At 46.4% G+C, this 72089-nt stretch overlaps 2 protein-coding genes and 2 long non-coding RNA genes across 7 annotated transcripts; 2 read left to right on the plus strand and 2 right to left on the minus strand.

Moving 5' to 3' along the window:
- Nucleotides 1-1369: 1369 nt before the first annotated feature.
- LOC135385579 (uncharacterized) lies at nt 1370-42867 on the minus strand. 4 transcript variants are annotated; one of them, XM_064614985.1, is made up of 5 exons: nt 42752-42867; nt 37532-37591; nt 4890-4941; nt 3843-4247; nt 1370-1890 (listed from the first exon to the last, which is right to left on the minus strand). In XM_064614985.1, the coding sequence occupies exons 1-5, from the start codon at nt 42836-42838 to the stop codon at nt 1646-1648; spliced, it is 849 nt and encodes a 282-aa protein (XP_064471055.1). In that variant the 5' UTR covers nt 42839-42867; the 3' UTR covers nt 1370-1645. The 4 variants fall into 4 exon arrangements, with proteins under 4 accessions (XP_064471055.1, XP_064471056.1, XP_064471058.1 ...); XM_064614986.1 differs by lacking the exon at nt 37532-37591; XM_064614988.1 differs by lacking the exons at nt 37532-37591; nt 42752-42867 and adding an exon at nt 9566-9587.
- LOC135385581 (venom allergen 3-like) lies at nt 8700-46463 on the plus strand. Its single transcript, XM_064614989.1, has 8 exons — nt 8700-8791; nt 9340-9503; nt 21309-21430; nt 24024-24105; nt 24304-24488; nt 37582-37682; nt 38375-38472; nt 44931-46463. The coding sequence occupies exons 2-8, from the start codon at nt 9359-9361 to the stop codon at nt 44966-44968; spliced, it is 771 nt and encodes a 256-aa protein (XP_064471059.1). The 5' UTR covers nt 8700-8791; nt 9340-9358; the 3' UTR covers nt 44969-46463.
- LOC135385582 (uncharacterized) lies at nt 27435-28224 on the minus strand. The gene is made up of 2 exons (XR_010420449.1): nt 27726-28224; nt 27435-27669 (listed from the first exon to the last, which is right to left on the minus strand). It is a non-coding gene; the product is annotated as an uncharacterized LOC135385582 (long non-coding RNA).
- Nucleotides 29471-30260, plus strand: LOC135385583 (uncharacterized). Its single transcript, XR_010420450.1, has 2 exons — nt 29471-29969; nt 30026-30260. It is a non-coding gene; the product is annotated as an uncharacterized LOC135385583 (long non-coding RNA).
- Nucleotides 46464-72089: the final 25626 nt, after the last annotated feature.

Here is a 72089-nt window from a genome sequence, read left to right on the forward strand (position 1 = left end):
CGAGGATCTGCGAAGCTTTGAAGCGGACGTGGCGCCTCTGTACTTCCTCAATGTCAACCAGGCAGCAGCCTCGTCATTGGTCGATACTCGAGATGAAGGACTGCACTTGCGCAACACCTATATCTATGTCGCTACACAAATAGACACACCTTACGTGTAAACCTACTCCACTTACATTTTATTAACTTTACCTATATGTATATACTTATTCCATAACACAGGCAATCATGTTTTGTTATTATTTTCGGCATCCGTTTCTTTACTGAAAATTGTCACGGCACTTTACTTTTAATACTTTTAAGTACTTCAGTACGACTACTACTTTAGTACTTTTGTTGAGGTTGTGCTCAGCCAGCATCCACCCTAAAGAGCTCTTTCTTCCGCACGGTTTCTGCATTGTCGCAAACGTATGCACTATGGCGGATGAAGGAAATGTAGACTGAGCGTTCGAGATGTGACAGATATGACGGATGTGTCGTACAGTGTAACATGGAATTTAACTCAGGTTGGACTACTTGTACAGAAGCCGCATAACCAAAAGCCAAGCATTGGTTTACAGTGTTTATAAATAAGTAAAGAAGTATAACAGAGAACAAGGTAGCCAGCGGTCGACATCGTGTTGTCGACAGGTGCCTACATTTCGAAGACTAGAAACAAGCCAGTTTTCATTTCCTTTTTTTTTGTTTTTTTGTTTGTTTCGCATTTGTTTCTAATCAGCATTTCGCATCTCGCCTGTACGCATTTGTCCCTTAATATTTCGAATAGTTAGGTGGGCCCTTTGATACTGTGACTAATTCGCCTCCTTTATTAATGAGTTCACATTAGAATCCTCGGTACGCAGGAATTGCGGCGTGGTCTGTCTGTAACCACGGCACGGTGCGCATGCGCGGTGAGTCGCGAAGGAAGGAGGGGGCGCGTGGAGAACGCGCGACGCTCAGCATCGGCCAGTGCAGCTGTGGGAGTCAACAGGTTCAGACGTGTCAGCGTGGTCGCGCCATATGTAGGAACACCGGCGTAAGTAGGCAGAAGCTGCGAGACGGCGCCACCAAGCTGAGTTGGAGGAAGCCCGAAAGGCTCGTTTGGCTGCGGATGCTGTCTTGTGTTAACGTTATGTAGGGTCGAGTGAAGGGTTGTATAACGTTTGTGAAGGGTCGTTGAAGGGATGTGTAGGGTTGTGAAGGGGATTTCCAAAGGGGTTTTCAAGTTTTAATGCTAACGTATTTCCGTCCGATCCACAAATGGATCGACCATGTCTTTTTACATCCTTCTGCAGAGCAAACAGGTCCGCTGGGTACAGTGAAGAGGACTTAAACGAGTAACGTAACGTCGTCGTCATAAAAGTAACCTCGAGGAATAGTCGAAGAAACAGTGTTCTTTATAAACAAGTCATTTATTTTCATATCATGATTCCTAATACTCTTGATGCTGCTGAGTCTAAAATAATTGCCGCGGAAGTATGGTTTAGCGTGATTGAGGCTCTACGGAGCATCCTTCGATCGGCCTAGGGAGATTTGTTCGTGACAGAAGAGGAATCGGTAGTGAATAATGGGCAGTGCTCGCGGTCCGTACAGTTCCCAGTGGACGAGAGAAGTAAACACAATACATACGGCTGCCTGCAACAGGAAAGTGCACTCGACCTCCATATTCATACTTTTCTGGCTATAGGCTCTGTCATGAGCTTAGGCAAGGGCAACTTTTCTTCCCTAACTGTAGAGCTGATGAGGCGCTGAACAGGACCGTAGAATGCACGTACGACGGCAGTATTTATGTTCCTTTCGACTGCGGCTTCGAATTGCTCATCTGGCGTCGTACGTAGGTTTAGCTTCCGTGAAAACTTAACGGTAACGTAGAAGGGCAGAATGCTCCAGGCTTTCAAGGCGGGTGGCTCACCTGTTGGAAAAGAGAAGTAGAAGATAATGGATGGATGGATACGTGTACGTAATACTCACGAACCATACAACAGCTCTGCAGTGCAGTCTTCTAGAAGTCTACAATTGCTCTAAAAGTGCATTGTGAACCACAAACAACAACAACAACTTCACTTTATGATTATGATTTTGCTGTGACGAAAGTACTTTCGTCAGGCTGATGAAACGAACGCTCGATTTTAGTGCGATCTTTTGGCTACACAACGCAATTATTAAACTAAAGCTGGCTTCAAAAACAGTATACAAAAACCATTTGCACGGGGTTCGTCAAGTGTGACAATACGCCCCAGTCAGTCACCCAACTCAACCTCCCCCTGGGGGTCGCGACCCGCAGTTTGGGAAACACTTGCCTACGCTGTTGTAACTCTGCGGCTCTATAGACAACCCGCACCCCTACGTCATTGACTACGTAACGCAACCGGGCAAAGCATGCTGGTGGGCACTATCAGCGTGATCAGCCTATCAGCCGACGAGTTTCTCCCGCTTCTTGCCCACCACAGCAAAATATAACCTCGAACCGGTCTTCTCGTGACGTCACATGTTTGTAAACAGAGGGTCGTCTATGCGGCGTTGTGTTGCCAGATGACGTGGACAACATCACGTCACGCGTTGTGACACACTAAGCGGCTAGCGGCATGGCCGAGTGGGTGGGGGCATCCGCTCGTTGGTGATAGCGTAAGATTATGAGTTGGTGTTTTCTATGTCTATGGATTCCCCTGGTTTAGGGGCAGAATTTGCGGGCGAATGCTAGCACGGTTCCCCCAGAAATCAGCCCAGCGGGCCCACACTTTCCTGTTGTCCGCTCTCCATCTGTCCACATCTCTACGCCGCTCACACCCATGGTTCCTTCGTGGCGCTAACACGCAATCACAAAGAAGCACGCATTACGGGGCTTTGGTTTGGACATCGGACGCGCTTTACGAAAAAGCACGCTGGAAGCTGTCATGTTCAAGGTCAGAAACGTGATGTGAGCCACAACAAAGGAATCAGGTACTAGGCTTATCATATTTTCGGAACCGTTATCGTAAAAACCTTCCGATCTGCTAAATCTACTCTAATCTTTCAAAGTCTCCCCACTGAACTAGTGTCACGATAAAGAAACGAACGAGGGGAAGATAGCTCATCGCGAGAATGAAAGGACCCATCTCCACTCCGTCTCCTCAGACTAAAAGGAATCCTCGGACGGAAAGCACTCGTCTCCACGCTACGCTTCACCGAGGTCCGAGAGTGCGTTAAAAAATGATATCGTATTTAAAAAATCCACCAACACGCAACCTTGCGGCAACAGGAGAATATGGGTTCGTATCCAACTGTTGGTGTCTTTTCTTCAGCTGCTGTTTATCAAATCTTAGTCAATCTTCAATCTTCAAAAATGCCTATTGATATGTTTGTGTGGCGTTAGTAAAAAAAAAGGCGATTCGTCAGCTGCACCTGCAGGGTTGAACCCATTACCCTACGCCCGAAATATTTTATTATTATTATTATTATTATTATTATTATTATTATTATTATTATTATTATTATTATTATTATTATTATTATTATTATTTCGTGTTAGCGCGGCGAAGCAACTGTGGCTATGATCGGCGTACAGGTGTGAACAGATGGAGAGAATAGAGCCGGAAGGAGTGGGGGACAGGGGGGCTTGTTTGCATCCTGGGCCGACTTCAGGGGGAATTGTGCACTTGATCATAGTCTGGAAAGTTTTCGGAAAACCCAGGGAAAACCTCAGATAGCAGAGCCGTGGATAGGATTCGAACCCACCACCTCCCAGTCTTCATGATCCTCTTTCTGTTTGTGGGCAAATAGATTCCTGTAAGTGTGTATCTCATTTACTGATCTAGTTGACATTTTAACCGCCGGAGAAAAGCAGTACTTGGGGACACTAGCGCAGGAAAGAGTAACGGTCATTACCCAACGCAGATGTCACCTCCATATACGCTTTCGCCCCGTGCAACGACGCCTCTGCTCCAATTGTGTTTGGCGTGATGATTTCTCCCTTGATGTAGCCATGGTACCTTACTTCAAGTCCGTCCAGTGACACGTAGCAGGCGACGGTTATGTTACCGAACTGCAATGTTGGGGCTGTGCAGTCTCCCGCTCGAGACAGACCCGTTGGAGTGTCTAGGCCACCAAGTACTCCTCTCGAAAACTCCGCAGTTATGTTTCGCTTCGGCCTCCAGTTCTTCAAGATGACGAAACTGAAGCTGTCTAGAGGAACCCGTTCCATGCCTGAAGCACGGGCGAATGTTGGTACCCACATCTCTAATAGTGTGTCCACGTAGTCATTGGAACTTTCGATGGTACCTGCTAATGTACCTGGGGGAAGATGGATATAGAATGCACCAGAACAGCAGTGGAAGTGTTCCTGATCATCTCCAATGGCATACTTTCTCGTGTCCAACAAATGGTTAAAGTGTTCTCGACTACGTTCTTCTCAGGTGTTATTTACACTTTGTGTACATAACGGAGGTGAAGAGCCCATCACATCGTTATCCCACGCTGGGGCGGTGCAACGCCTGAATTCAGGGGGACCCCAGATACCAACTGGCGCCCCCTTCCATGCCCCCCCCCCCCACACACACACACCAGCACCACAACCAATTCATGCCCGGCTTCCAAAAATTCAGGATTCGATTCAGAAAATGGTTAATGGCATTTTATTCGTTAGCGGCACCTAAGGTAATAGTTCTGCGCCTCCCCTCCATGGAAATTTTGCGCCCCCACCACAAATTCAGGGGGTCTACATTTACCCCTGTAACCCTCCTTCCGCCGTCCCTGATCTCACGTATGCGCGTGCGTGTGTGTGTGTGTGTGTGTACATAGACATATGGTGCTCGTCAGGACTCAACACCGGTAGTCGGTTGACACGCACTGAGGACTCAAAAAATGCAGAAAGCCTGTAACTGGAAACCTCTGAAACGACCGTTATTCTTGCCACTCATTCATGTTTCAGCCTACCTGAAATAAGCCATACGATGAGGACCGTCCATTGAAGATGCATGTCTTCACTCTGCAGCGTTAATAAAGAAGAAGAAAAATTAATGAACCGCCGTGAACTTAATAGAACAATAATCGAGGGATCTTCAAATTTTCTTCCATAGTTCAAATTACAGAGGATAAAAAATTGAAAAAATGAAAAATAAATAATAAAAAAGCATGGAAAAACTGCAAATACCCCACCGAAGTTCAAGCAATAACGAGAGGATGGCAGAGGAAGAGTCAACGAGCTAATGTTCTACATTGCCTTTCGATACAAAAACTTTGGTTACCCTAATAAATATCGTTGTTGCCACGCGATGCAGATGTCGAGTGTGATTTGGATTTTGGTTGCGCACGCTATGCTGTGAAAATAGTGTGGATACGCAAGCTGGCGCCTAAGTATACTCTCGTCGTTCTCGTCCGACAGGAGAGTTATAAGAGAGCTCCACGGAAATAGAAGTAGGAAAAGTAGGGTGTCGCACAATATAAATTAATTCAACGCTGCTGCTTGGGTCTAAAGCTCTAACTTGTCAAGCTAATGAATTCGCAGAAAACGAGTACTGCGGTAACTGCTTGAAGGCGCTCCAATCGCTAGCACTTGCGAAGTGCTGTGTGTTTGGGTAGGGAACCGCAATTCCGCCTGGTGACCTTCCGCGGGGGTCGTTACCTGTGCAATGCCACAACTGATTTCATTTAATGTCCTCATCCAGGCTAAGGGGCACATCCTACAAGTTTAATATGTTTACATTCCCTCTGACAGTAATATCTGAACCAGTCTCTCTCTCCCTCTCGCCTCTTTTGCTTGAAAATAACGCATTTTTACTCCTAACAATGCGTTACAAAAATTCGGATTCTGAGAGAAATCGAATATAAAACAGTCCGACTTGCCCGCTTACAGGATACATATCGAGGATAGTGGATCCTTTCGAATCGAAATCATCTAATGAGTGCGTATGAGTGGTACACGTCACAAAGTGTGAGTATAGCTCATGAAATGTATTCATCTCTAACAGCTCTCGAGTTCTTGAAGCACAAAAGCACATGTATTCGCACTCTGAAGCTGTTTTGGTTTAAAGGCATGAATTTAATTGCGTAACATTCGGTTCCTGGATTACACCATTTCAAGAGGGTAAATGCAGACCTTGCTGTTGCGATAAGTCGAAACTTTCGAATTCATTAACATTGAAAATTTGGCTTTCACTTAGCAGGGCGAAAATTGACATTCCGTTTTTCTCCCGTTTGAATAGCCATAGGCATCCAAGTACGACATGTCCGTGATTTCCAGAGCGGTAATGAACATAATAAAACAAAAGAAAATAAAAAAGAAACGGCGAAATTTTAAGTAGCTATTGTAGTTTCACTGCGAGCTTCACGCACAAAGGGTTATACTCGCTATCATTAGGGTTCTCTAACTGAAAAGATATTGTAGCTCGAGAGACACAATACTGTACTAAGGTTGCGGCACTTTAGAACAGGCTTTCAACTTACCGATATCACGTAGAGCAAATAGAGCGTTTATTCTCGAGCCGCCTTTTCTGTTGATATCAGATACTAAACTTGTACATCCGGGAAATATGTAGTGCTACGCAATCGAGCCTGCAATTAAAACCCTAAGAGCTGCGTACGGATACAGCACGCCGGCACCTTAGGAAATGTGATGTTGTTTCAAACGCATACAGAATCATCCTTAGGAGAAAATGAATGACTCCAGTATGTATTGGGTGGTGTTTTTGTTTTCTTTTAGCTTCAGTGAATGGATATTCTAAACATAACGAGATAGAGAAGGAATAGAGTGCGCAACCTCCTTTTGCGAGGCACCAAGCTTTGACGCCAGTAGGTGACCCTCTCATTTCTCTCTCGCGCTCCTCCTGTCAAGGGAAAAACGAACGAAGAGTGAACCGAAGGACCGATAGGACGCGAGTGCGCAACGCAAGTTGTGTTGAAGAGGCCGTGGGACACGCGGGCTCGAGGCAGTGCAACTTTTTTCTCCGCGAAAACAATCAGTTGAATTCGCATTCACTATAAAGCCGGTTCCTTATCAGTCAGCGCCAACGACGGGGTGCTGACACACGACGTTCCAAATTCCGCTATCTTTTCAGTCTCAATGATTTCTCGCCTGGTCTTATTCATGCATCTCACTATCACGCTGTTTGGTTATGTGACTTGATAGTATTTCTTCCGTAAGCTTGCGAAAAATTGTTGGCGGTATTACGGAACCTATAAATAGGCAATTTTAGCATACCGTTGGTAAGGTTATCGTGCCCGTCGGAGCCAATCGCAGTCATGTGTGACTCAGAATCTTATCCACTGATTGGTTCCGGTTGATACGGTTGGACGCAAGCCATGTTATCGACGGTTTGCTCAAACTCTCTAATGTCACAGAATTCCGTAGCGTACGCGCGCAATGACGCTTACCGCATGAGTCCGTTATGTCAGCCATTTGCAAACCAGGCAAGGTGAGGTCAACAGGGCGCCATCCAGGTTGGCCTCAAATATGGCTGCCGGGTTATCTCTCTATTACCCTCTCCATCTCGTTGTCTAACCTACGTATTAATACCCCTCTGAGGTTAGTGAATGCAATCGCGCAGCAGAGCTGTCCTCATGCACTCTAGCTGGTGTCGCCTACATTAGCGGCGTTAGACGCAGGCGTCCATGCTTATTCGCATTATTAAAGCAAAAACGGACTGTGATAAGTCTTCGTGCTGCACTTCATGAGATCCTTTGGCACGATGTCATTTCAACACGTTGGAGATAAGTGAAAAATTCTTCTACTTGATATCTGTTGATAAACGTTCCCCGGACTCTCTCGTCACGTGGTTTTAAAATATCATTCCAGGAGCAGAAGTTCCTGAATTCTTCCACACCTGCAGCTACTTGCTTGACCACTAAAAATTTTGCCCATAGAAATCAAAATGGAACTTTGATTGAATTGTTGTTCAACACAGTTTCTTTAAGAAGCACAAATGTTTTTCCTTTTGTTTATTTGTTTTCCTGTGTTTGTTTGTTTGTTTCCCTTTTTCCTTTTGTTTTTCTTTTTGTTTGCCTTTATTTTTATTTTTTTCCTTCCTGGGAATAGCAAGCCGCCATAGCGGTGGCTAACCTTTCCCTCTTAATTTTTTTATATAATAAACATATCCCCCCCCCCCCACACACACAAATGAACAAATTTCGCTTTTGACTGTTACGTTGTTTTGTACATGTAGAAATAGCTTATTAGGGATTCAGTGACCCATCCCAACCTGGCGCATAGTCATCTTAAGGAGTGAAAGGAATATGATACAATAAAAGAAAACACACTCGCTACACCTGCCGGTGATACGTTCCTTCGAACCAACGATGATCGCATGTTGCAGTTGTTACATGCACATCTATAATACAATGCTCTTGAGGCATTGTTTTTCATGCATGCAATCCGTCTAATTACCCAGAACAACGACTGCGTGGACCTGACACGCGGAAACAATATTAACGAGATCTTTTTTTTTTTTTTTTTTGCTTAAATGTGGAATACAAGCATTCTTCGCCCCTTTTTATTGTTATATATCTTATTGTTTTTGTTCCCGTACCTTACCAAACGAGAGCTTCACGGTCAAAGCTTGCGGGAACAATTCCTCTACGCTGACCTGCTAAGTTGTAGACCTTGCGGGGACTCCGCTCGCGATGAACAGAGACCTCGCTTCCGGTAGGAGAGTGAGTTCCATCCAAGGAAAAAGAAAAATCTTACCATAAACATTCACCAAGTAGTTCACCCTGGGATGGTTGTAAGACCTGTACTACATGCAGGTAGAGTACAGTAACGGCATCACTTTCAACGAGAAGACAACGTTTGCTCCTCTCCTATAGTTTTCACCGCCTTCGAACCATCGCCTCGGGCTACAGAGGTCAGTAACTCTTTTTTGTTTAGATAACGTTCTTTTTTTTACTATTCTTTACGCGACCTGTTTGCATATCAGGAGTAAGGACTAACCTCAAGAAGACTGCTTTCATCCTTTCATTTGAATATGGGAGAGAGTTGTGGCTATCGTAGAGAATATGTACAAAGATGAGAATACAGTGATGCAAGTGGCAACAGTCTTTCCAGTCTGTAGTTGCTACAAAGATACCTTCGAAATCTTTAAATGGCCTCCTCAAATTGTGCGTGTATTATATGATGCTGGAAAGTATAGTTTTTCACTGTGTCCTTCATATATGTCAAGTACATTTCGTAGGCTTGATTCATCTGAATAATCGCCATGGTGTTTCCAGTGAACGTTCGTCGGCATTATGATCAAACTAAGAGGTCGGCAATCCCGTATAACGGGACATTTGATTGTGCCAGACACAGGCGCACGAACACCCGATCAAGCGCAGCTATCTTTGAACAGTCCAATCCCAAGCCTGCGTATCATCGCTGCATCTGCCGCGGAATATCAGCTTTTGAATTCTGCAGGTAACTCCTAGCCCGGAAGATGTCGACCCCAGCTGTTTTTAGTGCCTTGTGGTTGCTGCTATGTGGCACGGCCATCCTTGTGTCCTCCGAATGCGACTACAAGAACTCAAAACACACAATGTGCAAATACAAGGAAAAGGCATGCCCTGGCAAGATTCTCATCCGTAAGTACTTTATAGTACCGTTCTCAGAGGGGCGCTCACTGTTGACAAAGCAATAGACCTACCTGACATTTGGGATAGACCTACGAAGTTATTTCAAGTATATCGTCTTATTGGGCGCTGTAAACGAAGGCTGTCCCTAGAGGTTACTATTGCTCACGAAGTTTCTGCAGCTCCATCCCATAGCCGTCCTACGACCGTCTCTGCGTGTGTGGATAAAATAAAAAGGCGTTAAAAGTGAAGCAACGTTCGAATAAGGAAATTGGGCCAACGTGGTTAAACTTGATATGACGAAAAAGTACTCGGGCATGCATCGGAGAAGGGACAGAATCTCCAAAGCGTATAACCACTTTTTCTACTATAGAAGCACATAGCGCAAATGAGAAAAGAGGTGAGGTAACCAGCAGGAACGACTCGCGTGGAAGAAAATGACAAATTATTAGGTTGTGGTATAACATATGTAACGATAAACACAGACAGAAAGAAGGATCAAGCGCGCAAATCATAAAGACATGGATGCAAGCCGCAAAGCATCTATGAATCAGTTCAACTGATACACGCAATTTGATAACACATCTGTAAGATAGTTTACATCTTTGACATACATCTTTGATATCTTCGATATATAAGAAAAAGAAGCAGTGGTAGCAGTAGTGAGAGAGAAGCTCCAGAGGGCAACATTGGATCATTTGGCCATTTAAGTAGCCTAGCTTGATCTAGCCTTGCTTCTTAGATGACAGTTTTGTGATAACCATCGCCATCGCCCCATGTCCGCTCCGCAATATTCTTGACGTTTTACTGTGCCTGTGCTTCGTATGATCAGACATGCACGTAGCATGATGTATTTTTCTCTTGGTCATTTCAAACCAGATGCGTTTGCGCTTCTTTTTGTTTTTGTGCATTTCGGGAAGTGCTGGACGCGCTGATTTGCTTTTAGTTGAGGAAAGTTCGAAATTGGATGTGATGCCTGAGCATGTAGGAACAGGGGTGCCGAACTCATTCGTGTGCGCGGGCCGCATACCACGGCGTTGGGGTAGCCTGTTTCTCATATAGGTGACGCAACACAGAACATAAAACGACACAAAACGTATATATTTGGGATACTTAACGTTGCTCAATCACAGGGTCCGCAATCCCTTTTATTTGCTGTGTCAGGACAAACTTGGCACATCTTGCTTTTAACTATTGCGTCAACATCGTGTGAAAGTGATTGCGCAGTTGTAATTTTGAGGACTGCGTTGAGGTGTTCACTTGTTAGTTCAGAGCGTAACTTTGACTTATTCAGGGTCGTCACGGAAAACACCTGCTCGTAGACGTATGTTGACACAGCTGGCTCGCGACGTAAAACCACAAATTATTATTACGAGACGTATGTTATGCCGAACATGGACACGTTTGTCCGCTACAACATACGTATCTTCAGATATTTTCGTACCAACTTCACTTGAACGAACTTCTTATCGGTCATTGGCAATGCACGTCAATCAGTTTCATTCCATAATCATCAGGAACGTTGTCAACAACTGCGGAAAACGGCGTGCAAAAAAAAAAAAAAAAAGCCGCGTTTCAAGTCTCCTACATTCGAAGAATCTTTGCTCGAATTCACTCGGGAGATCACCAAGCCTGCGACTGTACCGGTTCGTTTATGGTGGCATTGAAGACACCACTATTCAAATCGGCCATGTAGGGTTTGCTCAGAAATTTTGCTAGGAATGTACTAGTAATATCAATCAAGTAAAAATCAGACGGAGGGACAGGTTTAGAGACGCATCGGTGACGACGACGAAAGAAACACAGAGACGACAGAGACAGACAGGGAACGTCGAACTTTCAACCTTTTATCATGATTATGATTAAAGGTTGAAAGATCGACGTTCCCTGGCTGTCTTTGTGTTACTTGTGTCGTCTTCGCTATTGTCACGTGCCAACCGGCCCTGCTCGCGTCGTAGGCTGTTACAGGTCAGTGGCAACAGTTTTCTATCACTAAGTAACGCAAAATAAACTGCACAAGTACAGAGCCCAATGATAACGCCACGACCGTTCATGAACCTTAGGGCCGGTCTATTTTTTTTCTTATTTCTTGCCACGCGCTCGGGGGTCACGCGGACCGCCGCTTCGGCACCCCGGATGTAGAATACAAAAGTAGATACATGTACAGAAACCTGCGTATGGCTTCGTGGTACCATGCCTGTTGTGAAATATGAGCTTGTTCTGTTGCGTCCTCTCACGCGTGCAAGCTGCACATCGCGCACGATAATCTCACGGACAAAGAGAACATTTCCCTGCCACGTAGAAAGGCTTGAAAGACTCGGGTCATTGATTGGCCATCTTGTGTCTTGCAACTTCTGCCCACAAATGCTTTATATAGCGGATGAAGTGTTTGAAAACAAACCTCACCACGATCAAGTGAAAGATATGTGGATGAGAGTCAACATGCAGGCTAGCTGCTGAAACATGAAAACCCGAGACGGAGGAACACATGACAATGCGAATCTGCCTTGTTGGTGCTTGTGTTTCTCTGTCTCGGGGTTCCATTTTTCATCGTGGAAAAGATGTCATGCAAATCGAGACAGTTTCCTACATTGATTGAGAAGTACTGCTGTCATATTTTGTATGTATATGTATAGTATATGTATATATAACCATATCTATACCACATATGTAGATGAGTATCCTATTGATTTAATAACCCCATCAAACAGAGCCACATGCAAAGAAGAATAAGGTGTTGCACATAAAAAGAAAAGCAAATTTCTTTTGCCTTGTATAAACAATGGCTGTACAACGAAATGAATATAAATATCCCCTTAAGCAACAACAACAACTTTATACTTTCCTTATTCCCTAATGTACTCAATACAGACTGCGGGCTTTAAACACAATCGGTACGGTTTCGCATTTCCCTCATAAATATAAGCGGATAAAACAGTCAATACAAACTGTTGTGCGGAAGGCAGCAGTATTAAGTATTTTATATGAACATGCATTGACCAGTGAAATGAGGATAAAAGTGTGGCCCACATCATGTGAGAACAGTACGTTACTATTAGGTCTTGTTGGTGTGACCGTACGTAAGAGGGCTAATGAGAGAACTTAGGTATCGCCTTTGTTGCCAATTCCAACGCCTATCTGGTAAAACTATCCACGTATTGCAAAGGGAACCTCCAAGTAACACTGCTGACGACATAAAAGCAGGCAACTATTGTTCCCACGGAGAAGACACAAATTTCGCCTTCAATTTTCCGCGCACAAAGGGCTTCCTTGCCTTCCTTCCCATGGGTCCCGTAATATGAGGACAGATGGAGCAACGTGTCCGAGAAAACGTCGGTGGTATACTGAGCCTGACCCAGATGGCGACAGAGCATCTGGCAATCAGTGATCTGGCACGAATGATGCGTGTCGCGAAAAATGTAAGGGCGGTTTTCAAGTTCGGAAGTGGCGCTACGCATGCCGGGTCTTCGGACATCCGGTCCGAAATTTCGCTCACTTGGAGCAAAGCAAAACTTTATGAACTGTGGCTGAAACGGCAACCAAGATGAGTTCGCCTGGGAACGCAAAGAAGTGAGGGACTTTAACAAAAACTTCGCACGTACTTTTCTTATGACAAGGTTTAGATTTCTTGACACACCTTGCGCTTTGAAATCGCGACCTTTTGCTGCTGCGAAATCTTACGTTACAACGCGGTTAATTTGACACTTCAGATAACAAAGATAAAAAGCAACATTTCAGATATGGCACAACAAAACGTACAGGCAGTATTTTACGTAGCAAACTTCCGCACTCTGGGGATAGTACGCATGTATATAGTCGTTTCCTTTTAGTTTGGGACGAAGCTCCCTAGCAGCACAATGTACTGAAAGTCGAGTGCAATAGGGGTGGACGGGTAGGTGGAAGGCCTTGAACAGAGTCGTGGAGCTAAAGAACATTGATAAGACACTTCCCGTCCACCCCTATTGCACTGGACTTTCAGTACATTGTGCTGTTTGGGCTGTTACTTTAGTGATATTCTTTTCACATTATGGGGGAGGGGGGAGCTGATAATGTTATCACAGCCACGCACAATTCAACATGATGAGTAAAGAGCACGGCATTTGGTGAGAAGTTCCTACACCCCTTAGTTCAATTTTCGTTTACGCTGATGACATTTTCCGAAATGCGCAGAATCCCATGGTGCGCGATGTATTTGATGCCCCTTTTCCGCAGAATTGGTGCAGTTAAGAGCTGAACATCCGCGTATTTTTACGTTGAAAACACGCTGACGCTATGACATTTCATTATCACATTTCACATTTATTGCTATCCGAAGGCATCCCCAACATTCTGTGTCACGTAGCGAGTGCCACTACCGCTAGCAAGTAAACTAACTTCGGCACAACTTCACTATGAGAGCATCGTGAAGATTGCATACCTGCTGTAATACATGGCGGCCTGGCACTGCAGAACACTGAATTTCGTTTGATTGACTGATTGATTGGTTGGTTAAAAAATAAAATAATATACATGCAATGTGTCGTTTCTTCTTCTTTCTTCTGGTTCTTTGCAGATAAACTTTGCCCGAGATCGATTATGAATAAATATGAAATTCCAACCATTCATCCATGCTTTTCCACCCTTAAGGTAAAAGAAAGAAAGAAAGAAGAAAAAGACAGACAACAAGAAAAATACAACGTCACCCAAAAAAAAAGCGTCCAAATATCGCACATCAGCGGTTATCGTGGTGCACACAAAGAACTTGTTCCACATCGTTCGTCATTGAACGATGTATTAATTAAAACTCTTGCGCTTAATAGCTCCCTTGCGACCTTGTTTCTGGTATTTCCGGTAGGCCACTTCGAAGGAGATAGCCCCAAAGACTTGTTGATTAATCACAAAACAGAAATATATACTAAAATATGATTTGGCTTGAGGTGCACATTGTTGGCGAGGGACGCGTGATAGAATGAATGTGATAAATGAGTCCCTTGTTCCACCGCTGACCTCGTATTCTTGCGGGAGGCTGGTGGTGGATGGACACTCCTGCCCACGGGCGATATACATCAGTATTCAGTCTCTCAATATATCTCATGATTTACGCGCTTTGTGTCTGAGGAAAACGTGACGGCGATATTCATCAGCATTCAGCGTCGCAAAGCATCCTTTGATTTACGTGCTGTTTGCTCAAAACGTAATTATGCGCCTACGTCGTCATTATGTGGCTGGCATAAACGGTATAAGCATAGGCTTAAGCCTTAACTGCCCGCCATTAGACTTTGATACATTGAGTCGGCTCTTGTCTGAACACTTTGAACGGAGACAACTATAGGTGCGATAAAGCAGAGGTGAAGTGCAGGGATGGAACGTGAAAATCTATAGGGCCTACATGTGCCTGCATAGCACTGACAGCGAACTGACCGTAAACTGTCGCGCCTTCAACTACATCCACGTTTTATGACGTCACGATAATGTTGAGCGACTATCGCGAGTTCAAGTTTGGATGCTAGGGAAAAAATCGAGGACGAGTACAATACAAAGAAAATATTCGATAGCAAACATCGCGTACACTGTTAGACATAAACTTCACCGCATAGCACGCTTCTAGCCAACTATCATCTCGAATGAGATCGTTATGCGTATTCCACCGGTTTACAACAAATCATCGATGACATTCGGAATTGTCGCTGGCTATAGGAGCGCGTTAGGCAGTTGGACAGTTCATGGCGACCATGTCAGCTTAGTGACAGGATCGAAAACGACGACGAGCAGTTACTGTCACACCTGGATGTCAGGCACCAGAGTATTATTTCATTTCCACCACTTTCGAAACTTCGTCAATCGTCACCAGTTTCCCCTCATCGCTCTTTGTGAAGCCCGGGTGCCTTCGTTTTCCTTTGATTTTTTTTAATGGAATAGCATGCCGACCTTGGTCTGGCAGACCTTTCCTTTCAATAAATATATATTCCCCCCCCCCCCCGCCCGGGTGCCGACTTCTTTCAGACTTTCAAATTATGGTATATACCGCTCTGAGAGACGCACAGGGCTTAGTCGGGCGATGCTGTGCATCAGAAATGACATTCCAAGTGTACTCCTTGGTGGGTCATCGGATGATGATTTTGAATATGTCGTGTGCAGCGTGCGTCTGCGCTCTAGACGCATGACTGTTGCTAGTGTATACATTGCTCCGTCGGTACGCAATGAAGATAATCTGTTCACGGATTTTTTTCGGCTTCTCCATAATCATTTCATCGTGTGTGGTGATTTCAACGCTCATGGTACTGCATGGGGAAACTCGCATGATGATGTACGGGGCCGGCTATGACAGCAATGCTTGGAGGATTTTGACGCCATCGTTTTAAATGATGGCTCTTCGACTTTTTTTCGTGGGCCCTTGTACTCCAGCTGTATTGATGTCACCTTTTGTTCTCCACCGTTGGCCCGGGAGGTTCATTGGGTAGTAGATATGGACTCCATGGGGAGTGACCACATGCCGCTGCTTGTCTGCTACTCTCGGCTGCGAGGCCCCCGTAAGACCAAGAAAGTTACTAACTGGAAGGTTTTTAACACGACAGCTGAAGATTTATTTCGCTCTGCGACAAGTCTGGACGATATTAACTGTGCTCTGGCGTCCAGCATGTCTACCGCAACAAAACGGGTCCCCATTCCAGCAACGCATTCAAGTGTTGATGTCGAATTTGAACAATACGACGCCGAGCAGAGCGCCGGTTCTGTCGTTCTGGAGGTCAAGAAGATTACCAGGAAGTATGTAGACTTCGTAGCGTCATCCGAAAACACCTCCAGCGCCTGGGTCGCAAAAGCTGGAAGTCATTCTGTTCCACGCTTTCCCCTTATACACCTACCGGAAGAATATGGCAGATTGTTAAGACACTTAGTTGCCCTGTTGAGCAGGAGGCTCCCTTCAGAGCTCTCGCGCTTCATCTGAAGATCTCAGAAATTACAGCTGGTGAAGAGTTCTGCTGTCTCCTCACACGGCCATCTTGCGCCTCTTCGACTGACGCCCACAAGCAATCGGTTGTTGATGCCCATAGTGGTGTTGATTTTGGCTGCATGGCTTGTGACCCTGTCATGCACCTGGAATTTACCATCAACGAGTTGCAGTCAGCAATCTCCCACTCTAGGAAAGGATCCTCACCTGGGGCCGATGGGATTACGTATCAGGCCATAGCCTCCTTAGGGGATGCGTCGCTTGGAAAACTGCTGTGCTTCATTAATGACTCCTGGAGAACTGGTGTCGTGCCTGACGTATGGAAAGCGGCTCGAGTTATCCCAGTTTTGAAGCCAGGGAAGTCGCCAAGGGAGCTGGCTTCATTTCGTCCCATTAGCATCACAAGCTGCTTGGGCAAGGTAATGGAAAGGGTAATATTGGACCGCGTGACTGGTTTCTGGAGTCCCGGACGCTCCTACACCCGGCGCAGGCAGGTTTCAGGAGAGCTCGTTGTACAATGGATTGTGTCTTGAGTGTGGTAACCCACGTAGAACAGTCTAGGAAGGGAGTTGCCTCAGGCAACCTGAGGCAACTCCCTTCCTACATCTCTGCCGGTTCGTTGGATTTCTACCCATCTACGTAGAACAGTCTAGATCGGATGGTCTACTAACCGTGGCAGCATTCCTTGATATTAAGCGAGCCTATGACACTACAAGCCACGGCCATGTACTCCATGAGCTTTTCTCCCTGAGCGTTACTGGGCGAGCTCTCAGTAGGATGGCCAACTATCTACGTGGTAGAACAGTCTTTGTGATGACTTCGCATGGTGAAACGTCTCATCACAGCACAACAGCACGTGTTCCACAGGGCAGGGTCCTCAGCCCACTCCTCTTCAATGTCGTGATGACTGCTCTACCAGCTCTCTTGCCACGGGGCGTCAACATCAGCTTGTATGCTGACGATATATGCATATGGACATCCGGCAAGCAGTGGCCAGCGCTACAGCGCCGCTTACAGTGTGCCCTTGATGTTGTTGCTGCTTTCCTGGAAAACAGAGGCATGGACCTCTCTCATGAGTAGACTGTTTTTTTGCCTTTTACTCGCCGTCATTTGAAGAACTTTCAGCTTCATATAGGTGGGACTGTCGTGCGGCGTGTTACACACCATAAGTTTCTTGGTGTGGTTCTTGACCGCTCTCTGTCCTGGAGAGCGGAGATTCGTTGTCTGAGAGGTAGAGCTGAGTCTCGACTGAGTGTCCTGCGATACCTCTGTGGTGCCCGCTGGGGGCTTTCTACAAGGGCATTGCTTGGTCTGCGCCGGTCCCTCATACGACAAATGTTAATGTACCATCTTCCAGTGTTGCATAGTCTTTGTCCTTCGTCTGAACAAGTGTTGGAAACCGTCCTTGCAAAGAGCATGAAACAGTGCCTTGGTGTCCACAAATCAACGCCAACTGCCCCTGTCATGGCTGAAGCCAAGGAGCCTTCGCTGGTCTTTATGCGGACAGCACAATCTCTTGGGCACTACATGAGGCTCTCCAATCGCCACTACCGTCACGCATTAGTGCGCGACATTCTTCGGCGACCAGCATCCGGATACTGCCAAGCTGTTTTAGCTCACCGCAGCCTCATTCCAAAGCATAAAAAACTGGTTCTACCCGCAGTCCCTCCATGGGCCCTTCAGGCACCACCTGTGCATGTCAATGTCCCTGGCTTGACTTCCAGAAAATCGACTACAACAATTGTTCTTCGCCAACTCACTCTGAGTCTGCTTCATCGCGATGAAGGCAGAATTAAAATCTTTACTGATGGCTCATCGACACAGACCGGCTCTACTTGTGCATTCGTAATCCCTGAGCTGTCGATTGAGCGAAGCGCTAAGCTGTCGCACCCGACGTCGGCTGCTGTGGCCGAGCTGCATTCCATTCTTATGGCGTTTCCTTCATTGTGTCCCGTCAACCACCGATGCACTGGATCATATACAGTGACTCCAAAACCGCTCTCAAAGCTCTGTAGTGCACCCTGGGCTCGGGCTCCCTCGCTCCACTGGTGTGTGACGTCCTCAGGGAGTATTCCTGTGCTGTCACACAGACACATAACATCACCTTGCAGTGGATCCCAGGTCATTGTGGAGTCCCTGGGAATGAGGCTGCCGACGTACTTGCGAGACGGGCTCATGTGGCACGTGGCCTACCGACGCACCCTACGTATTTCACCCAAGCGGACGCGAAGCATGCAATTAGTACTCTTATGAGACGTCTGTGCAGTAAACACTGGCGCAGAAGTGTCCCTTCTGCGTCGTTCCTTCGCAAGGTGGACCCAGATCTCCTTTTTTTTATGCCCTCAGCGCTTCCTCGACCCATCACGTCGCTCATCTACAGGCTTCGCCTCAACGTGCCATACAGTGGACGACTTTTGTTTAAGCTCGGCATGGTCCCGTCCCCCAACTGCAGTCTGTGTGATGTAGTTGAGGACGTGGATCATATACTCCAAGCCTGCCCGAGGTACAGTGCACACCGATGTACCCTTGTGTCGTCCCTGTCTCGCCTGGATAATCGGCCATACTGCACCGAAACGGTTCTTGGGTGCTGGCCAGCAAATCAGCTCATACCTGCTATTTTCTTATTATACCAATTTCTCGTCTCGACGGATCTCTTTGACACATTGTGACGCTCTTTGTTTTTAGTGCCTTGAGACTTCGCTTTTGGTGCCAAGCTAGGTGATGATGTTCTCATTTATTCTTTCAAAGCGTTTCAAAGCGTCGAGGTTAGTGTAGTTTCCCTTTCTTTTATTAATAACGCGTCCTGGAGTAGCCAGTCCCGAGTGGCTCGAGACTACCATCTCCATTTTTTCTTTTAAAATCAATCAATCAATCATTTCTACCAAAGTGAACTCTCTCATCACTGTAATTTCTGTCGCATAATGAGAGCGTTACTCATTGTATACAGTGTGCCGAAGACACAGTTCGCGTCATCTTCCAGTTTTCCTGGTAATACCGTTCCTATACCGGGTGTTTCAGTTAAATCCCCGGGCTAAATACCAGGGGTGTTCAAGTCAAACCGGGACTTTCCATTTTTCGCAAAAGTAAAATGAACTTACAGGCGTTAAATTAGTTTTATTTTTCAACGTAATCTCCAGCTGCACTAATCCCCTTGTCCCAGCGTTTCACGAGGGCTTGGATGCCAGCAGCGTAGAAATCCTTACCGGCGCGTAGCAGCCATGATCGGACCGCATTCTTGACCTCATCGTCGCAGCTGAAGTGGCGGCCCCAAGGAACGCCTTCAGTGGCCCGAAGAGATGGAAATCGCTGGGGGCGAGGTCTGGACTCTAAGAGGGATGTGACAGCAACTCCCAGCCAAGTTCCTGCAAGGTGCGTGTCGTGAGATGCGCGGTATGCGGGCGTGCATTGTCCTGTAGGAGGGGGACTCCTTTGGTGATGAGGCCCGGCCGCTTTTGTTTCAGCGCCTTATGCACATCCCTGAGAACCTGGCAGTAATATGCACTATTGATCGCACTCTATGCACTATTGATATCATGTTATCCGTCTGTCCTTGAGGATCAGGCGTTTCACAAGTTGGATGTCCTCAGGAACTCTGACACTGCATGGGCTCTGAGGATCGTCCTGCACTGATGTACGGCCGTCTCGGAACCGTTTGCACCACTCCAACGCTTTGCTGCGGCTAAGTGTATCGTGGCCATACTGAGCCTGAAGTCTTCTGTGAATTTCAGATGACTTTACGCCTTCATTCACGAGAAAATTCATGACAATTCGCTGTTCGATGTGCGCGCTCAACTCGTTGTCGGCCATCTTGTCCAGCACGTACCTTCTGTTTTGCACAAACGCTGGACCACAACATGGTGAACGCGGAGGCCTGTCGCGTGTGAAAATGACGAAAAAGAAGTAGCGCAAGCCATTTGTACACTCAGGAGACAGAAAGTCCCGGTTTGACTTGAACGCCCCTCGTAATTCGCGAACGGGTGCACCAATCGACGAACTTTCCTTTTTTACAAGTATCTGTCCGATACCACCTACATTCTGCGCACCGTGCGAATGAGTGGGAGGCGCTCATTACTTAAATAAAAATTCAAATGCGTTTCGTAAAAAAACATAACTTCTAAAGCAGGGCGCTGTCGGCATTAAAATGGGTACTACCGCTTTTGCGACCTTCAGTGGACACCTTTTAGTGAAAAATCTGCCACCGAAGCGGGTCATTTGTTGCAGTAATTAATTGGTTTCGGTTTACATATTTTTGTCGCGGCTGGTCGCAGTGAAGCCCAAAAGGACGCTCCTCCGCTCACTTACCCTTATCCACCAATGAATTATGTCCTTACACCAATGAATTACGTCCTTTCGCGCTTCACCGCGACCGGAATCCTGTCAATTATCATTGATTTTGAGTAAATTCGGCACGCTCTTCACATTGGTGGGGTAACAAAGTGACCCTTACTTGGAAAATTTGCGTGTTCAATTCGCAAAAATTTGCATAATTAAACATAGGTTTGATGACATGCACATCAGGAGGTGTCAAAAACCTAGCAAGAACAAATGCCATTGACCGCATGATTCTATGTGGTGTAGTTTTTTATTAAAATTCAATGACACGTCTTCTTGGACACCCTGTAGATTTTGAACCTGTTGGATGGATCGCATGACGAATCCGCCTATGCAGCAGCAGGCTGGGCATCGACCGCGCTCAGTTTTCGGCAGCCGGGTCGGTCTAGGGTCCGGTACGGGTCGTGTCGGGTCAGCAAAGTCAGGCCCGTGCAGTGCTGCACCACATCTATCACAGTGTCACAATCCACAATGGTTAAGGAAAGAGCCTCGGGACGAGACCCGCCATTTATACTTTATACCACTATAGAAACGTAGAACTGTCGTCTACCATGCAGGATCTGGTGGGATACCCAGTGAGGATCGTGAGTTGATCGTGGACCTACATAACATGGTGCGTAGCTGGGTTGCCAGTGGAAATCAAAAAGGGCTTCCTCCGGCGGTCAACATGATGACACTCGTGAGTGCACTTCCTCATTCTACATTAAAGTTCGTATTCGTAGTTGAATTCTTCTGCTGCTTTCTCATGGAATTGCATCGTAACCTAACCCGGAATGCGGAAGGAACAAAATCACGAACAACGTCCCTCAATGGACCTTTTGAGGTACATCGAAATAAATAAATAAATAAATAAATAAATAAAAACGTCATAGGAGTATACAGGGTGTTTCGTCTAAAGTGATGAAAAATTCTTACTGGCGAACGTACTCGCCGGAGGACTGTGGGACTTTCGGCAATCACCTTCTGGAATCTTTTGCCGCCATTGAGGAAGGCTTTGGACAATTTTTAATTGCGGGGAATTTATTGTTTCAGTTGAACTTTGAAAATTGTTAAACGAGCCTCACTTTTTTTTTTACAGAAATATAAAGTCCTCCACGGATAACCGCAGACCCAACAAAAGCTATGCACACTATCGCAACAGAAATAGTCGAAAAAAATTAGTGAAGATTTCGCTTTAGCCCCGCCTGCTTGATTGTCGTCAGAAGAAGCGCCAGGGAAATGTGGGCCTGAAAGGGAAAATGTCAGCGCCTTCATTTGTTTTGCCTTCTTTGTGATAAGACGGTTGTTTTGTTTTCTTTGCGATAAGGCGGTTGTCACCAGCATCAAGGTCAAAGTGGGGGAAACAAAGGTAAAACAAGAGGCGGGAATACTTTTTCCTCTCCCCACACCTTCCTTGTGCTCTTCTTTGCGATCATCAAGCAGGCGGGGCTAAAGCGGAATACTTACTTTATTTCGACAATTTCTCTTGTGATACCGTGCATACCTTTTGTTGGGACTGTGGTTATCCGTGGAGGACTTCATACTTCTGTAAAAAAAGTGAGGTTCCCTTGGCAATTTTCAAAGCGATTTAAATTTAATTTAATTGATTAAACTAATTTACTTGACTAAATTTAATTAAGTACATTTTATTGAGTCACTTTAAAAACGAAAAGGAAGGAAACTGATGATGCTGGACTTGTCTGCGGCGGGAACGGGTATGTAGAAAGTGTCAGGAACATGACTGCATAGCTATAATATGTTAGTTATGTGCCCAAGATACTCTGAGTGTCGTGTTAGGCCGCGTTAGGCCGGGTTGACAATCGACCCTTCGGAGTGCAGAAGGTGCTGGACCCGTGGCCAACGAGCACTCAACTGACAGCTTTGCGAGCAGTTACACAGGGACACCAAGGGACACCAAGCTTTTTAAGGGACACCAAGCTGTTAGACGGGCTATGACCCTGACTGTGGCGTTCGTCGCCGCTTCGCGACATCTCCAGTTGGTGTGGGTGGATGTGTCTGGCATTCCTTTCCTTAGGTGATCCGGGGTAGCTGGCCGTCATGATGAGTGCTACAATCCCCTTTTTTTTTATTTCAATCATCATCATCATCAACATGGCTGCATGCTGGGATGAGAATTGCTCTCAGTACGTAGTCGTAGTCTCGGACTTAAATTTTTGGGCAGTGTCTATCATAATCAGACTATCCTAAATATTTTCCAATATTTATCGCCACCTGACTATGTGGCGGTGGCAAATATGGCGGTGGCGGGGAATGATGCGATCTTCAAGATCGCATCATTCTGAAAATCCTCGTCAGTATGCTTGTCGAAGAAATGGGATGTAGTTCCGTAGCGGGACCACTGGCTTTTTTAAAGAAACAAATACATACAAAAATCTAACGCTTTTACGTAAAAGAGGAACTAATTAGGAAAGAAATGACACAGAAATGACCTTGGTATATTGCGTGAAACGTATAAAAATTAAATTTTATCGTCCGTTTCTTGAAGGCGATCCACATTCTCTACTGAGGACCTTCTGAACTAACCGGCGGCACAGGCTCATGCCCGCACCGCCTAGTGCGTGCCTGGGTTGGCGCCCTCCCAGAACCCTCCCCCCCCCCCCCCCAATCTGTATAGCCCAACCTGGACTAGCCTTCTTTCTTCTTCTTTCTACTACTTTCTACTACTTTCTACTTCTTTCTACCCATCTACCAACCTGGACTAGCCTTATTAAAGTGAGGTGATTTAGCCAAATTCAACGACCCTACCTTTTGCACGATGGCAAGTTTCGAATCCGTTAGGTTTAGCATTCCCGTGTTTCTCGTGTGCTAAAAGTACATCAGATGGGGTTGTTGAAATGCATATAAAAAAAGTTCCAGTCCACAGAATTTTATAATTCTTACATTTTTAGATTCAGCATATGACCTTCTTTCACTTCTATGCGATATTAACCTTCCAAACGCTTTCACTAATTTTTAAAAACGAGTGGTCCCGACACGGAACTACACCCAAGAAATGTTTTCAAATACTCTTCTTTTGCCTGGACCATATCACAATGAAATATTCTCTCCAGTAATGTAGAACGGAATGCAAACTTGTTTTATTCAATGTTGCATTGTTAGTAGCAGTCGTACTTTATGTCCAACTGGTTTATTCATGTCGTATGTTTGCAACATTTCCCACTCCTGGTAACCCCTACCACATTGCCTCTGGGGTTGTTGATATTCTAATAAATACATGGATATATAAAGACAAGTAGTGCGTTATTACTAATACCATTGCCCGCCTTCGCTAGAAATGGGACGAGGAACTAGCGAAAGTTGCACAGAGATGGGCGGACCAGTGCCTCAGCAGGAGCGACAAGGATCGCAGTGATGGTAAGTGTATCTGGCGAAGTTTTACAGAATGGATCAGGAACTAATGTTGTGGTTTTAGGAAATACCGAGCCATAGTGCCCATTACATGTAGCTTAATAAATGACTTTGTTATGAAACTGAAGATGTACAAACACGTATCTTAGAAGCATATATGGCATCGAGGAGCAACATTGTATGTTTCTTTGTTTTACACTACAGAGCGATTTCGAGTGGGACAGAACGTTGGCTCTACGTGGTCGTACCATGAAGAAGACAGTCTTCTTGCCGATCCAGACTGGGAGACGCAAATCCTCGCATGGTACCGGGAGTGCGCCAAGACCAACTTCAAGGCTAACAACATCAATCCCTTCAGATACAGCGTTAACTGGGGACACTTCACACAGGTTCGGAGAATTCACGTTTTTTAAAAGAATAGTGTTATGTTCACTTGTTGTTATGTTCAAATCTGGCATATGTGCAGATTGTACAGTCGTGGACAAATGGTCACAGTGAAAACCGGTTCAAGATATTTTGGTTACAACCGCTAGCATCTCCGTCATGTTTGTCAACCATGATTTTAATCGTTAATCGTTTTTACGGTATATCAGTTGGCGCATTATAGCCTTCGTCGCTGCTGCGCCATTAAAATACTAATCATCATCAGCATATCAATTGCGCTCCAGCTCCTCCACAAAACTTGTCGTGTTCCTTGAAGTCGAATGTTGCAATGCTTTCTCTATATATACTAAATGTACTTCTGTGGCAATGGAAACACTTTGCACTTGATGAGAGGAAGGACATCCACATCCTACAAATGGAGATGATTATAATAACGTAAATAAATACTAAAATAGTAAACAAAAGAACTGAGAGCTACCGGGAAGTCCCTGTTATCTAAGCGAGTACAACGGGAGGGAAAGTAGCATCACGGCGACTAGAGTTGTCTCTCTCGGAAACCTCAAAGGAAGACTTCTCAAGGATTAGAAAAAAGAAGAAGAAGAAAAAAAAAAAAAACGGTGACCATCATCGAACCATCCCCTCGATACCGAATACAGCATTCGCACTTATTTTGTGAGAGTAATTAATTCGTGAATGATGACAATAGCAAAGCAAAACCGAAATGCGACGAGCAGAAAACAAAGCTCCATACTAATGCGGTTCGTCCGGAGGAGGATACCGTGACGTCACCCTGTGTTGTCGTCTGCTTCGAAACCTGCATCCTCCCTTGCGTTTTGAAGGAGACAAAAAAGGACGTCACATGTAATTGCCGTTTCCGTCGTGTAGCGAATCTCTGCTGCAACCACTCGTGCAACGTATTGAGCCGATCATTATGATGTCGATTGCAACGGGTATTGAAACGTTTTGGGAAAAGGTTGTATCCTTCCAAAACACGAGCAGGCCAAATGAAGCAGCGTCAGTGAAAGATGTGTTGCTTTTAGTGCCCTCTCGCTTCACTGAGGCCAAGCGCTCGCTTCGTAATAAATTCGTTCGTATAAACTCTGCGCAGTTTTGGAACGAGATATTTCGCACACCTGTTCCTGACATCCCAGCGGCTGCGGATATACCACAACCTTTGTGGTGATTTTGTTATGGAGTCCCACTTTAACTCCGTTGAAAGCTAAAACTTTTCGCATATTCCTAATAAGCAAGTAAACATACGATAAACAAGTGAATAGCACGACTCATCATTGCCTTCTTCATTCAAACCAACACCAGGCTCTTTATGATTGCATGTGATTTTGGACGGCATGGTAAAACTGGACTCCGTCCCCCGCAGCACCCCAATGTAGGTCCCAGGCTGGACAAATATTGGTTATCTCGGATTCCCAATGTTGGCCCAATTTTACAATTGTAACCCGGATCAAACGAGGCCTAATATTGGCATGCGAATTAGAGCACTGCACGGGCCCGGGCTTACCCGAAAGCCCGATCCCGCGGGCCGGGCCGGGCTTTACGTTTTTTATGCGGGCCTGGGCCGGGCTCCGGTTTCAGCCACCGGCCCCGGGCCGGGCACGGGCTTGACACCGCCAGCCATGGTCGGGCATGTAGCGAACATATTTCACCAGACTGGACAGCTGAAAATTTAATGTCACTTTTTTTCCATCGGGTATGAGATATCATGGTATTCTCATCTGAGAACTATCACTTTTTTATATGTGATCACGCTTATTTCGTGTAATGGGTCTGGATTTCACACGTGCGCTCACACACATTTGGGGACGATAGGCGTGGCGGGCGCGCTGAGAGTCCGGGACGAGGGTCAGTGAGGTTAGGTGTTCTGACATATTTCGTTCGCGTGAAAGTTCGAGAAAGGGGAACTAACACCGGTGCATGCGCAATATAGCGGAGATAAGTCTCCTTATTGAACCGCAAGGGTATATACATATCGCCCACGCGCCGCTGCGCGCTGCCTTCCCAAGCAAGCATGCACCGAGCACAGAGCTGCTTGCCGGCAGAGAAACACAGCCGCTCCGTTGGAGTGTACCTCCTTTTTTCTTTCTATTTCTATTCTATTCTAATCTGTACCTCCTCACTCTCCACCAATTAGCTGTGTCATTTTACTCGCTGCGAGTAGTATAGATTCGAGCCCCACAACGACATCCTTTTTCTAATCCAGTTCTAGGAATTTCTAATCCACCACCCATTTCTAATCCAGGTGAAGCCAGGTCTAATCCAGGCTCCACCACTTCATGGTGATCCATTCAATTTCTATGTGATTGGCTACCCTTCATTGCCGCATTTGTTCACTCACTCATAGACACCAAAATTATCTATTCTATTCAATTCTAAGTTGGCTCATAGGCTTCCAAATCGATCTTTTTTCTAATCCATTTCTAGGAATTTCTAATCCACCAGCCAATTCTAATCCAGGTCAAGCCACTTCTAAGTCCTCTGGTTGGTTGGTCACAGCTCCACCCCTTCATCCATCAAATTTCTATGTGATTGGCTACCATTAATTGCCACAACATCTGCTCACTCGCTTGTAGACACCAAAATGATCTATTCAATTCAATTCTAAGTCGGCTCATAGGCTTCCAAATCGCTCACCTGTCTATTGGTCCGGGGGTGGTCACTTCCATCCATTTCTAAAACCTAGTGATTGGCTTGTTGGCTTCCTGTCATACATGCTCGATAGACTCATTTGTCATTTCCACTCTCTAGTTACTCGGTCACACGCTTTCAACTGTATATTGCTTCATAATTCCAGCTGAGACATAGATAACCGCTCGTGGGTCAATCCCATTCATTTCTAGGCCAGCTCACAATTCCTTCCAAATTGCTTATTGGTCCTGGGCGGCATTCTTTTTTAGCCTGCGTCGACTCTCAGCAATGGTTGGCACACAAAAACATGGTAAATAGTTTTCAATGTTTATTGAGTACATCATGGCAGTCTCGGAGATATTGTAGTTCTCCCTGGGGACACATCCATGCACGCTGTATATCTCCGCTAACATCCATAGTGTTCTTCACATAGGTACTATATGGATCACCCAGGCACTCATCCCTCTCTGTCCATGACCCAGAGGCAAACCGCAGGAGAGAACAGCATGTGACAGAAGCATTAATTCTCTTCCTGCACATCTTCTGAAGCAAAAAGAACATTATGAGCTTCACTAGTTATATCACCCACTTAAACTTACCATATTCATAGCTTCCATAAGGATAGGAGTCGATGTCATTGCACAGGTATCTCTTGTCGTCGTATGCCATCAGACTTCTTTTGACATTTCTGATGGTGTACATACACTGCTTCTTTCCAACGATTGATACTTGTTCATTCGATACGCTCATGTGATTGAACAAGGTATTGCAGTACGTCTCATGGAGGAGGTGCTTGCGTACAATATTCTTTTTGACCCCTTTAGCTCTTGCAATTTGCCTTCCTCCAGCTAATTTGATGGAGTACATTTTAGCTTTCAAACAGACTACTTCCTCAATAGGTACACTACCAGTTTCGCTTTTGAATGCCCCAAGCCTTCCACGATTCTTTTCACTGTACAGTGGATGATCCCGATCGAAGGAAGACAAATCTAAGTGGTCGTCGGCAATCGCTCGTAACTGATCTTCGTAGTCCTTGCAGAACAGGCCGAGGATCAGAGAATCCGTGTCAAAGTAACAGGTAATCACTGGACAAGTGAGCTTACTCAGCAAGGTTTCATAGTAGAATGAGTACATGGTTAATTTACTCAGTTCCAAAATCGTAAACCCAATCTGGAGTGGGAAATCGCATCGCACTTTTCTTTTGCGCATTTCGTACATGACACAATCCGGGGACAAAATTTCCATCCTCACGCATTCCGCCCGACTCCCGAGGCGACTTGCCGTCTCCTCATCGAAGGCTACTCGAATATCACGCATGTTAAATTTATTTAGAAGTGTTCTCCCAAAGACTGCATTATTTGAGAGTTTGTAGAAGTTTTTTTCGAATGTCGTGCCCGAGGCAACACGTCTGGCAACATTGTCCTCGATGTAGGGACGCAGGAATGGCGCCTGGCGAAATTTTAGAATTCTGTGAATTTTTGTCACCCTCATGCCTAATCTACAATAGAGTGCGAGCAGCGCGTAATGAACGACGTACTCGACTTTGTCCTTGCACGTAAGCAACAGCTTTTTGCTGTTAGCGGGCTGATACATTAATTCTTCGAGAAGCCCTTGCTGGAATGGCGAGAGCCATTCCTTTGGGACGACTGCCTTCTCAGGAGCCAGGGGAAAGTACCGTGTCAGTGCGTGGATAGATTTTGGATACTCCAAGTCACATACATACACGTAGCCAACGTCTGAATCAGTGGGGTGACGCATAAAATCCACGGAGCTAAAATCCTCGACCCATTCGAAATCACCAACGGGGAGGTGCTTTATCATACTGAATCCATAAAGATTGTTGCAATCTATGTATGATATGTACACCTCCTCTTTATCGGGATCATAGCCACTACACAGAGGGTTGTTAGCCCGCAAATGACGCCTGCTCGCACTCTATTGTAGATTAGGCATGAGGGTGACAAAAATTCACAGAATTCTAAAATTTCGCCAGGCGCCATTCCTGCGTCCCTACATCGAGGACAATGTTGCCAGACGTGTTGCCTCGGGCACGACATTCGAAAAAAACTTCTACAAACTCTCAAATAATGCAGTCTTTGGGAGAACACTTCTAAATAAATTTAACATGCGTGATATTCGAGTAGCCTTCGATGAGGAGACGGCAAGTCGCCTCGGGAGTCGGGCGGAATGCGTGAGGATGGAAATTTTGTCCCCGGATTGTGTCATGTACGAAATGCGCAAAAGAAAAGTGCGATGCGATTTCCCACTCCAGATTGGGTTTACGATTTTGGAACTGAGTAAATTAACCATGTACTCATTCTACTATGAAACCTTGCTGAGTAAGCTCACTTGTCCAGTGATTACCTGTTACTTTGACACGGATTCTCTGATCCTCGGCCTGTTCTGCAAGGACTACGAAGATCAGTTACGAGCGATTGCCGACGACCACTTAGATTTGTCTTCCTTCGATCGGGATCATCCACTGTACAGTGAAAAGAATCGTGGAAGGCTTGGGGCATTCAAAAGCGAAACTGGTAGTGTACCTATTGAGGAAGTAGTCTGTTTGAAAGCTAAAATGTACTCCATCAAATTAGCTGGAGGAAGGCAAATTGCAAGAGCTAAAGGGGTCAAAAAGAATATTGTACGCAAGCACCTCCTCCATGAGACGTACTGCAATACCTTGTTCAATCACATGAGCGTATCGAATGAACAAGTATCAATCGTTGGAAAGAAGCAGTGTATGTACACCATCAGAAATGTCAAAAGAAGTCTGATGGCATACGACGACAAGAGATACCTGTGCAATGACATCGACTCCTATCCTTATGGAAGCTATGAATATGGTAAGTTTAAGTGGGTGATATAACTAGTGAAGCTCATAATGTTCTTTTTGCTTCAGAAGATGTGCAGGAAGAGAATTAATGCTTCTGTCACATGCTGTTCTCTCCTGCGGTTTGCCTCTGGGTCATGGACAGAGAGGGATGAGTGCCTGGGTGATCCATATAGTACCTATGTGAAGAACACTATGGATGTTAGCGGAGATATACAGCGTGCATGGATGTGTCCCCAGGGAGAACTACAATATCTCCGAGACTGCCATGATGTACTCAATAAACATTGAAAACTATTTACCATGTTTTTGTGTGCCAACCATTGCTGAGAGTCGACGCAGGCTAAAAAAGAATGCCGCCCAGGACCAATAAGCAATTTGGAAGGAATTGTGAGCTGGCCTAGAAATGAATGGGATTGACCCACGAGCGGTTATCTATGTCTCAGCTGGAATTATGAAGCAATATACAGTTGAAAGCGTGTGACCGAGTAACTAGAGAGTGGAAATGACAAATGAGTCTATCGAGCATGTATGACAGGAAGCCAACAAGCCAATCACTAGGTTTTAGAAATGGATGGAAGTGACCACCCCCGGACCAATAGACAGGTGAGCGATTTGGAAGCCTATGAGCCGACTTAGAATTGAATTGAATAGATCATTTTGGTGTCTACAAGCGAGTGAGCAGATGTTGTGGCAATTAATGGTAGCCAATCACATAGAAATTTGATGGATGAAGGGGTGGAGCTGTGACCAACCAACCAGAGGACTTAGAAGTGGCTTGACCTGGATTAGAATTGGCTGGTGGATTAGAAATTCCTAGAAATGGATTAGAAAAAAGATCGATTTGGAAGCCTATGAGCCAACTTAGAATTGAATAGAATAGATAATTTTGGTGTCTATGAGTGAGTGAACAAATGCGGCAATGAAGGGTAGCCAATCACATAGAAATTGAATGGATCACCATGAAGTGGTGGAGCCTGGATTAGACCTGGCTTCACCTGGATTAGAAATGGGTGGTGGATTAGAAATTCCTAGAACTGGATTAGAAAAAGGATGTCGTTGTGGGGCTCGAATCTATACTACTGCTGCGCTGTGCTCTTTAGTAAATCTAAATATGCCTCCGTGCCTCGAGAACACATAGAGCAGTGGCGAGCTCGGACCGGGCATGAGCATGGAAAGAGTCGGGTACCGGCTGGGCCAGGGCTGTAAATCTCTAGAAGACGTCGGGCCGGGGCCTGAAAATTGGGCCCGTGCAGTGCTCTAACGCGGATATCCAGCTCCAGTATTGCCAATATAGTACTCGTACTGCCCAGGCTGCAGCTCAATATCGGCTTCACATTGGTCCCATATTGGGTAAATAGGACCAGTGGCATGGTCGAGAGGGTTAAGGTGTCCCGCTGGTTGGTGGTAGCCAAGGTCGTGCCAAAAACTGGGGTGGTGATTTCGAATCCTACCACCGGCTGTGCAGTCTGACGTTTTCCCTGGGTTTCACCGAAGACTTTCCAGACGGCACAGCTCCCTCCGAAGTCGGCCTAGGATGCATACTAACCCCCCTGTCCCCCACTCCCGCCTGCTGTCCTTTCTCCATGTGTCCACATTTGTACGCCGCTCATAGCCACAGTTGCTTCGCGGCGCTAACACGGAATAAATAAATGGGACATCAATATAGGCCGAATCAAGGTACAATATTTGCACGCCCACACACAAATACCGGTTTGCCAGTGCAGTTATCACATTCTGTATATTTTTACTTTTTTGTAGTATTTCCAGCGTTACAGACAGGCCTATGACCCGAATTACCATGTTCTAAAACGAAGCTTTCGTGCTGAAAAAATAAATAAACGAAAAGGAAACGAAGACAGAGAAGAGCCTCATGAACAACGTCAAAACTCTTGGCACACGACTCCTGGGGGCCCTTGTATTGCCAACTGGAGGACAAGCGTAAGCTTGCCCAAATCATGCTTCAAAAGTAAAGCGTCACCTGTGGCACGCAAGGGCTCATGGGAACTTAGAGCTCCCCTGGGGGCCCACACTGTGTGTACCTCACCATATGCTTCTTGTTATTGTTGGGCTGTATGTTCACACTGTTGCACTTTCATGCGTTACGGATGCGGCGCGGCACGGTTGCCACGGCAACGAAGCAGGTCAAACCGAAATGTACACGCACCGCAAGGGTTGAGCTCGGTGGGTGGTGGTGGTGGTGGAAATGAAAAACTGCTCGCCGTGGTTGGCCACGCCGAAAGAGGGCAGCGTCACGACTAAGACGCAGAAAACTACACTACACTATAGGAGTGATATATGCCGCGTTTCCTCTAGGAAGGCGACCAGAGCAGCAGTCCGGCGTCGTCGCTCGCCAGGCGAGTTGTCACCACAGATCATGTCAACGAACCGTGCTCGGCGCGCGTCAAAACAAATCCACGTGGATAGCACAAAGGACGAAACCCGGTCCGGAGTGGAGCCGACAAGGTCGCGGCATTAGTGCGGTATCCCCACTGGTCCCCACTTCTGTCGTCCCCCCTCGTTGTCGTTGCGCCATGAAACCCCTAATTATCATCATCATTCTGTCGTCCCCATAGTGCGCCATCTAGTAAAGACGGAGATAACCCTCTCCGGCGCCTCAAGGTCATTGGTCATTGTGAAAAAGGTCCATTCAAATATATCTAATCAATATTTTGTGCAAGGCTAAACTTCTAAAAGTAGTATTCCAACTAATGCACTGAACGTATCATCGCTGTGTGTCGCGTGTCTTGTTGGTGTGTCCCGTTTAGTTTTCGTGTTTCCTTTTTGTTTTTTGGTCTCTCTCTCTCTCTCTGTGGCAACTTGCCACCTGTCTCGGCAAGCACCATCGCCGTCTCTTTCTTATTTTTTTTTCTTTCTTTCAATGAACGATACCCCCCCCCCCAACTAATTAGTAAACGTGAGAATTTCTGAAAAGGGTATTTAAAGTGTTGGAATGAGTAGCACAATGCTAAAGGTTTAAAGGATGATGGAGGCGCTTCGAACCCATAATACATTTTACCGCGTGATACTACCTTCAGGAAAAACCATGCAAAATATTTCGTTCGAGAAATGCGAATTGCCTTAGAAAAACTACTTGACAAGCATGCACACAGCGACGCCGGCCTCGCTTGTGCTTCTTACGGCGTGTGATGACATTAATTCAGTGAGCACTTCAGTGACCCTTTTTATTGGCTGCCGAATATCATCTGGTAGCGAAAACGACCGGTCGAGACGCGGGACGGGCGGGGCGAAACGCAACTGCAAAAAGAAAGGAAGGAAGAAAAAGGAAGGCGCGCACCTCACTGGGTGACCGACTCATAGAGATAATACAGAATCACTAAAAAACGGTCTTGGCGCGCCGGCAATGGGATCCTCCAGTTCCCGCCTGTGACCTCCAGGGCGCAGCCATCCGTTGGTCATAGACAGTGCTAGCGGACGAATTTATATCGCCTAACTACGGCGGAGCTGCTCCGTTTGCGAGCAACCCTGCGAAGTCACGTGCCGTAACGTGCAACAGAACGGAGGAGCGGGCCCACGGAGGGGCGATAGCCAGCGAAGGAAGCTGGACGTGCATTGTACGTCGTGTTGCGTACGTACGGCCCTCCTGGATGCGTGTAGAATTGTGCAGTGCTACCGCGTAGCACAAAACAGCGTAAGCATTGTGGGTCATATCTTGTCTGTCAAATCGTCTACGGCACTGCCAACTCTGCCCTCCTCGGTAGCTCAGCCGGTAACGTGGTAACCGCTCCCTTGTGGTAACGCTTCCACGACGAAATCCGACCCCCCTGGACTGACTTGACGCGCCGAATAGCAGCTGGAGGAAGGAGCTCCCCTGACCCTTGAAATATCTCTGGCGGGACAGCTACTCTTCGCTAATGTCAGCGCGCAAAGCAGTGCAGTTCAAACGGAAATCGCCGACCTGCTCGGCACAAATGTCTCCGCCCGTGCAACGAGAATTACCGCCGTGCTGTACGTCTGTCACCACACGGCATTCGACATGAACTGACGCTTCTGACAAATTTTCTTCGCTATCAGTGTATGCCTGACTGATTACTTCGACCTTCAGGTCGCCTACGCTGCTAGTATCATCTTCAGCATGGCTGAAAGATGCTACGACTGTACTCGTCACGCCCTCAACGATTGCTTCACATAGCAGCTCCAAATTACTTCGTTCTGGTGGCGACAACTTTGAGTACGACTGATCAACTCTCCGATTTAATAGGGGGTACAAAAATCCCGCTCTCCACGAATACGGAACGCCTTGAGCATCAAGTGCATGTTCCACGTCTCTTAGCCACTGGGCTACTGATGAACTCAAAATTTATTACCTCCTGTCGCCGGCTACGGACATGTGTGAGGCGCGGCCCACAGAAACCAGATCCTGCGTGTCTCGGAGTCAGAATCTGGTGACTGCTTCCAGACCACATGTGTGGGAGGAACGACGGCAAATCCTCAAAGTGGCCAGTCGTTTTCTACGAAAGCGCGCGCAGAAGTAAAAATGCAAACTAACGAGCCCTTCTGTCGCATAGCAGGTTTACACTTTACACCATGTTCTGTATGGATCTCGTCTCTGTAAGGCCAATAAGGTACGGCTGATGGTTCAACGTCCTTCTTGTCTTCAGGTCACTGGCTCTCTGCATATCTTTTGATGTGCTAGAGTACTGGGTCTTCCTCAGTCGCCTTCTGGAACTCCTCGACTCGCGCGGGACTGATTGGCAGCCATTTTCACAGTGTTCACTTGGTATGCTTCCTCAAAATGAGCCTTGTTTGGTGACCGTGAAAGCGCGTCCGCTATGTACAGCTCAGTTCCCGGCTTATATCGGACGTCCAATGCGTATTTCTGCAGCGTCAGGCGCATGCGCTGGAAACGTAGTGAACACTGATGAAGGTGTTTCTTGAAAATCGCCTCTAAAAGGCGGTGGTCTGATTCTATCAGCACACGCGGTTGACCAAAGCTGTAGTCGTGGAAATGTTGGCATCCAAGTACAATCGCCAACATCTCTTTCTCGATTTGGGCGTATCTCATTTGTGTTGGTGTCAGTGACCTCGAAGAATAAGCCACGGGGTGTCCCTCCTGGAGCAGGACAGCACCAAGTCCATGCTGGCTTGCGTCTACGGAGAGAGTCACTGGCATGCTTGGGTCGTAGAACTTGAGAACAGGAGCGTCTCTGAGTTGTGCATTGAGCTTGTCAAAGCTTTGCTGGCACTCGGGAGTCCATATCCAAGCAATGTCTTTCTTCAAGAGCTCTCGTAGGGGTGCTGTGGTTTCCGCCATGCTGGGAATAAACTTGCGTACGTAGTTGACGATTCCCAGGAAGCGCTGTAGGTCTTTGACGTTTTGTGGTGCTTGTATTATGCTGATGTCACGCACTCGTTTCGGGTCGATCGACAGTCTTTGTGCCGATATTATGTGTCCCGTATACTTCACTTCGGTGCGTCCAATTTGACATTTGGATGCATTGAGGACGAGGTTTACCTCTCTACATCTCTCAAGCAGTGCTCGAACTCTTCTGTCATGTTCTTCTCACGTGGTACCCCACACGAGAATATCGTCCATCACTATTTCCACCCCTGGTGTGTTCTGGAAAATATGGTGCATTGCCCGCTGGAACACTTCTGGAGCAGATGATATCCCGAACGACATTCGCATGAAACGATATCTTCCGAAAGGCGTTGCAAATGTACAGAGGTGTGAGCTTCGGTTATCCAGCCTAATTTCCCAAAAGCCTGTGGAGGCGTCCAACGTTGAAAACCACTTAGCGCCATGCAAACGGGTGGCGATGTCGTCCAAGGTAGGCATTGGATAATGCTCTCTCATGTGGACTTGGTTCAGGTCTCCGGGATCCATACAGATTCTCAGTTTATCTCCACGGGTGACGACGACCATATTATTGACCCATGCTGTTGGCTCAGTCACTTGCCCTATGATGCCGTTGTTTTCCATCTTCTTGAGCTCGGACTTCACACGCTCGCGCAACGCTACAGGTACTGAACGGGGAGAGTTTATCACGCCTTCTGCTCCTGGGCGTAACTTCGTTCGATAGACGATTCCTGAGATGTCACCAACGCCACTGAACACATCCTGAAATTCTGCTTTTACATCTTGTGATGTTACCATGGCAACCCTTGAGATCAGGCCAAAGGCTTCTCCGACATCTCCACTGAAAGTAGTTGGAACCTTTTGCGACACAACTGTGAAAGTTACTGGTGCCGAACCTCTTTCACTGGAAACTGATAGGACAATTTTTCCTACCGAGGCAACACGATGTCCAAAGAACGAGGTCAGCTGAGTTTCATGGGCATCAAAGTCAGCTTTTCTGTGATAGTTCGCAGAGTGCTAGTCGATATCACGTTGCACGTAGCCCCTGTATCTATTTTTACTTGTGTCTTCACTCCCTCAATATGCACCGTTACAACCCAAGGATCTTTGTGTGCTGTGTCCAGGGAGACGATGAAATATTCCAATTGCGGTTCCGCTTCATCGTCTGCTATTCCATGCAGTTTCTCCTTTGGCTGTTTGGTTCGACTTCGACCTGCGCACTCTGTTGAAGTTCCCAAGCTTGCCGCAGCTCTTACATTTTTTCCTTTTGCTGGGCAGGTTTTCCCTTTGTGGATCAAGTAACCGCAGCTCTTGCAAGGCTCTTTGAAAGCATTGATTTCCTGCTGCGGGGCGCTGGCTTTCGCGGCTTGAATTTCACCACACTGATCGCGACTGAGCTCACTGCTTCAGCACATACGAATCAACTTGTCAAGGTCAACATCTTCTGCAAATATTTTCTGTTGCAGTACCTTGTCGTTCATGCCCAGTATAATTCTACTGCGAAGCATGCGGTCTTCCATTCCCTCGAATGAACACGGTTCTATTAGGGTTCGCAGCTCGGTCAGCCACTCGTCAGATTTTTCTCCGGGCTTTTGATCACGGGAGCCGAACACATATTCCCGGTATGTCAGGTTCGAAGACGGCTTGCAGTATTCCTCAAATTTAGCAGTGACTGCATCGATGTCCTCGCACTTGGACTCATCTTTGAACTTCATTGTGGCGAAGACTCTTCGCGCTTGTTTCCCCATTGCAACTGGGAAAGTGGCTGTCTGAACATCTTTCGGCTGAGTATACAATCCTGTGGCCTTGGAATACAACTTGAATTCGTTAAGCCATATGCTCCACGATTCACTCAAGTCCCCTGTCATATCGAAAGGCTCGGGAGGCGTAAGCATGTTCGCCATCATGGCTCGTTCTTGACCCGGCGGGGCTGTCATAGTTGGAGCAGTAGAGTTACTCACACTTTCGTTGGGATTGGGCATCTTGGGCGTTCCGTCGAGGTTCGTTGACTTCTGACGCCATGTAATATGTTTATTCTTGGTTACATGGTACACGAGTTACAAGTTACGTGCTACGTGGTTCATGCCTCAAGCCGCAATGGCTGCGTTGTTGTGTTGGACTTTGGGACGGTGAGAGCGGCGGCGCTGGTGTTGCTCTCCGGCGCAGCCCGGTTACATTACACACCCCAACCAAATGAGATGAGTAGCACATCGTCAAGATGATAATGTTTAATGAGGCAGAATGGGCGAACTTACATGGCTTGCATGCGTTGTCGTTACAATATTGCAAGGAATCCTTTTTCCAGATGATATGGGCTGAAACAAGGATGGTTGGCTGTGGTTATTCCTATTACTACCAGAAGAATAAAGGCTTCACGAAGCTTTACATATGCAACTATGGACCTGGGTAATTACATATTGTGATTCCTGCATTCTCGTTACATAGTTTGATCTGTGGAGGAAGAGTGAGCATAATACCAAAGGACATTTGAGGCTCCATACGATCCTGCATGGCTAGCTTACCAGGAACAATGAAGCAGAGAGCAAACCAGAAACACAGCGACAGCGACCGAACTGGCAGTGAAACTTTATTTCAACAAAGAAAAGTTGCGAGGGCTATGAAAGGTTGCTGCAGATGCAAAAGTCGGCAAAAGAAAAGGTTGCCTAAGGTAACCCGAGGAGAATTACATTGGAATTATTTGAGCAGGGCACCCGCGTGTGGACTATTGTCGCTTACTTCAGAGTTATCATGGACTGGTGAGGTGCCCTGCTTCACGATTCCAGTATAACACTCAGTCGGTATAGGACGCAAATTCAGATTCCATTCGGTAGATACGATTAGGTATGACTGCTTTCCAGGGCCCTCAGTGGCATTCGTGGGTTCTGTGCCGCCGGAGTCAGTGTTGTTAGGTTGCTTTGTCTTTCTTCCACGTTTTACGAAAATCAAAGATGATGTTACTCACTTGTTCCCCATTTCTGCACAGATTTCAGGTTCGATATCTGCGTTGCGTTATTTCAACTCACGTTAGACATTTTATGAAAACATTGTCAATGTACGACATGACATGTGACCTTCTCTCACATTTTCTATTAAAACAGTGGGAACATTATCGGTGGAAGAATGTACCGCAAGTCATCCAGAGTTGCTTGCAAGGACGGATTTCGGCAGGCTATGAACAGCTACCTTGGACTATGTGGTAAGGCCTTCTATTTAAGTGGCTTCCTTTTACAGTAGGTCTGTGGCAGCGCATTTGGTCGGACAATGCTCAATGTAGCATTAATGCGGCCTTAATTAACACGGGCATTTGAACGATGGCTGGGTTTGTACGTCATCCGGCTCAGTTGTACTTGTTTTTATACATAATGTTGGCCACCTTTTAGGGGTAAAAGGTGGTACGAATGACAGGGAAAAAACGGAATACATCCATGCATATCATAATAATATTACAAAGTAATATGTCCGCACAAAATAGAAAGGAATACAAATAAAATCAGTACACAGACAAATTATATTCACTCTGAGGAACCTGTTTAAATATATAGAAGGTTAGAGCGCGTGGTTTGAGACTTTCGAGATCAAGGTATTACGATACACGTTTGTATGCCACAATTTTTGAGGAAAAATATTATAGGAATAACGAAAGGGGCTGAGAATATTATGCCTCTGAGAAGTTGCCCTCGGTATAAAAGAATATTTGTGAACCTCGCTACATGAGGTATACGCACATGCAAGTGTTGACAATGGCGCGTTCTTGACTGTGGGGGACTATATACTGAATAAGAAAAGGTCGTCGGCATGCAGCTTACTGTGACCCTTAATGAGGTGGTGCAGGAATTTCAGGCGGTGGACCTTCCTAAGGACGTGTAGTTTTTCATGGTTTGCGAAATCATATAATGGTGTGACTGCACTCGTTCGAGTGTCATTCCCTTAAGACGTCCTATTTTATCTATGTTGTTGCGCGTGTGTGTATCCCATATACGCTTTGTAAGTGAGTTTCTGCGCAGAAGAGGAGGGCGAGAGAGTGGAGTGACGCGCGCGGTGATGTGGCGAGCTCCTATTGGTGGAGAAGCCCATTGCACCACGTGCGAGCAGCGAAAAAGGTAAACAATACGGATCGGTCCCTTTCACGCTGTCAGTTTGTTGTGTTCTACGTCGTTTTTAAGCGACAAAATGGTAAATACGTGTTGTGGATTTCGTGTTGTGATAAATACGTGCTATGGACAATTGGATGAAGTATCTGTCTTCCCTGTTCCAAAAGACAAATGGGAACGTCGGCGGTGGCAGAAGGCACTCGACCGTCGCGACTGGCAAGATACAGCTACCAGAGTTGTTTGTAGTCGTTACTTTGACGCCGCAGTTCCGAGGCACCATCTTCAGGACTTTTAAAAGTAACGAGTTACTTTCTATATACTTTGATGTCACATTCCGGCGGACATCAGTCCTGTCTGATAGGGTTTGGATAGTTTAACCGCATACCGTTCAGGACCTCACATCGCTTCCTGCGTGCCCCCAAACCGCCCAAACCCGAGGCACAGTATGCTACCCCTTCAAAAGAGGGACATGGATGTCCCGCTTGTTTCGGTCATTGAAGCATTCGTACACACATTGCTGCGACAAAAGGGAATATTTCGCTTGACATCCGGGTGACGCACAGAGTAGTGCTTTCAGTGTAACATGGAAAATGCGTAGAAGTACAGAAAAAGTATTCAAGTTCGATTACTAAATTTGGCCTTTTTAAAAACACACTTAAATACACTCCTCATGTCTAGTGGTATGGTACTGTTGGGGCGGCGTTTCTACTGTTGCGGTACGTTAGTTTTTGACACGTACTTGATGGCAGCAAACGGCATGACTACATTTCTCATTTCCGTTGGGGCATTCACACAGAGCACACTGCATCCGTCCATAGGTTGACAGCGTAACCCTGACGCTGTATGAACGATCTCTGAATGAAGCACGCGCATTCGAACTAATACAGACGTCCAGGAATTCACGCTTAAGCGCGTTTCCTACGTTCAACTTTCTTTTCACGTTTGTTCATACAGCCAAGATCATCACAGAAAGAAAAACACACACTTTTGATGTCGATATCAGAGCCGTATTCGCTGTTTTACAGTTCAGCTTCGGCTAGACGCTGCATTGTTTACTTTTTAGAAGCGAGCACATGTTTCGTCCAGCCAATCAGAGGCGTCCTTGAAACGTCACTCCTGCGTCATGCGCGGTGACCCCGCGCGCTTACAGAGCGTATGACATCGCTGTAGTAGAACAGGCCGTACTAGAGCAGAGTAGGCAGGGAACTTAAAGGTAACTAACGTATAACTTGTGGTGTGCGAAAGATTTGCATCACCTCATGGACTGTGAAACACATTAGCAAGCCTGGTAATGTTGGACAGGGATTATTATGATGATTGGACGCGAACCAGCGCATTCGGCACGGTATGGGCAATAGTGCGTAGGGACACAGTTCACCTCGTTCACTTTTCCTCAACTTTTAGGACCTTGATGGAAAGTAAGTGTTGCGAGGCTGGAACACATAAATAGACGAACACAACGTATGCCTCAATGTGCATAGGAACAGGAAAGATTGAAAAGATTAAAAGATTCGTGCCGCTCCCTGGCTTTTTCGACAGGTGTCATATCTCAATCTTTCATTCTAGGCTCTTGATCAAATGTAGCGCACCAGAGAGATTGTTTGCATAATTTGACATATTTTCTGTCGAGCGCATTCATGGAGACGTTCTATTGTCTAGAGTTGATGTGTTCACCCTCTTATCTCCCCTTTGCATGTCCACTTACAGACCAAAAATTTCGTAGTCTCCACTGCGCGGCCATTTTGTAGCGACTGTGGCGCCATCGTGCAGGTACTTCTTGCGGCAACTGCGGGCGCTTCGGTCGAGTTCATTGGCGATGCTGTGCGTTCGGGATGTGGTTCGTTGTTCGGGTGCCCCTTGTGCAATGTAGTAAACTTCTGCGATAGCGCAGGTGCTACATGCGGTTCTTAGTTTGTTGAACCATACGCCGAACATTGTTATGTTCTATGTAGTTTTTTTTTCTACATACATGCGTTTTAGTCATGACGCAGAGTTTTTGCAGTGACTGGTACAAGGGACTATAACATTGCAGCTAGTTTTCAATGAACTGCTGATGTCATGTCATGCTTTTGTCTTCACATATTCCTTCACCTGTCAAGCTCACTGTTTCTCATTCACTTCTAACTTCCAATTGAGTATCGCCGCTCTTGACTACCAGCACACTTATTCACACTTTCGAACATTTAAATTTGTCTCCAATGAACGCTTGCTGGTGAACAAAACAATGATCCCTTTACAGAATTAATTAAGTACAAGTGTTAAGCAAGGATGCCACACTCTAACAGTAATATCAACAGCATCATTATTTCTGATTCTTGTTAGTAGTTCATGGTAGAACAGGTTGTTAGCTCGTAATGCCTCATACCCCAATTTTCATGACGCTCTTCGCTGGAAAACAGTCCGCCAACTGACTGGCATAACAAAGCAAAGTTACACTGACCAAAGCGCTCAGCGGTCAATGAAAAAAAGGTTGTTATCACTAGTCTGCAATATGTAATTTAAAGTGCATGAACATAATTTTCATAATTTCATTTTCGGCTTTGCTTGCTCAAACTTATTTATGCTGTGCACACACTAGGAATTTAGAACGCCGGGCAGTTCGCTGTGGATCCTGAGTTAAAATTTGCTTGAACTTTAAAGAATGACAACTATTATGGTAAGCGTAATTGGTGAAAGCATTCGCTGCTGTGTAGCATTTTTCATTGAAATATGTAATGGAACTGTCTTCGCACTTAAAATAAGTGTTCACCGGTCACTTCAAAATTAACTCGTTATTGACTACTGCACCGCAGTTTCCTTTTGGGTGAATACGTAAAACAGTTTGGATCAACATGACAGCAGTTCACGAATACCCGACGCCTTTCAAGTGTTGCGAGAGCTCTGTGCAGCTGGTGTACATCCAATACGATAGCCCTTTTGCCTTCATTCATATTACAAATCTCGTCCAACTGGACATTTAGCTTGCGTTAATTATCCGTAGAATCAACCACAGAGCACTTGCCATCCATATAAATATATGCTGTTGATTGAGACCGATTCAGGCAGTGCGAAAATGCCGGAAACCAATACAGCGCCTACATTGAACTTGCATTTCGACAGCTTCACACGCAGCCCCCCGCGCCCGCAGGTGGCACGCTGTGTCGAGAGTACAGGGAGGGTCACGTTTACGCTGGTTCGTAGCTAAAATTCTAGTCTATACCCCTGCCTCAGTGAGACTTCACCATCACACACAAACACACATACATACAGCGTTTTTCATTTTGACACTCCTAGTGCTAACGGATTAAAACCTGTGCCGTCTAGCCGTTGCAAGACAAGCGCAGAGCCATCTCATTTAAACACAGCCCTAAGACCGAAACGCATGCGCAGAAAAGACAACCGTACCTGGCTGGCAAAGAGCCGCACAGACGTAACCCGGGCAGGAAACAAACAGCTCATCTGCGCCTTGCACACCCGCAAGTTCAGACTCATCCGTATATCTAGCGCGCCGCCAAGACCGCATCCGCAGACGTGTTACTCTCCGTGACATCACCCGCCGTGGCGCGCGTACATTGGCTTCCGCTCCGTGACCTACTTTCCCTTGCTCTCAACTTTTCACTGCCCTCCTCCTCTCTCACGCGGCGTACTTCCCTCTCCACATTTGGACACGGATCGTCGTCTTGACCACGGAATGTTTAATGCTAACGAATGCTTCTAATGCTAACCCGTAAAAATTCAATCTTTGCTTCAGTGGTGGATCCGGGGGGCGATAGCCGCCCCAAAAAAGTGAGTTTGTACATTGGATTTCCGTCTCTCGCCTCCCCCACTACGCGCCCGGACAAAGAAAACGCCCCCCCCCCCCCCCTTGCACAAGGCGTCTAAGACCTGTCCCTTTTAAGACTAGCCAGGGTTGAGGGCACTTGTCCCCCCTGAGCTGACGCCCTGGAGCGAAAATTTCTAGCTCGCGTACCAGAAGTAGAAGTCTGCCCTGGTGCGTACATTAACCTTGGACACAGAGCTAGAAACACTTCCCAAGCAGCACAATGTACTGAAAGTCGAGTGCAATGGGGATGGACGGGTAGGTGGAGGGCCTTGAACATACCCATGAAACTAAAGAACATTGATAATTACACACATACCGTCCACCCCCATTGCACTCGACTTTCAGTACATTGTGCTGCCTGGGTTCTGATTGTTCCTTTCTTTCCTGGGAATAACGAGAGAAGGTACACTGACTAATCCCCAGAGGAGTATGTGTTCAAAGAGCGGATGGCCTAAAACGTGGAGTGTGCTGACCCGCCTGACCGGATATCACCTTGCTGATAGCGCATGGGGGTGAACGAACACGTCAAAATCCTAGAAGTATTACTGGAGTATTATAATAATTGTAATACACGTCTGTGCCTATTATAATACGTAATACAGATACTTTTCTCAAACCTGTATTATAGGACGTAATACAAATACAAAATGTTTTACAGTAATACTATTATAATACAAAGTATTGTAATACATGCCCAGCCCTGACCTAGCTCAGGTTTTACAAAGGCGTAGAATGTCCCAATAAGCTCATTGTTCTGTCTTAGCAAAGGGTCAGGATGGAAGACCACCAGGTAGTGTTTCCACAAGGCTGTATATCGGTCAGTGACGTGGGTACCGGGAACCTGCTGACTCAACACAGGTCGGACCACCACATGTGCAGTGTAGGGACGGCGACTCATTTCAGAATGTCGTCCATACTGAGACGAAAGGGGAACGGCGGGAAAAAAGTAAGGAGTAACTTGAGGTAACAGGGTACTAATTTTTGTAACGAATTACGTTACTAGTTAAATTTTTTTGGAAAGTAACTAAGTCGTTACTGCGTTGCCAAAAAAAAGTAACACGTTACCAAGTACCCCGTTACGTACAACTCTGGAGAGAAGAAAATGCAATGCATAAACTGGTGTTTTTGGGGCCGATCGCCCCCCACCCCCGCCCTCCCCCCATGGATGTTCCACTGTGTGTGTGGATGGGGGGTACGTCAGAGACGTCTATGCGCAAGGCCCATTTCCTGAACGAAACGCACAATGTTGCATGGTTTTGTTGATCGTTCAATATAAAGACCTGCTTACACTCCTTCTCCTCTTCCCCCTGTTACATCCTTAAAAGAAAACTTCACCACATAACACAATGAAGGCCAACCGTTGCCTCGAATGATACCGTTATCGCTTATGGTTCGTGGAAAGCGCGGAGAGTACGCCTCTTTGTGACAATTAACACTCTGTTACGGAAAGGCGCACATCCACGTTTCAAGGAAGAACGATGCAATTCGGGGTGATCGTTTGCTGGAATTGTGATATGTGGTGAAGTTCTGCTTTAAGTTCTATTCCGCAGTTACGTCATCACCACTATCTCTGTTTTAAAGAATGTAACAAGCACTCTGGCTGTGCTATGTATACACATTCAAAGAAGATATTTTGTTTTCTGAATATAAAAAAAAACTGATTTGCTTTGTTTATAAAAGGACTATGTAAATTCGCCCTGTTCAGCTTTTGGGAATGCCTCTCAAACAAATTGTGCATTTATATCTCCTTTGTTGTCGCAGAAAACGACGCTCCGCATGACGAGTCCAGCTCACCCTAGGATGGCCGAACGCGGCGCCCCTCACATTACGGCAACGGCAAATGAGCGTGGCAGCTGAACGAAATGTGGATCTTCATCGGTAGGGTGTCTCTATAGCCCAGTTGTTAGAATAAGAAGTGCCATCATATGACAGAATGATTTTCCGGAAGCTGGCTTCAACGGAAATCGCCATAACAGAATCCTTCTTGCTCCAGAGCCCACGTCTCCATCTTATTTAAAATCCAAGGAATTGCTCCAGAGTTTCTCTTCTGTTTGCAATATGCACTTGGCATCTGCTAATACACTCTAAAAGGAGATCTTCTCCGCTCACATAACACGGTCCTAGGCAGCCATAGACATCGTTCCTGAATGATATCGTACTCTCCTCTGATTCTTTTTCTTTTCTTTTCGCGGGAGGCACATGTCTTGCTGTGACACTTAGGTTGATCGTCGCAAAAGGGCGTATGCCCCGCATGCCCCGCGCTTTCAAAAAAAAAAAAAATCAGGAGTAACGCGCTTAGCATTCTGCGCAGTAGTTTGCCTTTGGCGTGTTACGTGGTCAAGTTCTGTTCCAAGAGTGCAGTTCCTTGTGGACCATTGTGGACCATCCAGAGTGGATCTTTCATTGACGAGAGGTGACTGAACACTTGGGCTGTAAAAACATCAAATTATGCGAAAACTTGATGAACAGTATCGTCAGCAGGCACCTCCTCTAGTGGACGCAAAAGAAACGTACAAGTGGACGTAACGTATCAAAACTGAAGTGAACAGCAGTGGACATGTGTTCCGGCACATGACTGTGTACGCCCCCACTAGGTCCCACCTGTATTTTACTTCTGGAACGCAATGTATTAAAATGAACGTAAGAAACGACATTTGTTGGGGTTGTATTTATGCCTGCCAAATCCTTCCTTCAGTTTTCTATTCATGAACTAAGGCGTCTTTACAAACGTCTTGATGCAGTTTCAAGCACTCGCAAACAAGAGAAACAGAACGTAAACTATCAAGTGACATCCTCACCAAGAACCATTATCCTGTCGATTTCATAAAAAGTACCTTCTATGATGTCTAGTGTTCATGAGAAGGATCCCACTCCTGATAACATTGTGTGCATTCCATATGTTCGGGGCCTATGGGAAGCTGTGCGAAGAATTTTGAAACCGCTAGGCACACAGACAGCATTTAAACCCATCAGAATGCTGTATAGCATTTTGTGCTACCCCAAATATTCTGTGCCGGACATGGAAGAATCTGGCTCTGTATACAGGTTGGAATGTGAACAATGTAGTGCCTGTCACGTTGAAGAAACTGGACGAAAGAAGGCCAGGAGACTGAAAGAACATCAACAACACATATCAAAACCAGAGGCAGTGAATCACCGCACAGATCTTATCGAGCACGTGTTAAGAACAGGTCATTCTTTCGACTTTCACAATGCAAAGACCGTGGCACACGAGCGTAGATGGGGGGGATTTTTTGGAATCTTTGCATACTCGCCGTGATGATAACGCATGTAACGCACAAAGGGCCGCCACGTGATTGCTACAAAGTCATGACTATGCTATAAGTAGAACTCGGATGGCGTACTGCTTCTTGTTTCATTCTGATGACAATGCCCGAACAAGCATATAAACGTCATATTAAATTGTGTTTCATTGTTGTGTCAAGCCAGTGTGTGTAAGTTTCCTCATGACGTCTCCTGACTTCTGGTCTATCTTCAATCGCTCAGGATTGGAGACTCACGTTGAACTAACAGGTAGGCGCATAACAACAACTGTTTTTATGAGCGCAACAGATGATAAGCTACACCATTGCTAGAGGTAAAGGCCTGTTCCGACATATAGCAGAGCGCTATTATAGCGCTACAAAACAGCGCTCACTGTAATCGGACGGTTCACACTTGCAAAGCGGCGCCAGCGCAATAATTTAGCGGAAGATCAGTGGTCGTTTTCTGCCTCTTCCATTATGGCACCTCCGGAGTTTGATATCATGCGGACGAACATGTTCGGTCAATGGACTGAATGAAAAATTACCAGACATTTTGGATGACAGACTCGCCCGTTCCAATGCGGTCGCCGTCCCGGGAAATGCGGAAGCAAAACAACTCCACGACTTCCGCGACGTCATCGCTGAAGGGCCTCCAACACGAATTTGCTGATGCTGAAAAAGTTGACACGAGCTCAACAACTCCGGCTCCACAAGACGAGCTCCGGCAAGCGCCAAGTTTTAGCGGTTTAGATCACTGCGAGGAGGAAAATATCGCGCCATTGTCTATCCTTATATAGCAAATCGCTATATGCCGGAACAGGCCTTAACTTGGTGGAAATATAATGACAAATCTGACGGAAAGGTGCGAAGTCCTACATTGTCCAACGAGGTAAAGTTTGTGTCGCAAGAAACTGGGAAATTAGGTTATTGAACATTTAAGACAATTAAAAGCTGTTTTGCCTATTATGTGAATTTTTCACTTCGTGGCTTCGTGGTAAGGCTGTCGTGAGGTGGTTGTTGTTGCACCAACCAAATCAATACTCCTTCATTATGCATATCAAATGAAAAAAAAGCGGTTGGAAAGAGCTAGTCTAGAGCTTCAAAATGATGCAGGACACGACTATGTAGCTGGAACTTGTGCAAAACAACGTAGTATTTAAAGTACCTCCACCGAGCTTGTGGTAGTTCTTTTAGTCCCCCTTAAGGTTCACAGAATAGAATGTGGCTGTTAAATATTCTGCATGTTTTCGCTAGTAGTGTCCATTTCTATGCTTTTCCTTTTGTTTTTCATTTCGAACTATAAGCAGTGTAGTTGCTTGGACGAGTGCTGCTGCATATTAGACAAATGTAACTTTATGGTGTTTTTACAGTGTGTGCCTAGTCTACGCTGCCTGTGTTCTGAACAGTTTTACAATGAATCGTATATATAGCCTGCAATTCTAGTTGATATTGAAACTGCTCGTGATGTTCAGAACTTTGTTCTACATCGGTAAGCGTTTGTAACATATGCTTTAATCATTTATGCATCACTTGTGTATTCTCAGGTATCTAAGATAAACTAATAACTGGTATCGCTGATTGAGAATACAGAAACTCCTTTTCCCATCCTTTTAGATTTCCAAGGTAGAAGTAGAACTATTTACAATTGGGGCACTATGGCCTATCTTAATAACAGTTATATAAAGCATTAAAATAAAGTAAAGTAAATTGACTCTGGCAAAATAGAAAACGGTGAGAAGAAACTATATATTACATAGCCGGTGTCCTGATGGTGACAGGCATCGTCCCAGCAAACCACAGATATCCCAGCGATATCCCAGCAACATCCCGGCGTGGATGTTCGGATATCCCAGGGATTTGCCCAGAAAGCCCGTAGAAGTCCTTTGTACATCCATAGGACTAGCAAAAGACCCGCTTTTGTACGTTTCAAGAACGTCCTATAAATATCGCGACGGGATATTCGGACGTTCAGAGGATATTCCCGTTTGCATATGCTTCTTGTCGTTTGGAATATTTATAGTGGTTTATGCTGACATTCACCCAAAATGAAACAAGAATATGCTGTAACATATTTTTTATTGTACCACAAACATAATTTTTTGCAGTGTATCGTATAACATTTTTTAACATAGTTACGGGTGCAGAAACTCAAAATCCTGTCACGCTCAGCTTCTCACTGTCCGCTCGGAACGAGAATTGCCCTGTTCCCGATTCACTTCCCGTTCCCTTCCACTTTTGTTGCAATAAAGCGTAACTATAACAGAACTAATAACACACTTCACGTAAGATTTTGAAAATATGGAAGCAGGATTGCGGGGACGTTCGTTAGGCCTAAAGTTTCGGATTACAATTCATCTGCATAGCTCACACACAAGTTTGTGTTTGTGTAAAACAAACTCCTAGTTTGTTTTACATACAACTGTGGAGAGGAACATTTACATTGTTTGCTGCAGGATTCATTCTTGTTTGGCACAAACGGAAATGGATTCTTGAGAAGCACAACCACGAGCACCAATATATACACATCGTACATCCCGCTCCACTGATCTCGATTGTAAAAGGCTGGATCGCGGATAGGGAGCGCGAGCATGAAGAAACCGGCCGCCATCTTACGGTGCCCACAACAGCCGCCGCAGCGATCATGGCAACTTCTTGCAATTACGGTCGTACCAACCGTACTGGCAAGGTTACAGGGCCTAAACTTATACAGGTGAGCCACTCTTCATCAAGGAATAAATAGGCGTCCATTCTGTACATTTATTTGACCATTATGAAGTGTTTTTTTGCCCAAAACGAGCACTGGATGCAGGTTGCTTGATCGCTCTTCCGACGTTCAATCGAGCACACTTGCATTTTACCCGGCGGCAAATACAGTTTGAGTGCATAATATGCTTGAAAGAACATGTTACACTACACAGGTAGTGTTGTCATCAATATATGTGCGAACACTCGAGCGCTTTTTTGCATGCATTGCTAGCATGGTACACGGTGTTCTCTGCGGAAGCAAGTGCCACATTCATTTCTTTGAATTACCTTCGCGCACAAGTTCGGTATTACGTCATAATAAGGCCACGATTGTCACATTTTTTCATGTATTGGTATTGTTTTGTGCTTGGTTTGATTTGTGACAAAGAATCCTACGTAACGGTGGTGTGGCGCGACTTGAGCTGTATCGTCAGCTTGTTACGATAGTAATAATTTGTAGCGTGTCGTGCTATTTGTAGCAGTTTTAAGGCAAAAGTGGTCTCTCAATACAGGTTTCGTCATGAGGGCTGCCCAGTGAATAATCTGTGCAGTGTGATACGGCTGGGTGTACAGGTATCACGTTCCTCATCCACTGGTTTCTACTTTACAGGAAGGAACAACCTCAGTGCACGCACTGTGGTTAGCCTCTCTCAGTTTTGCATATTTTCTTACATGTTCACATCAGAAACACACCTTACTCTTTAGGCTCCTTAACCCAGCAATATAATAATTAGAGATTATAATTCTTTTTAGAAGAGTTCCCCATATTAATAGTTTTTAATCTTTTTAATTTTTAGAAGATACAGGGATTGTAAACCATGTTTTAAACTGATGTTTTAACATTTGTCCAATGCATTTATTAAACAACATATTCATTTTTAACTGGTTGCACCCAAACCAATGTTCTGATGTATTATTTCCTTTGTTGTCGATGCACCATAAAAGTTGGAATAATCATCATCAATGCAGGTTACTTCACAGCTGCCTCGACATACTCAAGAAATCGGTGCAGAACCTGCGTAATGCCCGCAAACTTTGACTACCACAGCATCTCCAGAAAGTAAAGGGATATGTGTCACATGGGATTTTTAAAGGCATTCACAGTATATAATACCTTGTATGAACTGTTGTAGATCTAAGCAGCTTCTACAGTACACTCTCAGAAATTAAAACTTGTCAGGGAACTGTGATAATTGTTTCAGTTAATAGGCATGCACATATACGCTATAAGAAAATTGTTTATTGAGAATGCACTTCTCTGGCTACTCATGTTGTTTACATCTACTGTTGATCACATTCATTTATCACATATTATATTCTTATATATTATTATTATATTATCGCATATTCGATCACATTAAATTTAAAATTTAGCATATATGAGAAAATATCAGTCGGGAAGTTGCTATTCATTGCTCATTCCAACCTAAAATTGAGTGCTACAAATTTAGAGAGCGTACCTGACCATTGTCATTCCTAAAATATATATTGCCATTGTAGCAAGGTCAAAAAATAATAAATGTAGCCTTTTGCGACCTCCCTGCACGTTCATTGCATCCTGGAACGCATAAGTGCAAGAAATAAATCTTGAACTTGAATAAACTTGATGTTGTATAAACTTGACATAAAATGTTGAATAATATAATGAATGATATAAAATATTGAATAAACTTGAACTCGTATATTCTCTTTACTCATCATGAGTGATCTTCATTACTAAAGCATATCGTGTTAGACTTTTTTGTTTGCGTTTCACAGACTGGGTACACGAGGGCCAAAATGACAAAATCACAACTGTTTCAACCTCCAAATAGTCCTGTTGCAATTTGAAGACCACACGTGGAGCTGCATTGTTTGGAACATGCTCCACATAACAAGCATGAAAAAGTCAGCACTGGATACCAGGACCCCGTCCCCAAGCAGCTTTTCTCACGCTGCAGTTGTATTCAACAAAAGCATGTGAGTGCTGGAGAAGGACATTCAGTTTGGCACAACCGTGCCTGCAAATAATCAGAACAAATAAAGGAAGAAGCAAACAAACATAGAAGGGCTGTACTTCAAAAAGAGATAAGTCCTGTGTCTCAAGGAGGTGTTACCACTTTCTAAGTAACTTAATTGATTAAGCTTACATCACTACCTGATTAACTGTCCTAACGAGAGTGATCTAATTGCGTGAAGTATTTAGGGCTGCTTCGGTGTGTCCATATTTGCGAGGCAAAGCACCGCTGTCGTTTACTAAAAGACTGTTTCTGCGGCGATGCTTGATATAAATCATACTAAACCCATACACGACTAAGACAACGGCTGTGATTCTACAGTACGATCTCTTTCTGCCATGCGAGTATATATCATCCCGGACCGTTCTTTATGGAACAATTTTTGTCCAGAACGCAGCACGGGATATTACATACATGGTTGTTGTTAACCTCACATCGTTTCTTATTGAAATATTGGCTGGGAAACGTACTGTAGTACAATCCCAGGCGCTGCACTGCCGTGACGGTCTAGTTTCGGAATGCAAAACATAACGTAATTAAGAATCGAACGACAGGACACCTGTGAAACACTGTTAGGATACGTCAGTATACTGGCACCTTACAAAATTGTGTGATGACAAACAACGATCAACGCCTGCAGCGCAAAAAATACTCACAATCTCCGTTGCCTCCCATTGTTTTCTATGGGCGCACACTGCGTTTTAGGGCCTCCCAACATGGCGGCCCGAATGCACGCCTCTCCCCCACGAGCCCCTCTCTCATGCGCGATCCAGCCTTTATACATAGAGATCAGTGTCCCGCTCCAAAGCAGTAGAGTGGATTGTGGCGGCGGTAGCTTGCGCCCCCTTGCCTAATAAAGCGTTAGGTAAGCGGTGGAAACTGATGACTTTTTGTGTACTCGTATGTAATAAACCTACCAACACATTTTGCGATCACGTAATCGACGCATATGGCACTATCGACGTCTTCAAGCAAACCCGAATGAACCGAAGGTTTTAGTGGTTAAGTGCAAATGGGACTTTTACGAACGAAGAATGGACTACGGAGGCCATCTTCAGTCATGTTGTGTACAAAACGATCAGAGAGTTGGTCTGAAAAAAATATCAGGAATATATCGGCGATTCTCAGAAGAGTGTGTGATGCCACATTCCCTTTCTCGACCAAGCCCAGAAATATCTATCACCACTGCTGCACATGTACTCACGCATAACACTAGGATCAAGGAAGAAATTCACCGTACGTAATGCAAAATAAACAATTCTTATTCATGATTAACATAGTCCGGGATGTCCCAGGGATGTTCATAGGATGTTGAAATTTTGGAACGTCTGCGACGTATTTGGGATCATGTCATGGATGTCCACTGGACGTGCGGACAACATTGCGACATTCGAGACGTTCGCGACCTATTCTGGACGTCCATGGGATATTAGTGGTTTGCTGGGGTGATGTCATGTTATGCTCTGACAGAGCGCCTGGCTCTGGCAACGTTGTTGCTCTTTGCGTCTTCTGGGGGGACTCACTTTTTGCACTCCGTTAACGGAGCCCCACGTGACATGTCCTCCGACCGCGCCCACCTTCGAGAATACACAACGAGGTGGAAGACATCTCTCCCATTTTCCCCTCTTTCGATGAGCGTCACGTGACTTCTCCACCACGTGACCCTCCCTGGACACCGGCGTCGTTCCCAGGATGCGAGCGCTCTCTCCAGAACATGACATCACTGCAATTTGCGGGCAAGACATGACGTCACCTGCTCCTTGCGTCATCGAAACTGGTGGAGGCCAGCAGATCTTCAAAAACTGATAGGAATGCAAAACGCTCACAAACAGGATTGAGATTTCGGGTATAGAATCCTTGAGGTTCCTTTTTTTCATGTACTAAATAAGATAAACGCCGTTTTCCGGGTCCGGAGTGGCATTTTAAGGTGTAGTACACAACCTTCTCCACGAAGCAAGGAAGTGCCATTAAGCATGGGTCGAGACCTTGCTTCATTTAACAAGGAGTCTATCACGATTCACAATATTTGCAATGAGATTTGCAAGAACATCCGGAGAAAGCAGTCATCGGTCCGGCCCGATCGCCTCGAGTGACGTCAGCAGATCTGCGTGTATGCATGCGGGGCATCTCTGTGGAGCAATCGAAAGCAGTCGTTGGTCACTTCCGTCGCGAAGTCACGTGAACCGAGGAGTTTCTGTCGCCGTCGAGCATTCACACGGAACGAGGGATGGGAGCGGATAGGTCCGGCGGATTTATCAGGCTGCGTGAACCAGTATTCTCACTTTTCTGCACTGTGGTAGAACAGGAGAAATTACATTTGGTCACTGCACCAGCGAAATAAAAAAAAACATCTGCTATCGTCGATGACAACACATATTTCGTGGTCGACGCTTTTGCGTGTTGCCGTGCCGCAGAATCATAAAATGTCCATTTCATTGAAAAGAAAGAACACGTACTAAAAGCTATTTACAAGAGAAAGCGGCATATGCGTGTGCAAAACCTGTCATAATCACACACACATAATCATAACTCATCTGCTGTTATTGTATCGTGCAGGAAGGTCACATTTCCACGCCGTGCTATGGTAGGTATCGTATTTCGAGATCTGCTTGCTCGTAGGAAAACCCTCGTTTTCCCCATTTTTTCTGACTTCGTGAAGACCGGTACACGATTACTCTTTTTTATTACGCGGTTCTTCGAACACCCTCTCCTTCAGTGGTCAGAGCTGTAACAAAGCCTGTCGAAAGCAGAAAAAGAACAGTCAAAGACGTCAGACGTCAAAAGTCAAAAGACGTTGCTCCGTCGCAAACATGTCATTTGTGAGTCGGAGGTGAATGGTCCTAGTTGGGATTCAGGTCCTCCGCGGACCGGAGAAGACGCCCATTTTGATAACGTAGGCTGTGACGTTCACACCATCAGTGGACTTATCCTGGGGATGCGTCCCTCGTGCTCCCACCGCCTTAATAGGGCTTACATCTCCTTATCTCTTCGTCTGTCATGGCGTCCGGAAAGTGGCGCTCCCATCGCCCGGCAGGCTGGTCCTGTCGCAGCAGCCCTCTTCTACATAATCATGTAGGTTCCTCATATGTGAAAATCGTAATCCTAACATCCTAAAATTGTAATCCTAATTCTAATTGTAATCCTAAAACTGTTAAAACGAGGGAACAACACGAAAAAATGCACACACACATACACATAACCGCACCAAGCGCTACTAAGTTTTTAGCACTTTTGAACATGAACCTACACCAACAAGCCCAGTACCGGCGTCTACTTTGCGCCTCCGGGGGGGCATAGGTCGGCATTTCCCGAAAAATTTATTCAACATCACATCATGTCCGGCCTTTCTCACAGCCCATAACATCACATCACCATCACATCATCAACCTGTCGTTCAACATCAACATCACAGCTCGTCACATCATCAACCCATCATTCAACATCAACATCACAGCTCATCACATCATTACCCATTATTCAACATCAACAGCACAGCCCATCACATCATTACCCATCATCTGACATCACAGCCCATAACATCATTACTCAGCATTTTACATCGCAGCGCATCATATCATAGGACAGAATTCAACTTCAGAACTCGGTCTGAATCCAAGTTCATTTTGAAGATGGACTTCGAAGCTAAACGCCAGAGACCACAGTGTTTTGTTGTGGTAGTGTCGTAATGGTAGGCGGCACGCCCGCCCACTTCTCTGAGTGAGTCTTTGCGGGTCGGAGGTAAGCGAGTGTGGATGTAATGCTGTAGTGAAAGCGTGTATGGAAACGCGGAATGCTTGCAATGGGGAGGACTGGCTACTGTGGCGACTGGTATGCCGCCGCCCAGTGCTCGTATTGTGGCGCAATTCGTCGATCGAGTGTGTGACACTCAATAACAGATCTCGGACTCTGGTGGTGTATGGTATAAACTTTTTTTGACGCTGCGCTACTACGTGTATGACTAGCATGTTTTCGTCTTCCGCCGCGTATGCGGAGGCATGCTCGTTGTGGCAGTGATGAAACTGCTTGTCGGTACACTCTTAACTCGGTGCGTTTTATCGTAACGTTTAGCAATGTGTAACCTTTATATGGACGTATATTTCAAAATATCGTAGAGGTTACACGTCCGATACCTCAAGGTAGAGGTTAAAAACGACTTGTAACGTGAGTAGTAGGCATATGTACTGTATAAGAACCATACTGTATAACAACCACTTTTTCTAATCCAAGATGGCCTATTCTAATCCAATTCTAAGCCAACACAATCCATTTGTAATCCAACACAAACCAATCCAAAGCCATCTGATTGGCCGCCATTAGCCCCGCCCACTTCACGTTGATTGGTCCATGCCAAGCCTACTGATCGTTGATTAGTCAATCGTTGCTCTGCTCCTTTATGCTAATTAGTTGGCTTGGCTCCGCCCACTTTACGTTGATTGGCTCATGCTAATCCTATTGATCGTTGATTGCTCAATCGTAGCTTCACCCCTTTATGCTAATTACTTGGCTCCGCCCATGGCATCTGATCGTAGATCGGTTGCCCATAGCTCCGCCCCTTTATGCTAATTACTTGACTCTGCCCACTTCACGCTGATTGGTGCACGCTGACCCTTTATGCTAATTAACCGGCTCCGCTGATTGGTCGTACTGATCACTCTCCCAGCACTCTGATTGGCCCGCCTTCACCAACGCGGCGGCAGCCCCGCTGCAGCTTTATCTCAGACAGACAGGGAAAAAAATACCTTTCAGCATTTATTGAGTACATGTTTGAGGAAAAGCATGGCGGTCTTGAAGAGATTGATTCCTTTGATGCTGGGCGTGGTTCAGCGGAAGTGACGGATCATGTAGACGTCTCCGGGACAGTGGCTGAGAAAAATTTCGTCCTCCGTGAGTTGAAACTTCCACGTGCACTGGATATCTTCGTAGCTGTCGCTCACGTCCAGCGAGTGAAGGCACGTACGCAGCGATCCAGTAGCATTCCTGTCCACGTTAATGCCGGACCGCATAGGTACCACGTGCCACTCCCTGATGGCCAAGATGTCGCCCGGGCATTCGTGCGTGTACGTGTGCTTATCCTTCTCCAGCTTGATGCTCGCCGTACTGTTGCCGGCGTCCAGCACCAGCGTGCACGAGACGAGCGAGAAGAGAACGTGGTACCACATCCTTCCAGTGACGCAGTCCAAATGTGAACGGCGGGTGAAATCCAGCTATCTACGTCATCCACTCGAGCTTATCATATTCGCAGCTTCTGTACGGGTAGGAGTCCACGTCATTGTAGAGGTATCGTTTGTCGTCGTACGCCATCAGACTTCTTTTCACAGTTCTGATGGTGTACATGCGCTGTTTCTTACCCACTATTGACACCTATTTGTGCGATACGCTAGCGTGCTTGAATAGGGTATCGTGGTACGTATCATGGAGGAGGTGTTTGCTCACAATGTTTTTTTTTTACCCCTTTAGCTCTTGCTATCTGTTTTCCCCTGGCTAACTTGATGGAATACATTTTGGCTTTCAAGCATATTACTTCCTCGATGGGTATGTTACCTGTTTCAGTTTTGAACGCTCCAAGTCTACCGCGATTCCTCTCGCTGTACAGTGGATGATCACGATCGAAGGAAGACAAGTCTAAATGGTCGTCGGCGATCGCACGTAACTGATCTTCATAGTCCTTACAGAATAGGCCGAGGATCAGGGAATCCGTGTCAAAGTAGCAGGTAATCACCGGACAAGTGAGCTTGCTGAGCAGGGTTTCATAGTAGAATGAGTACATGGTTAACTTACTCAGTTCTAAAATCGTGAAGCCAATATGCAGGGGGAAATCGCATCGCACTTTCCTCTTGCGCATTTCGTACATGACACAATCGGGGGACAAAAATTCCATTCGCACGCATTCTGCCCTACTCCCGAGGCGACTCGCCGTCTCCTCATCGAAGGCTACTCGAATGTCCCGCATATTAAATTTATTTAGCAACGTACGCCCGAAGACCGCATTAATTGAGATTTTATAGAAATTGTTCTTGAACGTCGTGCCCGAGGCGACGCGTCTGGCAACATTGTCCTCGATGTAGGGACGCAGGAATGGTGCCTGACGACATTTGAGAATTCGGTGAATTTTCGTCTCCCTCATTCCCAGTCTACAATAGAGCGCGAGCAGCGCGTAATGAACGACGTACTCAACCTTGTTCTTGCACGTGAGCAGCAGCTTTTTGCTGTTCGCCAGCTGATACATCAATTCTTCGAGGAGCCCCCGCTGAATTGGTGAGAGCCATTCCTTCGGGACGACACCGCGGGGGAAGTACCGCGTCAGCGCGTGGATAGATTTTGGATACTCCAAGTCGTACACGTATCCCCCGTCCGAATCCATTCGAAATCGCCAACTGGGAGGTGCTTTATCATACTGAATCCGTAAAGATTGTTGCAATCTATGTACGATATGTACACCTCCTCTTTATTGGGATCGTAGCCACTGCACAGCAGGTTGTTAGCCCGTAAATGACGTCTGCTCGCCTGAGAGAGCCCGCCTCTAACACCCGATTCGATGGTCCGGTACATGTCCTCGTCGATGATCAGTTCCAATTTTGCCTGCGTGTAATTTAGAGCGCATTGCCACGAATATGATGCCAGAGAAACGCAATGGAGCAAACCGCGCGCGTCGTAGCAGAGACATCGGAAGTGCTGCATTACGTCAGCATGTAACAGGGCATCCGTTTTCAGGTACAATGCATTATAATCCCTCTAGTTCGAGCATCCAAAACGTTCAAATACGTGCTGCGCGTATGGATAGTCTTCGTCGCTTATATCCTCACCCGTCAGATCGTTTCGGAAAGCGGAATTGCCGGCAGAGCCAATTCGTCGTAGGCTGTGAACGAGCTAACATGGCTGTATGGGAATACACCTTTACGAAGCGAAATTTCGTAGTCGTCTCCAAATACCTGCTTCAGGCATTGGAACGCCTCAACGCCTCTGCGCCCCCCATGGATTTGATGGTTTCAACTAGCTGTCCCAGCCACGAATTTAGGTACTGCATGGTATCTCTGAATAGGAAGGTGCCAATTTCTAACAATTGGATTTTTTCCATGGAACTGGCCACAATGAAGGGAGCTCGCTTCCACCCGAGAAGGTGAAATTCCCACAGCAGTCCGGCCAAATCGTAGGCCAGATTGTGCACCATAATGGGCAGTTTTTCCCTCGTCGTGCACGCCACGTTACAGGAGTTGCACACCATCGCGATGTAATTTGTTTCGCCGGCAGTACAACGCTTGGAATGGTCGTGATGCCGGACACGTGGAAAATGTTGTGCGATCTCCAGCCTACAGTAAACGCAGTAGGTGGCAGTTCTTTGCCGGGCCCGTTGCTCATCATTCAGCACCATTTCGGCGGGGCATGCGTTCAGGGCGATCATATCGTCCCGCATTTCCATGAAAGCTTTCACGCACTGCCTCGCGGAATCTTCACCGTGGTGCGTCCTGATTCGCATCACCTTTGAGTCGTGGGTGTGCACGAGCACGGCACAGAAGCTCGAGGTGACGTGACGCTGCGAGAACGCTCTCCGTGTTCAACGCGCTGACATAGTTGTACTGCTGCTTGTACACTATTTTAGTAAATTCTACAAAGTTTTTGCCCGGTTCGCAAAATTCCAATATGATTTCGTTTACGTCCGCGCACAGGCGACGATGTTTCGCCATGCTCTCTTCCTTCACGAAAGAGCGCGTGCAACGCTCGCATACGAAACGCCTATTGTCTCTCATCAGTAACCGCTCGAGAGACTTGATCCCAAAAAAATGTTCATCTACAGCCAATAAGTAAATTTTCTTTTCATACTCGAATTTTGGGGGTTGTGACACGTGCACTCCCTGATCGACGTACTCGTATAGGTGCACGGATATCTTGTTTTTGTCTTCGAATTCGTCCAGATCGGAGTAGGAAACGGCGAAGCGACTAGGTCACCAGTACTCCGACGCATAATTTTCGTATTTTTCCATCTATTCCTTTCCTCTGGGTGCAGGAGGGCGAGCGTATTGTATTTAAAACACTCACCCTCCTTACGTGCCGGTAAATGAATATTCGTGAGCACGTTCCGGCATTTAGCCAAATGATCGGGAAGCGCCCCAGTGCATCCGAATGTTTTAGTTTTCATCGCTGATACACATATTTGAACGTTTTGGATGTCGGTGGACACGAACCCACTCCCTTCCCGCTGATAATATTCGACGCGCACTGTGGACTCCTGAATCACGTCCGTCAGGATATTCGCGATGGCTCCGTCGCTGTGGACTTCGCGAGCAAACGCGATAAAGTGAGCGATGTGCGCGATTATCTCCCCTGAGTTTCCTTCACCATTAAAACATCGGAACAAATGCAAAACCTAAAGGGTATTCATTGCGCTCTCAGTATAGCGACCATATCGTGAAAATGAATCATTAAATATTGTCACAATTCATCTACTCCCTGATCGTGAACAGATGCCAATAGCACGTATCTTTTGACGATACTTCGAAATGCAGCGTCAGTCTGGAAGAAGGGCAGGAAGGATATGTCCATGTCGGGGTGCGATCGCATCACATGCCCATACAGTGTAGGAGGTGCGCCGTCCCGAGAATCGTCTTCCGATTCATCCTCGATATCGTGAGGGTCAAAAAAAGCAGAATACACACTGAGGCACTGAAAATAAACGGATCCATAAGAAATGTGAAACAAGTGAGGCGAATAACTTACTTTCGAAGAGAGTCGAAGCAGACTCTTCCCCCCCCTGAGGCGATCGCGCGGCTTATAAACCAGCATCCACGCTGCATGTGCCAACACGTCAGGGCTTGCTTGTTTCCGCACGGTCGTAAATCATTTTAAGCGACTCACAGATGAAGATTTGCAAGAAATGCGAGATTTACCAGATCTGAAACTCGAGAAGAAGAAGAGATTCAGGGAGGTAAAAGAGTCGCATCGCCTGACATCACCTTTACTCACGCGAAGAAAAAGTGACCGAGACCAGCGAATGTTCGCGTCCCATATGTAATCATCAGGAAACTAAAAATACATGTATTTCTGATTTTAAGAGAAAAAATGTTGCGTTGTTGTCATGGATTAGGAAGATAGACTGATATGATGGAAAGCTATATTGATAGAATGATATGATAGGGAGCTATAGCGCGTATTCATCGACTAAGCAAGTATAGTTTGTGGAGAGCTATAGAGAATAAAGGACACCACGCTTTTTTTAAGCAACAAACAACTTTTCTAGCAGCTTTATTGATTTTAGGTCATTAGCGGCGAGATTATCGGAAAACAGGGATACAATGCTCTTCAGTGATTTCCTTTTCGCCAACAATGTCGCCACGATACAACAGTACACACCACACATTGGAGAATACAGGCTTTGGATACAGACATCATTATATTCATCTACGAGGAGGCGTTTCAGCTCGGATTCAATGGGTGGCAATCCGAAGGAATCAAAGTAGATGAGGTCATCCTTCATTTTCGCGTACAGAATCCAGTGCTCCCCGGCTTGCTGTCGTCGATCGGTGTTGTCCACGATTGTACCCGGTCTATCCAGCGTGGGCAGACGATCGTCTCGAGCGTATACATCACAGAAGAGTGCCGAAGTGTAATCGTTGTACTTGAGGAGTCGCTCGATATCTTGCTCGAACATCGCTAATCCAGTGTGACGTTCCTGTTCTTATCGATGGACATGATTCTAACACTCTCGGACAGTATCAATACGGTCGTGGGTTCGGCCAAGGCACGTCCGAACTTGAGTTACAGACGAACGTTTCCACGCCTGATCGGTGACAGGTGGGCGGAGGATTGATCGGGATCCAGGTCGTAGTACAGTAGGAACTTGTTTCCAACGTAGTGGTCGTATTCGTAGGAGACGTGCTTCTCACACAGCTCCTCCAAAAGGTTGGAGTAGCTTCGGTGGTTCAGGTTATTGTTGAAGTCGAACGTGTCTATTTGCTGCGTCCCGTTCACAGTGAGCGTCGCCGACTCACTGTCGCAGTTCACAAATCGATACAGGTTGCGATTGAATGCTCCCTGGTAGGCTAAGGTGGGCACGAATGCGATCACCACCTTAGACGGTATCTTCTCTGGAAATAAATCTTCCAAGCATGCATCCAGGTTGTCAACTGGTAGCGAACGAATACGTGATTCACTTCCGGCCCGTGTGTAGAGAGCCTTGCGCTGCTGCAATTCCGTTTTCTTTATGTACAAGGTGGCACTCATGATTTCCACTTCATGCGTGTGCTGCTTCTGATTGGTCTTCATAATGCGGAATTCGTCGGAGCCTTGATAAAAAACAAGCCTAATTTCCACTCCCGATATGAGTAGCTTAGGCTGCAGGAAAATGTCCGAGTTGATCTTGGAAACCAGGTCGATGGTCTTACCGCCCTGTGTGAGGTTGTATCGTTCGGTCGGTCCACGAGCGCCAATGTCGTTTTCCGATTGCCGCGCCTCTTCTTGCATGTACAGCCCGCTTTATGCACGGTATTTTGCTCCGTGGTGCTTGTGTGAAGCAAAATATCCAGGTAGCTTCTATAGCTATATAAATTATTATTCGTAATCATGGTCTGACTCAAGAAGACGGCTACGTTCTTGAAAAGCGAGCTGGCGAACGCGTTGACGGGGTAGACCTCGTCGTAGGTCGTCCGATCACCAGCGTGTCTTTCCGGTAGTGAACCATCGTAACGTACGATGTGGAGTTTCGTCACTATGCACGCGGAGTTCAAATCGAGATAGTGATGCCCCAAATTCGAAAGCTGGAACTCTACGATAGAGGATATGTCAGCGACCAGCGGTAGAATACCTCATATTCCCCCTTCAGTACATGCCACTGTGTTCCCGGCAGGAAAATAATTGTGTTTCCGACTTATCCAACAGAGGAGTGTCAGGGTGTACAACGTTAATCATGTCCATCTCGCAACTAAATTGTGGCCACGCAACCAGCGTGATTTATGCTGTCGAAGACGTCTGGTTTTCTCCTCTTTCTTCGCCCGGCCCCTCCGAGGTCTCGGAGAATTTCGTGACCCGTAATTTTCGCCGACCTTTTAAGCGCACTTCGGAAAGAGTCTCCCTCCGACCGATTTTTGGCCACGCGCTTAGCGGCGGCAACAGCCGTCTTTTTTAAGTAGGGCGATACGCGTTTAAAGAGTGGAATAGCGAAACGCCCAAGCTGAGAAAAGAAATTGCCTCCCCTCTGGTACAGGTGCGACCTGTATACCGTCGGAACGCCAAATCCGGAGATTGGTACCGCTTTAGTGTACATGCTTAAAGTGCAGCGTCAGCGTCAATGTACCCCGATTTTGTAGCGGCAGCTTGCGACCCGTGTCGTCGCGTATACAGAGGGTGATTGAGGAAATTTCGCGCTGCACTAACTTAAAGTACTGAACAGGAAGAAAGCTGAAACTCAGTTGTTCTTTCGTTCTATTGTATACGAATGGAATTTTTCAGTATCGGATGTCGCCCGTTTCCCACTATGGAGGGCGTGACGAGATCCGTGTATATCATAATACAGTTAATGGGAAGATCTATGGTCACTTCGTTGACGCCCGTATCTTTTTCGGTAAATACGGTTTTCTCGCCAAAGCCCAGTAGGTACGCAAAGTAGTCAGATAATGTAAGCGACACGTTTTCCCGCAAGCTCAAGGAACACTTCCTCGCCCATGCATCGTACGTGAGGGAAGCCTCCGGCTGCAGACGCTCATGGATGGCACTCACGAGAGCTTCGGGTGTTTCGTAGTAATTTGGTGGAAGTGCAATGCGCCGACTTTCCGTCTCTCGAGTGTTTTATGTGAATGCGGTACGTCTTCACTATGGGATTCCTCGTGATGCGCTTTCGGATCCTTTAACGTGGATGTGCTTCACCTGAATGAGGCCCAGGAACTCGGTCGACAAGTCGAAATTCGCCGGGAGAGAGAGCGAGTAAGTGTTGTCTTTGTATCCCACCCTTGATTCTGTATCGTTTGTCGCTCTGACGAATTCGTTGAATGTGTCGGTAATTAACGATCGGGGTTCCAAAATTAGATCGTTATTGATCACTATCACTCGGCAAACTCGCGTCATAACGCCTCTTTCCTCTGCGAGCGGTAACACGTTTGGGACGGCGCGTACTCTACCACCCTTCGGGTGATCTCCATCGATGTCAGCAATTCCAAAGGCGAGATGCAGCAGTCTGTCGATTAATTTCACTGAGCGCACGCGCGACGGTAGCTTAAACACGTAGCGATCTTCGTCGTCAGTCCACTCTATGCCATATTCGGGGAATATTTTATTCAATAGCGTGTCCGTGTCTTTCAACGTGAGCTGTTTTGTTTGCCACTTCTCCGTTGATAGCGTTATCAGGTTATTCGGCGCGTGGTTCACGTTCAGGAAGCTGTTGGGAATGGAAAATCCCTCTAGACCGATGACGTACAAATCATCCAGGTGTAGCGGCTTATCTAACGCGATCGTGAAGTCATTCAGCGTGTTGGACGGGTGCAGGTCCATGCTGGCGTTCGAGAGCAGATACACGTAAAATTCATTTTCTGACAGCGCTCTGGCGGGCACCCAAGAATCGTGATCTTTGGCGTATCCGAACCAACGAACCAAGTAGTGCAATATCCTGTCAATTTTCTTCTTTCTAATCACCGTGGACATGACTCGCTTATCGTACGAGGAAAGATGGTGAATGGGCTGCAGCTCCTGCTCGTAGAATGATCCCAGTATTTCTTTTCCCGTCGAATCTTTCACATACGCTACGGGTGGATCGGTCTTTCTCGTTCGCGACACCTCGAACACTTAGGCCGTCCACCTGTGATCGTAGCCTTTGGCGAACACGCCACGATCTAACGCGAGCCTCACCTGGTCCCCTACTTTATACTTGCTCTCGCGAGGGGTCGTCTAACGATTTAATCTGTTGAACAGAGTTACTTCATTTCCAGCGTTCATGTTTTTCGGCTTTTCGCCCGTGACGGAGTGTACCGAGTCGTTATAGTCGGCCACTATCTTCAGCCAGCGCGTTGATATAATTAAACTTCCCCGTACTAGCGAGCCTAGCTATTCTTTCTCTAATGGTTCTCTGCACGTGTTCACAGGAGGCCGCCTTCATTCCACTTTGCGTGCTATAGTGATTTAGTAGCGACTGAAAATACTGACGATTGGGGGAACCCCAAAATTCGCTTCTGCAATCCATGAGGAGATTCTTCGGAATTCCATGACGGAAAACTCGTTGGAAAGCTTTCTTTACGTCTTGCGGGCGCTTCGTGTGAATGGGGAACATGGACAGGTACCTCGATAGCGTATCTATGACCGTTAAGATGTACCTGAAACCCTTGTTAAATTTCTGATATTTATGCATATCCGGAAGGTCTGCCTGATATAAATCCCTCACGTGAGTTGCGATGATGGAGCGCCACTTAAATTTTTTCTTCACTGGCTTGTGAAGTGTGTAAGCATCTTCTTTTTTCAGCTGTTTGATGGCTTCTCTGTGTGTGAGCTTGTGATAACATCGGTACCGATCGACTCCACCTAACCCTTTCTCTCTGATCTATCTATAGGGCCCCATATTTGCTCCAGCGAGCAATTAGATGCATTTTCAGAGCACTTATAATTTTCGATACTTTTTTGTACCAACTGGATTTCTTGATGAATGCACTACGACGTGCTAAGTAGCTCACAAGGGCCACAATGTTTGAGCGGTCAATTCGCTTCCTTCTATATACTAGCACATTATCCGCTGCCAGGTGAAAACTTTCTTCAATTCTTTTAGCACAGATTTCGCGCGTGCTTTATCAATGCCGGAGGGTAGAAGATTAAAATCGAATTGATTGGGTTCCGGTTCGGGTGCCGAATGGACAGGTTCCAGAGGAGGAGGAGGAGGGGCAGGGATGATAGTGAGCGCGCTTCAGCAAGTAATAGAGGGCTTCTAGTATTTTGCAAACTTTTGCATCGTCCGAATCGTTGGATTTCAGAACTTCATCTATTTCTGTTCTATGAGCCATGACCGATGGCTTTGGATATCGCTCGCCCAGCGACTCCAGCCACGAGACTTGATAGCCCTGAGAGGAGCAGTGGAAGTATGAGAATGAGACGACCTCGTTTTCGCCTAATATATTTCTTCAACTGCCGGGGGCACTTATGAAGCGACTTGTAAGCGAGGAAGAGGAGGATTTTTTTGTGTTTCTTCAAGTTTTTATGAAGTTCCGTCGAAAGTGGGATATTTCCGCGTAGAATGTTCAGACAGATTTCCGAAAGGATTCGAATGTCGTCGCGGAGCTCTTTAAGTAACTCTGCGCGGTGCGCCGGTTTGCTGGTGGCTAATACTATGAGGAGCGTGAGATGTCTTCTAAGATCGGCGGCCATTTCGCGGGCGTAAACAGGAACTGCCGGTCATGCGGTAAAATACCCGTTCGCAGGCTACGGGAAGGAGGTGTTTGCGAGTGAAGATCTATAACTAAATAATCGTGCACCTTCTTTGTCGCCTGGTTAGACGCGTCGAGAAAATAGGAGAGCCCCTGTTTCCCGAATACTTCACGTCCGAAGGTTTCGAACTGTTGTACGGACTGAGCGTTACGGAACAATACGATATAACTGGGGTTCAGCAATATCGTTCGAAAAGTGGCGTTGTGATAGAACAAGGCTTGTGTGATCAGGATCACGGACGCATTCTTACGGTGGTCACCACGCACAAACAGAGACTCTACCTCTAATAGAACCCCCTTTTCCAAGATTTGATCGCCAATAACTATGAGTGGTATATTGTTTATCCCAATCTGCGGGTATCCTGTCCATAAACTCCACGCCGTCGAAATCCTTTTCCCATCCAGCTGCATACTTTCGTATGTAGAGTATCTTCTGCGGTAGAATGCTAAATAACTTTGGGTGTCTCATTATATTCTGCGTGAGCACCGTCTTGCCACACATGGACTCGCCGGAGATGAGAATTCGAACGGGGTGCTGGAACTGCATGCGCATCGTGGAATAACTTGAGCAGACTGTGTAGCGAGGTGTGATGCATCTTTATTTTCATCCATGGCTCCTAGCACGATTGATGATCGTCTCGAGGACTCTTATTTCTTCCTGACATAGTTCCTGAAGCTTGCGCTGTGACTGCTGCCTGTAAGCCGACAGGTACTCGTCCAAGATTTCACGTATGATGTCCCGCAACTTGTTTGCGGTGAAACGGGAGCGCTATTTATGGCTGCACATCTCGACGAAGTTCTCTCGCTCGCGTGACGCCTCAAAGCGGAACCGCGCGGAGTTGATGCACCTGAGTCGCGCCATCTGGTGGCACGAGGTAAGTTTGGACGTATGAGATAAAGCCGCAGTGGGGTCGCTGCCGAGCGCGCCATCTGGCGGGCGCTATCGAAGGCTATGTTCAGCGGGCTTAATCATCCAATCAGTGGGCTAAGAACGGGCCAATCGGTAGGCTCAAATTGGGGACGGCCAATGAGAGGGCTTAGAAAGCCTGGAAAATGTGGAGAGTGATGAGTAGGCTTAGAATTGACCAATCAGCAGAGCCGGTTAATTAGCATAAAGGGGCGGAGCTGTGCTCAGCGATACGCCTGCACCAATCAGCGTGAAGTGGGCGGAGCCAAGTAATTAGCATGAAAGGGCAGAGCTGCGGTCAACCAATCAATGATCAGTAGGCTTAGCACGGGCCATTCAGCGTGAAGTGGGAGGAGCCAATACAACTAATTAGCATAAAGGAGCGGAGCTACGGTCAGCCAAAGTAGGCTTAGCATGGGCCAATCAACATGAAGTGGGTGGACCTAATGGCGGCCAATCAGATGGCGTAGAATTGGATTAGGATTGGATTAGAATTGGATTGGAATTGGATGAGAGAAAACTCTTGGCTATAGCACATATATTTGTACTACTAACATGACACTGTAGGAGCAATAGAAGTTACTTCGGACTTCAACCGAAATCCAATCATCGTAACTTATAAATGTACCCTGTATAGGAACGTTGTCACTTCTAAAAGAATTCCGCGTTTGAATTTCTTTCGTTTGTTTGTCTTGTTTGTTTGGAAGGTAACCTTTATAAAAGGCACTGCTCAAAAGTTACTGTGTTCTCGTTCAAGCCGCAGATTCAATCATTCAGTACGAGTGTTTCGGATTAGTGTGCGTTACGTTATTGTGTCTCTGCTTCTGTACGAACTGTGGATCGTGTTGAGAATTGTGAAGACAGCACACGGTTGAAGTGATGGAACTTTATAAGGGTAATTCTACCGTATGTTCATTACAAAGTTTTCATCGTTCCGTTTTTGCTGGACAGTCTAGCAACACTAATCGCAGCACAGTCTGTCTCTTCAACGCGGTTCAACAGTTCAACACGTATGTGTTACGTCCATTATTTGCTTAGTCCTTTGTCATCTTTGTGTTTTACCTCTTCGTGTGCCTCTGATTAACCGCAGTCGCGTCGCTGACGTGTCATTCTCACATATCAGAAAGCAATAGATACGTTTTTGGCGTACTGGAGAGTGGGTTGCAACAACGTGAGGACTGTAAGGAATATGCCTTCTTGAAACTGAATGTCATTCAACACAGCTGAAGTGTAGGTATTGTGACGTCCTCGTGCTCTTGCTTGAGCTGTAGTTCCAGGTTTGCCAATTAAATAATACATATTTTCCTGTTGGAATTCTTTCTTTCTTTAATTTGTTGTGCATGTGAATCTGTGCACGTAGTGATCACTCGCTTGTCGCCACTGGATGCGCCTACTGTAAAAGTTTTTTCTTTTTCGCGAGGAACTATTTTTCGCGTTTTTGCGAGCACCAAAAATTTGCGAATTTAAGTACCCACAAAGTAGACAGACTGACGTCACCGAGAAACATGAGCTTGCGTTTTTCCCGAATTTAAGTTCCCGCGTGAACAATTGCCTTCACCAAAACGCGAAAATATGTTTCAAGCGAAATCAACGACTTTTACAGTAGATGAATTACGTATGCTATAGCTATATGTTGCAGATGACTGTTTGCGTTCTGCACTGATGAGAGCTGATTTTGAGCACCATTTGTTCTGTAGCGTCTGTGAAGATGCAGGCGTCTTAGAGGCAGCCATATGACTGGCGAAACTAACTTTTACGTCGGTGTGGCGGGTAGGAGACAGTAACGTCTATTTATAGGTGACCTACGTAACGTTTATAGAGGGTATTGCCCATAGGTTTCAGGGTAACTTCTGAAATAGACGGTCAAAATTTTTAAATTTTTAGCCTTTACTAGAAGGTACCAGATTTAGAGTGTAGTCAGCTACAGTGTAGCTCATACCCGGGATCCCATGGTTGACGGAGGCATATCGGAATATACCAGTAGAGGGTGAGGGAGATAATCATGATTTGGCCCCTGTTTTTCTGCGTCGGGTATTCACAGAACCATTTTTGCCGAGTCGCGTAGCTTCGGTGTGCTGCGTTTTAAATCGCGGCTTTGAAATTTGCGTATTGCAAATGTGTAGTAATTATGATGAAGAATAGCAGCAAGAAGACAAGGAGAGGGGAGAAGTAGACAGGACAACTGCAGACTCTCAACTGAGGTTTAATCAAGGAACACAGCATCTTAAACGCTAACATCTAGGTCACTGACTATCACCTAAAAATGTACAGAGAGGAGAAAGGCTTATGCTGCCCGCAAAGAGATAGCAATCAACATCTTATCCATGCGTAGAAAAAATTATTTCGTATTTCCACATCTGCCAACGTGACAGAATGGGAGCTGACACATCTAGCTTTACACGTGGCAAAAGATTCTTCATCATGAACCTATACCAACTACCCCGGATTGTTCCTATTGTGTAGTAATTAGATTGCGAATTTTCATGCAAATGCATAGTTTTCCTCTCTCGATAGTGTCATATCTGCACGATAAGAACACTTTCCTCGTAGGTTGCGACCGATTAAGGGGGTTTTATTAAGGGGGTTAAGTTATGACATGTTCCACATGACACACACACATAACGAGACGATGATGAGCTGGGGCTGATGCCACATGCAAATGCGCGCATAGTGCGTACTATGGGATATATCCTTTTGCTCCCAAATACCTTTGCTCTCTCTCTTCATTTGCTCTCTCTCTTTGCTGCCCTCTGCTTCATTGCGCGAAGCATTAGAAGCAAATATTCAAGATATATCTTGCTGCAGCGCTCAAGGCTTGCACTTTCGCAGCATGGCGAGCGTGCTCGCTGCGCTGCGCTGGCTTCTTAGTTTTCTGTATACTGTTAGGAAGACGAGCGGCGTTCGCATTTTAACAACTGCCGGCCTCGGTAGCCATGAGTAAAATCTTGCAGCCAAAGAGAGGACGGAGACACAACGGTAGAAACACACAACAGCGGAACTGCAGACTCTCAATTAAAGGATTTATTGACATTTATTGACATCCTCGTTGTGCAGGATAGAAGCGGAAGACTGTTGGCACGTGGCGGGATGTAAGAGATCTGCAGCGAAGTTGCGGAGGGCGCTGTCGAAGTCGATGCCTGGGATGCCGCGACCGGCATGGAGCCGAAACTCTGACAGTCCCAGGTTAGGAGAGTGAGGAGAGGTTGTGTGAGCCGTGGTGAGACGCCGAGACGCCGGCTGAAACGTGCCGTGGCGTTGGCTGCCGCGACTACCGCGACCGGCAGGTGAGCGCGAGGCCCAAGTGTCGCGGCCGGCAGAAGAAGGGCGAAATGTTGCGGGGCAGGTCTGGTCCGTGAATGTGACGCTCAGAATGCGGTGAACTCGCCTGTGTGCCGATGACAGCCATCGGCACACAGGCGAGTATATGGCTCAGAGCCAGGCCAGGGAGTGCGTAGCAATATGGCCATTAACTTGCCAAGTGCAGGAAGCCGTACAAGAATGTTCCCAGAGCGAGGCATGTGCATGAGCGGCTATGAAGCCTGCCTGCATTGACAACGCCCCTCGCGTTTCTTCCCTGACCGGGCACAGCTTTCCAGCCTCTCCTACGCCCGTGCCGGTCAAGCACGTCACCTGGACTGACTCCGTACCCCCATGCATCCTCTCATCTGGAGCGATGCTAACCTTCCCGTACCGTCGGTACTCTGAGCAGGGGGGGGGGGGGGGAGCTGTGGTGACTGCTGTCGACGAAGCCGGTCAGCTGGCGCCACCCACGCAGCGCGCCTGAGCGCGACACCATACCGAATAAATCATTCCTTCGTTATTGGGCTTGCTGGTCGGACAACAACAACAACTTTATTTTCGACCTTGGAGAGTGGGGAGTTTCATCGCCACAGGCGATACTCTACCCCATTGCTGGATGGAATGGGGGGAATAAAATAACGAGCCCCTTCACAATAACGATCGAAGTCCGATGGTGTCCAGAAATGTCAGAAGAGCTTTGAGCGCAGAGCGTTGCTGGGCTGGATTGGGCCAGGGACCAAGCAATTTCGAGAGGGAGAAAGGGCGAGAGTCCAGCTGACGAAGAGACTCGGAGAGTGTAGTTCGGGAAGGTTCGTAGTGAGGGCAATGAAGAGGAATGTGCTCCAGATCCTCAAGAACACCACAGTGGCAGCAGGTGGGAGAGTCAACTTGCCTCAAGCGGTAACGCCACTGAGCTGTAAAGGCCACATCGAGGCGCATTCGGTGGATTAATGCAGCATCTTGACGAGAGGTGTTTCGTGGCATGCGGAAAGCGAGCGTGGGATCAACTCTGTTCAACATAGAGGGGGGAAGAATGTCGGTTGTCCGTTGGCGGGAAGCCAGGGGTGTCACTAGGCGTCGCAGAATGGAACGGCGGTCTCCTCTCAGCAGAACAATACGGGTCCGTTTCCGATACGAGAGTGCTGCTTCTGCGGCGCTGTCGGCCTGCTCGCTCCCCACGACACCACAGTGGGCTGGAACCCACTGGAGAACTAGCCTGTGGCCTGCGGCGTAGATAGTGTGGTAAGCCATTAGCACGTCTGTGACTAGCGGTGCGGATGGGCCTCGTATGCCGGAATTTTCAATTGCTTGAAGTGCAGATTTGGAGTCTGTAAAGACTGCCCATTCCCGGGTGGAAAATCAGCGATGTGTTGCAGAAAGAAAAGAATGGCATAGAGTTCCGCAGCTGTGGAGGAGGTTGGATGTGAGAGGCGTCTTCCGTGCACGACGCCTTCGGATGGAATGACGAAGGCTGAGGCGGACTTGTTGTTTCGGGATGCGCCATCAGTATATGCTGCCGTAAACGTAGAAAACTTCGCGTCTACCAGAGCATGAAAATGGGCTCGGAGGACTTGAGGGGGGACCTGATCTCTTCTTTCTTTGCTGGTCGGACCTGTCTTCTTACCTCTAGCTGGGATAGCTTCCCACAGGTACACGTGAGGTTCTACTCTACATTCTTAAAAGTGAACTTCACCACATAGCACGCTCCTAGCCAACCATCATCCCAAATGGCGACGTTCTCGTCCTCAATTTGTTGAAAACGGGAGGCGGAGCCTATTTTGTAGCCGTAATACAGTACATAGTACATAATAGGCTCCGCCTCCCGTTATTAACAAACCAGGAGCGAGAACGTTGCCATTGGGGATGACGGTTGGCTAGCAGAGTGCTATATGTGGTGAAGTTACGGACCTATTAAATTCATCTATACAAAAGGTGTCACAGCCACCAAGTTAAAATCGCCGTTTGGAGCCGACAGTCGGCAGGCTAGCTGGGTAGAGTTCATAGACCCTTTAAAGTTGGCGCGCTCCAAACCGGGTATGTAGGTTCGCGCAAGGGCCCCATAGTAAATCCCTGGCCGAATCCTGGCCGAAATCCTGGCGTTTAACGCGCGTTGTGGGGTAGCGGGACAAGTTGATGACCGGGCGCGCTTCGTTATCAAACAGGTGTAATTTTAACTTGTGGGATGTGAATGGCGAGATACAGTGCTTTATTACTTATTTCAACGCGATTCTTCTACACTGAATTTATTCGGGATAATTTCATTTGTTGTGGAGAGTGTAGTTCAACATCGAGCCAATGGAATTAAAATTGATTGATTT

The sequence above is a fragment of the Ornithodoros turicata genome, chromosome 2 (genome assembly GCF_037126465.1).
Source record: "Ornithodoros turicata isolate Travis chromosome 2, ASM3712646v1, whole genome shotgun sequence".
Lineage (NCBI taxonomy): Eukaryota > Metazoa > Arthropoda > Arachnida > Ixodida > Argasidae > Ornithodoros > Ornithodoros turicata.

Excerpts from the sequence above, each read along its gene's own strand:
- LOC135385579 (XM_064614985.1), bottom strand. The coding sequence starts at position 42,838 with ATGAGTCTGAACTTGCGGGTGTGCAAGGCGCAGATGAGCTGTTTGTTT. Across the intron at positions 4,942-37,531 it reads CGACAACGCATGCAAGCCAT|AGTGAAGACATGCATCTTCA; the intron begins GTAAGTTCGCCC and ends TTAACGCTGCAG. Across the intron at positions 1,891-3,842 it reads GGAGGTGACATCTGCGTTGG|GTGAGCCACCCGCCTTGAAA; the intron begins GTAATGACCGTT and ends CTTTTCCAACAG.
- LOC135385581 (XM_064614989.1), top strand. The coding sequence starts at position 9,359 with ATGTCGACCCCAGCTGTTTTTAGTGCCTTGTGGTTGCTGCTATGTGGC. Across the intron at positions 24,489-37,581 it reads ACTGGGGACACTTCACACAG|ATGATATGGGCTGAAACAAG; the intron begins GTTCGGAGAATT and ends TCCTTTTTCCAG. Across the intron at positions 38,473-44,930 it reads CAGCTACCTTGGACTATGTG|AAAACGACGCTCCGCATGAC; the intron begins GTAAGGCCTTCT and ends TTGTTGTCGCAG.